The sequence below is a fragment of the Camellia sinensis genome, chromosome 13 (assembly GCF_055761805.1).
Source record: "Camellia sinensis isolate YWXY chromosome 13, ASM5576180v1, whole genome shotgun sequence".
NCBI classification, from domain to species: Eukaryota; Viridiplantae; Streptophyta; class Magnoliopsida; order Ericales; family Theaceae; genus Camellia; species Camellia sinensis.
Genome location: NC_138973.1, coordinates 133,929,876 through 134,001,964, shown reverse-complemented (window position 1 = coordinate 134,001,964; position 72,089 = coordinate 133,929,876). Strand labels below are relative to the sequence as shown.

General features: G+C 40.2%; 1 protein-coding gene across 1 annotated transcript; it reads left to right on the top strand.

Annotated features, from left to right (window-relative positions):
* Nucleotides 1-47,298: 47,298 nt before the first annotated feature.
* Nucleotides 47,299-48,217, top strand: LOC145805723 (protein MAINTENANCE OF MERISTEMS-like). Its single transcript, XM_082900907.1, has 3 exons — nt 47,299-47,652; nt 47,887-48,048; nt 48,137-48,217. Exons 1-3 carry the CDS (start codon nt 47,299-47,301, stop codon nt 48,215-48,217), a joined length of 597 nt encoding a protein of 198 aa, XP_082757033.1.
* The last annotated feature ends 23,872 nt before the right edge of the window (nt 48,218-72,089 follow it).

The window sequence follows — 72,089 nt, the reverse complement described above, 5'->3', positions numbered from 1 at the left end:
TGAAAATGCACCTAGCATCTGGCATAGGATTGGAAGTGTTCCACACCAGAAATTCAGAAGCACCAACTAGCAACCACCATACAAGCTTGAGCAGCAGCTGAAGCATGTAGATAGGCAGAGGGCTGGATCAACAATGCTAGGCCAGAGCATGTTCTGCTGCTCTCTAGCAGCTGTAGACACCCACTGACAGACTAGCAGATGCAAAACAGAAGCAGATTGCCAGAAGCAAACCGAAGAATCAATCACCAAACAGACCAACCAGATCATGCAGACAGCAGATGCATACAGCAGACGGACACTGCCAGCTGCAGACTTCCTCAAACACATGCCTTTACCTGATCAATGTTGTTGATAAAATCATTAACCGAGTACATATTCCCTAACCTGGAGGCCTTACTCCATAAGGCAAATCGAACCTTAATGAGCTCACTAAGATCTACTCCACAAGGCTGCGCCCCATTAAATACACAATCATTTCTAAACTTCCAAATGGACCATAGAGCAATCAGAGGTAGAACCCTCCATAATCTCCTAGCCTTGTTCTTAAAATGGCCACCTAACCACCAATAAAACAAGCAGTCAACAGAAAGTTTAGGATGCATGGAAGAAGAGAGGATTGGGCTCCTGAAACTTAAAGATGCATTCAAGAATAGGTTATTTTTTAGTTCATGGGGTGGTGAAGAGAGTGATTGCTGTAGGTGGAAGAAGGTAAGGTGTGATAATACCACAAAAAGAGTGATCAAACTTTCTCTTAGTAGCAAACTACAACCCCAGCAGATTAATTCGTCCTTGGATGCTTCATTATTTGTTCCCTTCACAGAATTGCAGGTCTTAACATTATCTTGGAACGGCTTGAAAGTCTCTCTTTCTCTCTCTCTCTCTCTCAACCCAAAAGTAATATCAAGAACACATTTTGATATTACCCATACTTTTCAGTGAAAAACATTTTTTAGTATTTTCCGGAGTTTTATATGATGAAAAATGAAATTGAACAAAAAACAAGTTTATTGGGATGCAAAATATTTTTCACTTTTGTACAGTGGAATTTTTTTTGGGGTCTAAAGTCATATCAACACCACCACATTATCACCACCACCAAAACCACCACAACCATGGTCCATGAATGGAACCACTAGTATATTAACTTTGAGGTCGCCATCAAATATAGAAAAAAAAAATGATGCAAAACATTTTTGAAAGGGCAAATTACACTGGTATTCCTTATATTTTGACCATTGTGTCATCTTGGTTATTCAATTTCAATTGGTTCAATTTTAACAATCGATTTTAGATTTTAAATCAACTTGATCCAATTGATAATGTTGTTGGTATTTTTGATAGAAAATAATTACTGAATTGATTGAGGTTAACTCACTGAGTTGAGCAAACTTATAATTCTGCTCCTAAAATAATGACAAATGCTACTTATGTGCGTATTTTTCATTAAAAAATGTTAACAATTGTATTCAATTGGACTAAATTGAGATAGAGTCATAATTTTAGCGTTAAAATCTAGCCAATTGGAATTACAGGGACGAAAATAACACAATGATCAAAATACAGAAAGTACAGGTGCAATTTGCCCTTTCTGAAATTATTTTCTGTAAAAAAAGGTTATGATAAGAAAATATTTTATGCCGAAACAAAAGGAAGGAACATTACTTGATTATGCTTTGATGCAGGTTTCCAAGGAGTGCTTAGATTGAATAAATTACAAGATTTGAATTTATATCAAAATGAATTCACAGAATTCCCATCCTTGGGTGGGCTACCATCTCTTACATCCCTAGATCTTGCATCCAATTTTTTGAAGAACTCAAACAATTCTGAAGGTATAGATTTTCATTTCATTAAAGAATATCTTGACTTGTAGTTGAGGAGATTTAATGCCCCAACACTTAATATGTTCTATGTTTGATAGAGTTAACTACTTTAATGCCCCAACACTTAATATGTTCTATGTTCTACTGGGAAATAATTTGATTACCAGTGAGATTGCATCCTCTATTGCAAGCCTCACCTCTCTTAAGACCTTATCTATAGCAGACAATAAACTAAATCAGTTGAACGTAATTCAAAACAATTATTGTAAGTGTTCAATGATGTGAATAAATTCTCATGTTTTATGGGCTTATAAGATCATGAACATGTTTGCATTTGGATTTAAAAGTCATTATTATTATAATTAGTATTTTGTATCTTGAGCACGGAATCTACTAAATATTAGATCAATTAAGAATTCCAATCTTTGTCCAATAAAAGGAAAAAAAAAAAATTATGTGTTCTCGTTTTGGCTATTAGCTCTTAGCATTTGGTAATTTTTCCCATATTTATGTCACGCTTTTAGTGAAAATTAAATACATCTAGAGGGAAATGGATCTAAGAACTTTGCAACAATAATCACAGAACTTGCACTGTTCATTTTTGCAGGCATGTGCAAATTGAAGAACCTTGAAGAGTTGGATCTTTCTGCATGTGGCCTAGAGGGAAAGCTTCCTCCATGTCTCTGCAATTTGACATCCATCCGTTCACTTGAACTTTCGAAAAACAATTTCAATGGAACTATTCTTTCAACCCTCTTCTTTAGTCTCAAGTCACTTGAGTATGTTTCTCTTTCTGAAAATCTTTTTGAAGGCTTGTTCTCATTCAGCTCACTTGCTAACAACTCCAAACTTGTGGTCTTTAAACTTGCAAGTCATAACAATCTTTTAAGGGTGGAGACACAGATCCCACGTATGTTCCTTCCATTTCAATTGAAAGTCCTCCAGTTATCAAATTGTACTCTCAACGAGCCACATGGAACTATACCAAGCTTTCTCTTAAATCAATATGACTAGAAAATTGTTGACCTTGGCCACAACAACATGAGAGGAAAGTTCCCAAGTTGGTTGTTAGCAAATAATACAGGATTGGAATTCCTATACCTTAAAGCAAATTTCTTCAGTGGGCGTCTTGATTTTCATCCTAATTCATACAATGTCAACATGACTTTGCTTGATGCCTCCTACAATGTTCTCCATGGACAACTTCCATCTTATATTGGCTCTGTGCTTCCAAATTTGTACTTAAAAATATCCAAAAATGTATTGCACGGTAATATCCCTTCTTCATTGGGTGATATGAGAGGGTTATTTTCTTTAGACTTGTCCAACAATAAGTTATATGGACAAGTCCCAGAGCATCTAGCTAGTGGTTGCAAATCATTGACAATTTTAAAGCTTTCATACAATAATTTGCATGGCCAAATACTTCCTATCAATGCAAACCTTGCAAAGCCACAGTTTTTGTATCTGGACAACAATAACTTCACAGGGGAGCTCTCACCCGGACTTTTAAATACCTCGAAATTGGAATTGCTAGATATTAGCAATAACGGAGTGTTTGGAAAAATTCCTAGTTGGATAAAAAACTTTCCCTCTTTAACTTTTCTCATAATGTCCAAAAATTCTTTGGAAGGTCTGCTACCAATAGAATTTTGCAAGTTGAATGAACTTCGCTATGTTGACCTTTCTCATAACAATATTGGCCCAACCACACCTCCTTGTGCAAATATGCTGTCCTTGAATTACCTACATTTGCAAAGAAATGATCTTAGGGGAACTATACCAATTTTTATATCTAAAGCTTCTTCCTTAGTAACATTAGATATGAGGGACAACAAAGTATCTGGTGGAATTCCTAAGCGGATCACTTCACTGTCAAATTTGAGGATCCTGCTCCTGAAAGGTAACAATCTTGATGGTCTCATTCCTATCCATTTGTGTCAACTAAAAAACATAAGCATATTGGATCTCTCTCATAATCATTTTTCTGGATCCATTCCAACTTGCTTGAAAGATGTCACTTTTGGATGGAGAAGAACATTAGATGGTACATTTTCTATCAAAGACCAAAATAGGTCTCTGTTTGTAAGCTCATACAAAACTCAACTTCCTATAAAGGCGTTGGATTATTATTTAGAATATTATACATTTGATGAGGCTGAAGGAGTGGGGTTTCTAACAAAGAGCAGGTATGAAACCTACATGGGAAATGTCTTGTACTTCATGTCTGGAATAGATCTTTCTTGTAACAATCTAACTGGTCAAGTTCCTTCTGAAATTGGAAACCTAAGTTGGATTATTACATTGAACCTCTCATACAACCAATTGACTGGCGTAATCCCAGAGACATTTTCCAACCTAAAGCAAATACAGAGCTTGGACCTATCTCACAATAGGTTGAGTGGTCAAATTCCTTCACAATTGATGGAGTTAACCTTCTTGTCATTCTTCAAAGTCAGTTACAACAACTTATCTGGTAGAACACCACAGAGGCAGGCTCAATTTGCAACATTTGACAAAAGTAGTTATGAAGGAAACATTTTTCTTTGTGGAGAGCCTCGAAGAAACGTTGTACCAACACTGACCATCATGCTCCACCGTCTTTAGAACTGGTAGAAGATGACTCATTCAAACTCATGTTTTACTGGAGCTTTGGAGCATCATATACTGTGGCATTCTTATGCTCCATAGTCTTTCTTCATCTCAACTCACACTACAGAAGCCAACTTGTTAAATACATAGAGGCACATGTTTTGTCATACTCTTGAGTGTTCATAAAGTTATCTATAGTCTGGTATAAGCTTGTGCTTGCAAGTTTATTTTTACTTATTATGTTGAATAAAGTTGCTAATTTGGTGTTGGGTGTTGATTCGGGGGTTTATTATCTTGTTTGGTGCTGAGGGAAACTTTTTCATCATAGGTGAAAAACGAAATTGATAGCAACAACGGTAGTGGTTGTCTTTTTCTTATTTTGAGGTTACTTTGAGTCATCAAAGGAAACTCTGTAAGCTATTAATACTCGTTGGGAGCTTTTTGTTGTCTTCGAGATTATTGATTTGGGATATTTGTTAGTTTAGCAATATAATTAGTAGAACATTTAGCATGAATATTGTGGGTACTTGTATCAAGCTCAATACGTGGCAAGCCCACATCACCAAAACCCCACCCACGTGGCAGACCAATAAGGCACCACGTCGGGCATGTCGTATGTTTACTACATGGCGAGCCCTACAGGCGTCATGTGCCAAGGCAACCAAAACTATATGCTTAGCCTAAGCGGGAGCATATATACAAGCCCAAATATATCTAGATATGAAGAGCCCTGCAACAGGCAGCACCATGGCCCCGCAGGGCCCATGGTCCTTCATACCTAGCTCCAAGGCCAAACAACAATACAATTAGCCCCCGGCTCACTTGTACTTGGATTGATAAACAATGGCTCTCCTAAACATTGAGATAGGCCTGCGGCCCATTCTCTTACTTGATCGCTCAGAAGCAAGCCCCTCTCTTAAACATTGAGTTAAGCCCGCGGCCCATTCTCCTACTTGGTCACTTGGAAGCGAGCCCTTGGCTCTCTTAAACACTAAGGTGGGCCCTGGCCCATTTATCTACTTGGATGCCTGGGTTGGGAGCAGGACCCAGGCACTACTGCTCGGGATCATCAGAGGATACTGGACTGGCGGCTGAGGTCATGGGATCGTCGAGATAGTTGTCTTCTTGCTAAGACAACTCTATCTTGACCAGGCTTGGAGAAGAGGCAACAATGACCTTACGTTCATGTCATCCGATGCATATACGAAACGTTACTTTCTGCCTTACTTTCTGCCTGCCACGAAACGTTGCTCTCCGCCTGCCGGCAAGCCACAGACGGCAGAAGGGCTTATATCACTTCTGGCAGAGTTGAGGAGAACAAGCCACCTGTCCAACAGTTTGCTTGGGCTCCAATACTCCTGCGGCCTATATAACGTATCGTATATGCAGCGGGACACAACAACAACAATACAACCAAGTTCCATGCTAAAACACTCCCTCATACTTTATATTAGTGTTCAAAGGTCTATCACTGCCAACCTCTCCCTCTCCAAGCTTGCCTTGACCTCCTCCTCTCCACCTCCGGTGATCCCAAGCCATCGAAGTGCCCGCCATCTTCCCGGACTACCTCTAACCACACCTCTCACCCACAAATATTATAATAACAATGATAATAAATAATATATATAGACTAAAAAATAAGAGTAGAGAAACATAGCTATGAGATTTAGGAATCGCGTTGTTATTGTCCTAAAACTGTTTTTCCTCCCCCTCACGAAGATGCAATTGAAGTGAAGCAGTTTCAAAATAAAACCCAAGTTGCTTACAACATCCCTCATCTAGTGTTTAGGACAACTAGGAGGTTTGAACCAAGTCACAAAACATAATTGTCCAAAACAATAGGTAAACTACATATATAAATATATATAACGACATAGAGAACTCTTTTCTCTCAACATATTTCATGTTTCATATTTAACGTTTCACCTCATCTTTTTTTTTTTTTTTTTTTTTTTTACATCTCAAACCCTTAGGAAGATATAAGTTTATATAAGACCTAGTGTGGGATCTCCAAAGGGTATCTGGTCGACTCGACAGTTCACCATCAGCGTCTCATTCACAATATGTGCAATGTTAAGAAAGTAAGGATCCAAATCTGGCAAATCTAAAGAAAATATTCACTAATCACAAGAAATACCAAATAAGGACCACATCACCAAATTCAGAGTTATCACCTAATCTTTTTGGAAAAACTGGGAAACCTTGACTCGTGCTAAATAAAGGCCAATGTCCATCATAACCAGAATGTCTTGGTTCAAGAATTAGGATGAAGGTCATGAATTGAGCACCCCTGCTCACCCAATTAAAGATCAGCCTCTTCTAATTCTTGATATGAGATTTATTACCAAAATCATATTTCGATTATTAATGCTAACTTTACTAGATGAAGCAAACAAGTATAAACTGAATCACCTACTTTGGAACGCTTTGATCTCTTGTATTTTGAAAAGGTTTTGAGATGAGCAACTCAAAAGAAGAAGAACATGTACAAAGAGATCAAGGCAACTCCAACTTAGGTAAGACAACATCCAATTAGTGAGCAAATATAGAGATATCTCAAGTAAGCCCATAGCCTTATGGTAACATGCTAGACATAGTAAAGAACGAATACATAAACGGGATGCAAAGATAAAAGAAGCTCACCTAGTACTCATTAGCACCAACCAAACTCAAAATGGTTAGAAAACATGCATGATCCTAGATGTAAAAGAACTAATGCAACAACACTCATAAAAACGAACCTATGAGCTCGGTTACTACCATATGTCATGTGAATCATTCCAAACATGGAGTGTGCACAAACCACATAGAAATGATGGAAGCATAAAACATAATGAACAGAGCCCAATATGCATGAAAAATGAAAGCAAAACATGAGTAATGATGAGAAAGAAAACATGCTAAGAATTATATGGAAAGTATAAAATATATAAAATGGATATAGAGATAAGAATGATATAAGAGTGAGAAAAGAACAAACGTCAAAGCTATTAAGGAAAGAAACAACCCTCACAAAGTAATGGAAGCAACAACTAATATAATAATGGAAGCTAAAATAAAAGAAGCGAACAAAGAAACAATAATAATGGAAGCTAAGAATTAAAAGAAGCTAAATCAATAATAATGGAAGCTAAGAATTACAAGAAACCAAGAACCCATATAGAAGCAAGACACGATGAATCTATCCCCTTTGTCATAAGAAATGATTGAGAGAATGAAACTCACCAAAATCATATAAGCCATCCAAGAATATCAATGAATAAACTCCCTCTCATCATCATAAGAGTAAAGATGAGAGAGGGTGTAGAACCAAACATAAATAAATAAGAGATAGAAGATGAACTCACCCTCTTCATCATGGAAACTAACATTAGAGAATGAGTTCATCAATGATCTAATGATAAAAGAAAATAAAATGGAACTGTCTTTCTCATCATAGAAGCAAACATAAGAGGATAAACTCTTTTAATCATCAAAATAACCAAAATAATGAAATGGATTCACTCTCCTCATCATAAACAAGAAACGTGAGGGAATGAACCCTTCCCATTAGTCACAGGATAAACATAGAAGCTAAATAAAACAAGAAGGTAAAGTAATGAAAGAAAATTTAAGAAATGCGAATGAATCTACACCTTTACTCATGGAAATGAACATGTAAATGCTCAAATCCATGTCAAAGTATATGGAGAGGGTAGATTACACACCGTTTCTAAGAGGAAGTCATGTTTGGCTTCTGAGAAAATGAAAGAGAAAGTAATGAGAAAATGAAGGAAAATGCTAGAAAGTAAAAGAAAAGTAATCTAATCATCAAAATTAATTAAAACTCTATGAAAACAAGTAAAAGTTCCTTCTCTACATCATGGAAAGTAGACATGAATGTCTACACCCATGTTCAAGTGGATTAAGAGAAGAGCTTCTAACTCTTTTCAAAGAGGAATCATTTGTTTGGCTTCTAAGAAAATAAGAGAGAATAATTAAGAAAAAGTGAAAGAAAATGCTAAAAAATAAAGAGAAGATATACTAATCACTACAACTAATGGAACTCATCAAAATTAAGTGAAGGCTCATTCTCTACATCATGGAAAATAGACATAAATGTCTAATTCCATGTTCAAATGGATTGAGAGAAGAGCTTCCAACCCTTTTTGAAAAGGAAGCACTTGTTTGGCTTCTAAGAAAATCAGAGAAAACGAAGCAAACACAACATTAATCAACTAATTAGCCAACTAACAACTACTGGATCCTAATACTCCACTAGGGAAACATAAAATTGCATCAACAATTAATGTTTGGAAAGCGGGAAATAAGTGGGAAAGTGCTAGAAAGTAAAAAAGAAATAAAGCAGATAATACAAACAATGAAAGGATTGGGCTAGAATCAACTATATAAGCCCTTTAATCAACTAAGAAAGTAAAAATTTACTGCAATTAATAGTGTTTAGGAGAGAGAAAATGAGGAATTACATCACAATTCAAATCTTATTTCCTATAACTCTAAGATTGCTCTTGAATGGAGGTCTCATTGCCTAAGTTGGAATGCTTCTGATCTCTTTGCGCTCTAGTTTCCTCAATTTTTCATTAGATTTCTTCTTTCAAACCTTTTCAAATAATGAGAGATTAGCACATTCCAATATAGGTGAGTTGGTCTATACTTGTATGCTATACGTAGTAAAGTTAACATTAATAATTGGGTTATATGATCATATTGTGTTAATAAGTCTCATATCAAGAATTAGTAGAGGTCTATCTTTGATCAGGTGAGTGAGAGTGCTCAATTCATAACCTTCCCCCCTCATACCTAAACTCCCGAGCTGAGACACTTGGATTACGACAAACTATGTGGCCTTTGGCACGACTCAGGGTTTCCTAGTTTTCCCAAAAAGATTAGGTGGTGACTCTGAGTCTGGTGATGTAGTCTATTTTTGGTATTTCTTGTGATTAGTGGATTTCTATGGATTCGCTAGATTCAGACTCTCATTTTGTTTCACATTGTACTCGTGAAACCAGACAGGGGGTTTTGAACTATCGAGTGCACCACCTGGTATGCAAAGCTCTATCTATTTGGTAAAACCCTATCAAGGGCCGCAAACACCTGGTAAGCAATGCTAGAGGTCAAGGTATAGAGATATTGGAGAGAGTTGGCTAAGTCTTTTATGCCCCAGTATTCTTATAACACAGAAAGTAAGGTTACCATCCGGGAATTAGAGGCAACACAACAGCAACCCAAGGAGAAATTTAGAGACTTTGTCACTTGCTGAAGAAGCAATGCCAATGCCGCTAGGATGACTAACTTGCCCACGGAGAATGACCAAGTCCACACAGTGGTTAGAAATTTGCAAGGTCGACTTATGCAATGGATGATAGTTTTACCACTATACAAATTCAAGGACTTACATGAGATCGGAGTTCAGATTGAGGACCAGGGATTGATAGTAGAAGAAACATATTTTGTGAAGAAGCCTTGTGTTTGTGGTACCACCAAAGCTATCGAGGTCAATTCTACGACTACTGTAGACGCGCCCGCGTGGGGGGCCCTCGCTACAGTTCGGACTCGATTTGTGTCACGGTTCTTAATCTGAACCAAAGAGTCCATATCCGGAAAATAGTTTTGAGAAACAGATTTTTTTTTGAAAGAAGTGCGAAACATGGACTGCTTTGCCAGATACAGAGTCGCCACCTAAATATTTTTAAAATGGGGGAATTTAGGAAACCCTGACTCGGTGCCAAAGGCCATGTGTCCGTCATCACCAAAGTTGCCTCGGCTCGGGAACTTGGGTACAATCGGGGAAGGTCAGCTATGAGCACCCCCTCTCGCCCGATCCTAAGATTGGCCTCTACTAACCATGATATCCGTTTTTGAAAATGTTATGTGCTCTTGTTCCATTTATTAGCCTAGCATTACTATGTTATGCGCACAGCACACAAGTATAGACTGGATTGCCTAATTTGGAAATAAGCATTGCATATCCGTTGGTTTTGAGAAACACTTTGGAATTTGCTACTCGCAAGTAGGCTAAAATACGGATTTCAATGAGTTTTTCCAACTCAGACAATCCAACCTTCACCCACAGGCACTCAAACAGTTTATCACATAAGCATCTAGCCACATAGTAAGCATGCTGTCATGATAGCATTCACACGCATGCGATATGCTAAAGCATGAAAATACTTACATCGTACTCCGTGCCAAAACAATAAACTAGTTAGCCAACATGCATGGTCCTAGTTCATGTCAAATTGGCTAATGCAACACATACAGGATGCAATTAGAATAGGCTCGGCTAACCTAATCATGGCATGTGAAATGCAATCAATTGATGCACGTATTCAATTTGGAATTGAAATACAAATGCAGTTAGCATGATGTACCGAGCCTGGTGCATGCGAGACAAATGTATGGATGCATGCATGTGTAGCATAAGGTATGCTAATTTAAACATGACCTATTACTAACCATCAAAGTAGGTAAGTAAAAGGGAGAAAGAAGTGGGGGTTGGAAGACATGCACACACTCACCCACACTTATTACAAATTCGCCCTCGCTCGGAGGGACCGAAAGAATAATACAAATCAACTAACTCACAAGTTAATTAATTATTACAAATTGCCTAATTAATTAGCAAATTAACTAAGCATAAGAAAAGCAATAAAAGAGGCCTCGGGAAGAGGGTTCGATGCGCGCGTGCTCGGGTCTTGCTCGGAAGTGCACTGCCATGCATAGGCTGCCTCTGTTTTCCCTGCTCTGCCTCTTTGAAGACTGTCAAAGTCTCAGAATTGCTTCTCTGGACATTGGGAGACACCACCGGCTGAGTAGAATGGTCACCGGCAGTGGTTTGGTGTCCATCGGCACATAATGAATCCATCGGCTGCCGATCTATTGCCGGTCGGCACTCTATGCAGTCGATCGGCAAGAAGTTCCTGCAGAACCTGTTTGACAGCAGCAGAGGACAGAACTTTGCATGGCAATACAATTCAAGCCATATATGCACCAATCATGTCCCTTATCATGTTAGTGACTCAAAGGGACATGCTCCTTGGTTCTCAGACCATCAATCGCGCATTTCAATGCGTGATGGGCCAAGAGACCAAGTTATGCATTTTGATGTCAAATGTAATGCAAACCAACAAACCGAAGCCCAATTCCTATCACTAGATCAAGGGACAAGGCATGCATGCTAGATGGAATGCAATCCTAAGCATGCAAACTAGCATGCAAGCATGAACATGGGCAATGCACAAACATGCAACAACATGTTAAGTGGCTAAAGGAGAGAATACATGCCAAATGTATTACAACCTAAGCATACAACAACATATCATGCAACTCAAGCACTGCAACAAAATGCAATTACGCATGGCATGCAACACAAGGTGAAATGGAGCGAATATGTGATGATATGCAAGGCATGCATGCAATAACATAAGAGGATGGTCTTACACTAATTTGCACAGCCCTATGCTAGGCCCAAAACAGTGGCCAACATGCTCAAGAATGAAGGCAAAATGACATGCAAACATGCATGCACACAAGGACCAACACTTAAGCATTAAAGAGCAATTCTTGAGCACACTCAAGAGGGTGCAAGCATGGACAAATGACATGCATTAAACTCTGAAAATCATGCGAGAACATGGTGCCAAACCAAGCAAACAAGATAGGCTAAACATGCAATAAATGGCCCAAGCATTCAAGGCAAGCTAATGAAGTATTGAACTACACTTAGCAAGACCAAACATGGCATGAATTAAATGACCAAAAACAGAGTTTTAGCACATAAAACAAAGCCCAAAAGACCACTTAGATGGCATCTAAATGGCTCGAATTCAAAAGCATACACAAATGCACTTCCAAGGAGCATACCACACAAGCTCATAAGGCATCAAAGAGGCATCCAAGGCAAGCATACAAGCATGCTAAGGGGACTGAAATGATGCTATAAATGGTGTCAAACCATCAAAATAAGGCAAGTAATGCATGCTACACACTCGCGCACTTAAGGCCAACAAGCCGAAATGCAAAGGGGCTATGCCAAACACGTCATGGCCGACCAATATGACTAAGGAAAGACCTTTAACATGGCAAAATAAGCACAAAATCTTCACAAAGCTCGACCTAAAACATGCTTGAATGATGGTTTACAACCTAAGGCATGTTAAGGCCTAAACATGGCATTACAAGGTAGGTATGCTAAGCATGCATGGTGTACCAAAACCAACTAAAAACAGAGGCATATTATGACATAATAAGCACAAAAATCAGCTAAGGCATGGTCAACATGAAGCTTAGCTAGGTGCTCCCTCAAGAGGCCAAAAATGGTCCTTTTCAAGGACAACAAGGAGAGGGGGTGGCCCTCTCCTCCCTGGGACCTAAAGGCACCATCTTCACCTCTGAAATCCCTCAAGATTTCAGTGGTGAGGAGTCCCAAACACCAAGGTCTCGGAGCTCACTCAAAATAGCACAAAATGGGGCCTCTCAAGGCCTAAGAGGGGTCAAACACCTCCAAACCATAAAACACTCTAAACAAACTATTTAGAGGGCCTAAAAACAGAACTTTTTTATATTATACACTAAGCTCAAAAACAGTTCTAAGATAGGCAAAAATAGTATGCAAAAATGGGGAATAAAAGGGCAAGATTGTTACCCTTGAAGACCTCTTTCACAAATGAAGCTCCAGCAGCTCCTTAAGCTCCAAACCAGCTCCAAAACTTTGAAAACAATCCCTTAGAACCTCAATAGCCAAGAGAAGGTGTAATGGTAGGTGTTTGTGTGCAATACTAAGAACAAATGCACCTAGAACACTCAAGAGAGAAAAAGAGAGATAGAATAGCTACAACTATACTAACCCTAGAACCAGAGCTCTCCTCTGTATTTTTTGTCTTTAAAATGTCTAACCCTAAGCAAGGGAGAGAGGAGCTCCTCTTATAGAGGAGCCAATCTTGTAAAGCTTACAAGGTAAGCTAACAAGAAGGCTATCCCTCCATACACGTGTATGGAGGGGAACAAAATGCCATACAGCTGTATTAAAATATCTGCAAAAGCAGATGAACAGTAGTCGGCTGCTCAAAATTGCCATCTTGACAAAATGGACTGCCGACCGGCAACAAAGAATGCCGACCGGCAATATACATTGCCGATGGCAACAAAACACCAGCCGGTGGCCTCTGGCCATGGCCGGTGGTGTGTGGGGATGCCTTACAAGGCATTCCCTGCCCCTCCAAGGCAAAACACAAGTGTTTGGTGCAAAACTAGACACTAAACAGTCGAGTTCGGAGATCCTGAGGCAAGACGCGTAGCCGAGACCTCCGGGAACTCCAAACGAACACAAACATGGATAATCACCGGGTGTTCAAACGGTGACGTCCAAGTCTTGAGGATGGTCAAAAATGGGGTGTCTACAACTACCCAACATGAAACTGCCAACCCAAACTGCCAACCCATTCGCCAACATCACTTAACCAAACACTAGTCAACCCGAGCCCAAAATTGAGTCTTCCATCCCTTGTAAATGAGTCTAACCCGAGCCATGAAAAGCCTTTTGTACAAGGGACATCTCAAACTCCTTGATCCATGACCACTTCCTGACCCACTCCTAGCAAAACATGACCTAACTCATTTATGTGCCTTTCACCAGCAATATGGTTATGATACCGGCTGATGCTTTTGCCTTCTCCATTAGATCCAAGACCTTATAGACAACAAAACTATTGTTTCTCCCCAAAAGATAAATGTCATAAACAATCCACTTTCAAACTATGCCTGAATTCCCCTACCTCCAAATGTTAACCTTACCTATACACTTTCTACTGCCTTTGACCCTAGCCCATATAGCATTCCATCCCACTTATCCAAGCTGAAAGTATATATTCTTAAGAGCACTGACCTGTGTGTTTTGGATGTACCTCAATTAAGCCTTGTAATGGCATTTGTACCAAGAGTTGTAGCCCTGGCACTATTGCATTGTAGGGCAGAACAGCAGAGAGCGTTGCATGAAAAGATTAGTGGGACTTTGTGTGAGACTAAGGAGAATACTGAAAAAAACATATGGAACTCAATGATATGCCAGTGACTATCAAAGTAGAGAAAGGCGACCAAACTAAGAAAGATGTGGAAGAGGATTTATCTAAAGAAGCACCTTGAATTGAACACAATGGAAGTAGCAAGCATACTGCCAAGATCAAAATCATGTGGATGAGAAAGTTTTAGAAACTATATGTATGGAATGATGTAGTAATGAATTAATGGGAAGAAGAAATAGATGCTGAAATTTATTACACCTTGTTGCTCATAGGATTGAGATGTCAAGAGAAGAACAAAGTGTTTTTGTGGGAAATAGACGATGATTGGTTCATAGGGAGCTTGTTTAGTGACGGGAAGAAGTTGCACACACAAGAGTATGACCCAAGCAAGTTTATTGTGCTAATAAGCGAGCGTAAGCTAGAAGGGATGGTACCCAAGTTTTTCAATGTCAATGCTACTAGTGAGGATGTTGAGGAGCAGGATATTAGTATGTTGATAGATTTAGTGGAACAAATGGATATTGCCCATTTCTTTGAACAGCATTATTTGGGAGATGTACAATTCTGGTGGTGGGATCCGTATGGTTTAGAAACAAATGACGGTTGCAATCCCAAGTTAGAAGAACAACATTAGTAAGATGAAGATGAGAAAGAAGTTGTAACCAATGAAGTGATTTAGACTAGGAAAGAAATATAAAATGAGACAGAGACAGAACAATCTGAAGAGGGGAACATTGGAAAAGAAAAGGAGCATCTAAATAGTGATGAGAACCGGGAAAGAGGTAACAGTGAGGAACCCAAGGAGAAACCCGAGTCTAGTAAGAACAAGGTGTCAAGACCCAAACCCACACCTATAGAATTAGCGTTGTAACCAGCTAGTAATCCTAAGACCATCGAAGGCCTCTGAGACAAATTAGTAAAATAAGGGGCTAGTAGAAGCAAATAACAAATATACAATGTCCATAAAGCCGTGCTGACTTATAAGAGACAGAAATTTTAAACTTTATATATAATAAATGTCACATACACATCATGCTTACGCCAACTATATACAAATGAAACAAAAAGGACTTAGCCCTATTTACAAAGTAAAACGGAGACTCGTCTAATGAACAAAAAGAAATAAAAGCTTAAAGCTTGTTCACAACACAATGGTTATGGAACTCATCCACAAAAGACTTTCACGAACCTCCATGTGAGGAACTTTGGTTGGCTGACAAAATAGAAGTCCAGACAGGTGCCATTAGGCTTAGTCTTGCACTTGCTCACCTACATATATATACAAACAGTGAGCTAAAGCCTAGTGAATAACATTAGGGTAAAGAGGTTAGTGAATGAATTCTGAACATTTCATAATCATAAAATAGATCATAACCTAATCATTCTCATATCTGAACATAATAATGGTACATCTAACAAAACATAACATATCGTCTTCCGACTAGAGTAATCGGTCCCGGACACCGATTATCAAACATAACACCACTTTGTCAAGTGACTAGCGAGATCTCGTATTCACATATATGTCATGGACCCGCATTCACATGTCGTCCCCCATGACTTGGGACTTCCTTTGGATGCCATAATAGATTCAAATACGACATTCGTTCATGTTAACAAAATAACTTTTTAGAAATCAAAACTTATCAAATAACATTTTGAACATAATTCACAAGAACATGTCTTTACAATAACATTACTCACAATGGACTTCCATAAACGGTTGATAAATCTTTAGATCTTGACCTACAATCACAAACGTACATAGTACAAAACATGTCTTATCATTACACATTCATATGGCCATCATGGCTTAGCTTACCTTACATTAGCTTCTTATTTTTTCATATCACAATGCTTGTACACATTGAAACAGACTCTCTGAATACACTTGACTTATAACATTTCATTTTTAGGTGTGTTTCTAATTCTTACCCTCATTATTATAGCTTAATCATGGCTTAAGAATGCCTAGGATGCAATGAGGATGCAATTATGCGCTTTGAAACATTTGACAACATTTCAAAAAAGAGGGCAGTTCGCTCGAACGAAGCTTTGGTCACTCGAGCGGGATCCCTTGGTCGGAAAAACTTCTGAGAGCTCACATTTTAGGCTCGTGCCAACTTCTCAGTCGCTCGAGCCAAGACTGAAAATAAAAGGGTGGTCACTCGAGTGGTCTTTTGGTCACTTGAGTCAACCATCAACTTTGCAAAAGTACTGAGAGCTTGCAAAGTATGCTTGAGCGGTGAGACAAAATTCTGAAATTTCCAAGTTTGCATTCAAAGCTCAAAACTCAATTTTAATGCACCAAAACACATTCTTTTGGCCAAAACTTGAGACAACACTTAGAAACTTGTATAAAATCATGAATTTAAGGTCACTTTGCAAAATCAAAGCCCAAAAGCATGTCAATTCCTCAAAACCAAACTTTAAAACACATGCATGAAATGATCATGAAATCCAAACTTCCAAAACATGGACAAATGAGATGTTTAAGTATGAAATCATGGTGAGCACTCAAGTCTTAGTAGATATATACACTTGCATGTGTGAATTCTTAGAAAATAAACTCAAAACTTGCATGCAAGTGGAAACTTTTTCCAAAATTCTTGTTAAACATCGAAAATATAGAAATCACTTCCAAAACTTCAGGACTCATGCATACATGTAACTTCTAGCTTCTAATTTCATCTCTAATGACACGAATGATGTTAAAAAATGAGAGTTCATGACAAATTCATGCATGCATGTATGGAATTGACCTTAATTCTCACAATCCTAGCTTAATTATCAAAATACATGCAAATGGTCAAGTATCATCCATGAATACAAATCTAAAACACATCATCTTCAAGAATTGAAAGGTAAATGCTCACCTAGAGGCTTCAAACACACTAGTTCTTGTACAATCTATCTTGATGAATTCAAGCTATACCTTCAAGTTCACTTTCAAATACACACTTTCTCACTCTACAATTGAGCTCACACACTCTCTAACTTGATTTTTAGATTTTTGCACTTAGATAGTGAAGTTGAGCTCACATATGAGTGGCATAATACAATAATTAGAACATTAGGTCGATTAAATACAACTTAATTTATCAAACTGAATCAATTTTTAATTAAACTTACCAAAGTGTTCCAAAAATTCCCAATAACATATTGATGTAACAATTTCAGTTGCGGGTGCCAATAAGGCTTTCAATTTTCAGATCAAAGTAGAATTCTAGATAGATATTTCTGCGAGTAACAGATAGAAAATCAAATAGCATGCAAAACACATAATGAACACATAATTTTACTTTAACCTCTTAATTAACATCCTTAATTACTAATTAAGAGCAGATTATGGATTGGGGTTATTATACAAGGCCAAGAAAAAGAATAAGAAATCCCATGAGAGAGGAAGTGATGAGTTTGATAAGGAAGACACTAAAAATGAGGAAGAAAGGTTCAATAAAGAAACCAACTCTCTGAGAATCACAATACTGGTCTTTGAGAGGCATACAGCCGCCACAGAACCTAATTGATTTGACAAACCTGATGAAACTGAAGAGATGATAGCTATTAGAGAAGTTGAAGAAGAGCTGCAGACATCCCATTTTGACTGACCCTAAGACTTCGAGCGCTTGCAAGCCTCACGATGATGAAACATTTATTACTTCATCTTTAGAATGTTTGATTGTTTGGAGGAGTTGTTTAAACCTATTTTGGCCAAAAATTAACTTTTTGTTAAACTGACCATTTTACCCCTAGACTCATTTTATCCAAAAACCAACTTTCTAACTCCAAGGAAGAGAGGGAAGCCCGATTTCACTTTGATCAAAGACATTTTCCAAAATTCGAGGCAGGTTTTATTAAAAACATTGATTGGAAAGCAATTTACCCATAAGCAAATGAAGGGTATTCGACCCCGTACTTGTGGATGCATGGATGACACATGTACCAAGGCAAGAGGTACGCATGTGTAGACACCCCATTTTTGACCACCTTTAAGACTTCTGCGCATCAGGTTGAACACTCGATGATGAAATAATACGCTGTATAACTGCTCAATTTCTTCAACAAAAATCTTCAGTTTTGAGCTTCAAAACCAAACCTTGCACCCCATTTGGACCAAACCCTATTTTTCTAGCCTGACCACTCAAAAAGTAGTAGAACCAAAATTGGACTGGCAGGCTACTTTTTGTGGCCGGTCGAACAGGTCCATAGCTGGCCAGGTGTTCCGGCAGATAGATATTTTCAATTAGCTATCCCCCCCATGTGCATGCACTGCACCAGCTGGCTCAATACAGATATTCCCAATAAGGGAACCTATTTTTCTATAAATACTTGACCATCCCTCAAGGTTTTAGGTTAGAAAATTTTGCGAAGAGTCAAAACTTACCAAACACTATCCCCCTCTATCTTGCAATATACATACACTATACATGCACTTCCTAACCCAATATTTTGAGGGTTCTTGCTGAGGTTATTGAGTCAAAATCTCAGCTCTTGAGGGTGATCACTTGTTGGTTTATGAACCAAAGAACATCCTCTCTTCAAGAGGTATAATTTTTGCCATCTCTCCCTTTGTTTACATTACTCTTTTCTTCTCTTTTTCACGTTATTTTAGGCTATTTTCAAGTGTTGAAACTTGTGATTAAAAGGCTACCAAAGGTGGAGGGGTTAACCACCCATTCTTGAACCTTATTCCATAGCTTGAATCCTTGTTTTCTTTCACTTGTTTCTCAAATTTTAGCCACTAATTTTCAGAGTTTTCAAAGGCTAATCATGCGATTTAAAGGTCCAAAAAGTGGAGGGGTTAGCCACCTTTCCTTAGGTTTCCTTACTAGCTTCATTCTCATCCTTTTTGTTTATTATTTCCCACTCTTTTCTAGCTAGTTTCAACACTATTTTGGTTCTTTTTAGGGGCTATTTAGTGTGTTCATTTAGTTTATGCTTTGAATACTATGATTGTATTGTTGTAAGTCCTCATAGATTTGGTGGTTTAGGTCATTGACACCAATCTATTCGAGTTGATAGCTTTCTTTACATAATTTCCATGTAAATACTCACACTTCAATAATCATCTTTACATAATCAACTCTGCATCCTCCCTCATTTCTTTGCTTTCTTTGGTTAAGAGTCGTCTTAAAGACTAGTTTGTTGCTCAAGGCATGAGAAAGTGACCTTCCATGCTTAATGGTTTAATCTCTTCGGAGGTTCATTACCAAGGCATTACATCTCTCTCTTATTAAGCACAACTCATTTGACGCTTCTCGTTATCGCCTTTTTGCACTTAGTGGACGTAACTCACCTCTTGGACAAAAATGATTAAGTAATGGAAAGGTAATGTAAATAAGGTTAATAAATTGACTTAAAGTGATAAAAAAAGATAATAAAATCAAGTCGGGTTCAATCGGACGTTAATTGAACCTATTGCGTCTTGACTCGTTACATACTCTCTAGTGACGTTGAATGGTTCAAGAAGCAATGTCCACCCCTTTCTTTGAGGTAACTCCATAATAAGGAAGATGTGTTGTTGGTCTTTTATTTTCTGTTACTGACCTTTTGTCCTATCGATTCATAGATCATCACGCAACAACTTTGTGACAATTGATGGTTTACGAATCGATTCTACTTCTCCCTTGATCAGTTCCATGATAGGGAGAGGTAAAAAGGATAAACATCCATTGGAAGCACTTTGTTTTTGCTCTGTTTTATTTCTGTGGTAGTAGGGCAGTACCCAAAAACAGCGGCCGGCCGGCCACCTTTCCATCTGACCGACCACTTTCCAAGGCTGGCCAGCCACCTTTTATTGTACAGGTTGTGGTTTTTTTTCTTGCAGAGCAGAGCAGAAACTGAGACTAAAATACAACAATTTTTTGACTGCAAAACAGAACAGAATCTGGCAGCAAATACAAAAGATTCCGGGAGGATGTTCTCGGTTGCGTGTGCTCGGAGCCACACTTCCCATGCGAGTCCTTTAAATTAGATTTAATAATTAGTATGTTGCAAGTAATTGCTTAGATTCAGTTGAATTTGTAATTAGTTAATTAGTTTACTCCATTGATTTAATGTTGTAATAATTAGTCTAAGTAGGACATTCATTCAGACCCTCTTGTGTTAAGGCCAATTTGTACACACTTGTAATATTGTGTATGTCTTCCAACCCCCATTCTTTCTCCCTTTTATTTACGTGCTTACCGTGGTAGTATCATGTTTTAGTTCCATTACTATGCTTCATATCCATGTTTGCATACATTGGGTTCGGTTCATCATTCTAACATTGTTTTTATTTCATACTTCCTTGAATATGTGTTGCCACATGCTTTGAGTTGATTCGTATGACATGCTAAGAATTTGAACCTGATAGTTGCATTTTTGTATGTGTTGCATTAGTCACTTGCACCGTTAGGATCATGCATTTTTTCTAACTATTTTTCTTTTATATTGGCTTGCCTCAGTTGAGTACTAGGTGAGCATTTCTTGCTTTAGCATATTGCATGTATGTTTGTGTTGCCATGTTAAGCATACTACCATGAGATATACCTCTTTGAATGCTGGTGGATGAAGGTTATTTCACTTACATTGGGATGGTTTCGATTAATGTACATATGAGCTAGCTTTTTTAAGTGGCGCATAGTCAAAACACTTTTCAAACAAACATGAAATCAAAGAATTCCGAAGTGAGTGAAATAGTCTATACTTATGTGCCACACATAATAATGCTAGAATTAAGAAATCAGAATGTGAGCATATATTGTACATAAGAGTCGCATCATGATTAGTAGAGGCCAATCTTTGATCGGGTGAGTGGGGTGCTCAATTCATGACCTTCCCCTCTCATACCTAAGTTTCCAAGCCGAGACACTTTGGTTATGACAGACAAACGGCCTTTGGAACGAGTCACGGGTTTCCTAAATTTTTCAAAAATATTTAGGTGGTGACTCTAAAATTTGGCAATGCAGTCCACTTTTGGCATTGCTGGTTGTAAATCAATTTTTCAAAGATTTGCCGGATTTGGACTCTTTTATGTTTATCTATTTCACATTGCACTTGTGAAAATAGATTCAGAATCACAGGAGTCCGAATTGTAGGGCTATCATATCCGAAGAGACTAAACCCCTCCGAGAAGCATGAAAAGCAAGCTACAGTTTCTGGCGACTTTGCTGGGGACTTAGAGAACTTGACTTGGACTTCATGATGTGACATTTTATTTACAGATACATGTTCATTTCATCGCATTTGCATTGGCGCTTCTAAGTCACTATGTTTTTCATCTGCTATTCCTGGACGGCTTGCCTAAAAAGTTTTCCAAAAGGTTGACCGGTCGTGGGCTCTGCCATGTTGGAAACTGAACCCTCGGATCTGGATTACCGCAGTATCACTTGATTCTTCTTTCCTTTCTTGGTGTTTGGTGTGAGAGGTATATTAGGTAATCTTACTGAGGTACCCTTTTGACCAATCAGCCTACTACATATAGTAAAGCCATAGTGACTGTTCCAAACATAGGACATGATTCTCACCCGTATGCAGGATTTTGTGAAACTACTTGCTTGAAGTAGTGAAACCCTAGATCATGCCAAAGCTAGGACAGGATAACCCTACCCCCTCATAGGGGTGTTTTAGCTCTTTCTACCTGGTATATGCTCTACAATGAAACTGTACAAGGGTGCTTCATATTAGTGGTATAGTTGACAACAGTTTATGGGGCATAATTCAATGGGGAGTACAGTCCTCCAGCTATGATCATATCTGTTCTGATAAAATAATGCTGAGGTGCTGTTTGTTTTCTCTTTTGCTAGGAAATCTTGGAACCATAGCTTCAGAAGGCTCTGATATCCCCCAGGTACTCTGGACTCGTGTCGATAGACTTTGTAAGGTCAGGGACTTAGTTTAGGGACAACCGGTGTTTGCTTCCCTATTACCAATTGCAAGGCGAAGAAAGGTCAAACGGGGTTCACCAGTTCTGTTGTTTCGACAATCACCCCTCAGATCACCTGTGCCCAGTTCACTTCAAGTACAATCACCTATTCTTAGGATGGCACAATATCCATCAGATCTAGAGGAATTACTGAGTCGTCTTCAACAATCAGTAGACTTACTTCAGCATGACATAGTCCATCAAATTGAGGTCACGAATAGGTTTCAACAACAACAACATCAGTTGGCTGCGACCTCTGCTTCGCACACACCTAACATGGCTAGTCCTATGCCCGGTACCACTGCCAATGCTGTTACAGCCTAGGATCCACCAACTGAGGGTGTTTCAATTCTTCTTGTCCAGGTAGATCCAATCCCGGTCGAGATGTCTAGAGCTCTAGCTCACCAGCCTAAGGCACCTTTTGAGTTCGAGTTTGACCCAACCCTGCTTAAAGTCAACAAACTTGAGAAGCTATTTAAGAAGGCGCAGGAGGTTAACTCTATTCTGGATATTGAGTACGGATATACAGAGTCTACTGTTACTCTGCCAGAGCAGTTCAAAATGTTGCATATTGACTGCTTCGATAGCTCTGGAGATCCAATGGTGCATCTATGCCTTTTCTCTGATATTCTGTGACCAATGGTGCATCTCTGCCTTTTCTCTGATATTCTGTGACCAATGGGTTTGACTAAACTTTAGAAGCTATTGTTATATGGCCGAACCATGTCTAGTATAGCTGCCATCTGGTATGCAAAATCAGAGGACTCTATAAAACAGAGCTGGAAGGAGTTGGCCAAATCTTTCATTGCCCAATATTCCCACAACATGTAAATTGATATCACAACTCGTGATCTCGAGGCAATGCATCAGGAACCAAAGGAGGGCTTTGCAGAGTTTGTGACTAGATGGAGGGAAAAGACGGCTATAATGGTAAACATGCCTCCAGAGAAAGAGCAAGTCCGTATTATTGTTAGAAACGAAAGGCTATTGCAGAAAATGATAGTCCTCCCACTATTCAACTTTGGGGATCTCCATGAAATTGGGGTTCAAATTGAGGATGTCATTAGACAAGGGATCATTGTGGAAGGCAATGAGCCTATAAGGAAGAATGTTGTTCGCAGTTCCAATGCTACAAATAGCGGTAGCACAGCTGCGAAATGCTAAGAAGTAAATATTGTCACCAGTTCCATCAAAAACCCTTTTGCTGATAATAACCGAAGGCCAACCACTTCAACTCGGCCCCAAGCCCGAAGTTTCCATCCTCTTTACATGGATCTCTCTCAAGCCTTGAAAATTCTACTAGAAAATGGGCACCTAGAGCTCCTAGAACCCCAACCCCTCCCAAATCCTCTTCCACCAAAATCTGACCCTGCTAAACACTGTACTTATCATCAATAATTGGGTCATGATACAAACTGCGGCATCCGCCTCTGTCATAAGATTCAGGACCTTATTGACGAAAAAATCATAGCTCCACCAAAAGGACCCGATGTCACCACTAACCCATTACCTCCACACCTCAACCTAATCCATACACTGCCATCCACCTATAACCCCAGTATATACATCACCCCAGCCCATTTACCCAAGCCTGAGGTGTTCATTCCAGAAAGCACGGACTTGTGTATGATGGATATACTTGAACCCCTATCATCTCAAACCCCATCGAATACACTATGGGCACTAATGGCCAAACTCACTACTTCTGAGTTGATTAACATGATTGAAGATCTTCAGAGAATTGTGGCAGATTTAACCTTTGGGATCTTGACTCCATCATCGACCACATCACATGCCAGAAATTTCATGCCAAAAAGCACCACAATCTTAGGGTGAGCTACAATTAGAAAGGGCCAACCCGAAGCTATCTCAAGTCTGGGTGATGACATGTCAACAAAAAATGGGCTTCACTCTGATATATGACCCAATCCCTTAGCAAAGCCAAAGCAAGTGGCAAGAGCAAGGCCGGGGCAAGTATTAATCCTTATGTACATCTTCCATGGGCTGTAGAGGCTTTGAAGGTCAAAGTGCTGAACAAGCAGCAAGTGCTTGCAGTTGTTGCAAAGGCTGTGGATGACACTTTTGTCGCTCCGGTCTGGGGCATTTTGAATCTGGAGATAGGCCATGAAGAGGTATTCCTTACTTGAAACACCTTTTCAGTTCCAATCCTATACTTGTAGGAGATCTCCAAAACCAGTCCACACCTGTCGACCCCTCTGTCAATACTTCAAAGACTAGTAGTCGCACCTTTAATCCCCTTTACATGACCTTGTCCAAGGCTCTCCAAATCCTCCTAAGACAAGGCCATCTCGCTCTTGGCTTCTCCCTGATCAATTTCCAGCCAGGCATGATGTTGCCAAGTATTGGGCCTTCTACCAATAACTTGGTCATGACATTGACCGTTGTTTTCGTCTTTTCCATGAAGTTCAAGATCTAATTGACAATAAGGTCATCACCTCACCAGGTCCTACAAAGTCTATCAGCATTGGATCGGTGAACTTGAGGGATAATGTGACTATGTGATCGAGGATGAACCATCTGCTGATGGAGCGAATTTTCCTCTAGATGTGGTGGATGGCATGCACTGTTTTAGCACTTTGAAACTGCTATTTATTTTACTTCCTGATTTGGGTATTGAGTTAGTCTTGTTGTATTGAGTCAATCTTGTTGTGTCAGGGTTAGGTGATTTTGGCCGTGTTAACTCGAACATCATTTCCTTGCTTTTTTGTTTTTGTTTGTCTTTTCACTTTTTCTTTTGAGTCGGTTTCTATCATTGAGCCAGTTGAGCCAAAAGGTCTTAATGGAATTACAGTAAGTTTTACCTACTTCTCTAGGCCTTTAAATCATTGCATTGACCAAATTTTTTCAAAACTTTTTCCAAAACTGTGGTGAAAACAAAGAGGAAGGAATTCCTTAGGATTTGCAAAATTTGATCGACTAAGAGGAAGAGAGACATGCTAAGCCCTTTATGAATGAGATCATGACTGTAAATGTGGGTACTGAGAAGGACCCTAGCTTGGTCCAGATTAGTTCTAGATTATCTTCAAAGAAGCACGAGCGACGAGTCATCTTATTAAAAGCTTTTAAAAATATTTTTGCGTGGTCCCATGAAGATATGCCTCGAATTGATCTTAAGATTGTACAACATAGGATCACTCTCGAGACCCTACCGCTTTGCTTTCGAACCTTGATTCAAAATGTTCAGACGATCACAAAATATGAGGCTTGTATGGCCGGATTGGAAGCAACCCTTGAACTAGGGACAAGAAGGTCAGATGTGATTGAAAGGAAGCTTGCATAGCTAGATTAGAAACAACTCTTGAACTAGGGGCAAAAAATGTCACATGTGCTCGAAGATTCAAAACTGGATCATTTCTCAAGCTAATGGAGATTGGTAAGAAAGCCAAATCCCAGAATTGGAGAGAAGAAAATTTATTGCTGAAGGACAATTGAGTTCCTATCCATAACACTAGGGGCAAACTCGGACCCAATTGGATGGGCCCTTACATCATCAAGACTATTTGGTCAGGAATAGCAAGTCAGGAACATCATCCATTGTCATGGATTTAGATGGCTTAGAGATCTCATAACCAATCAACATGGACAAGTTAAACTTTTATATCCTTGAGAGGCTCACTAGGCCAAGAACACGGAATGGCGACCCGGGCAAAAGTTAGAGCAAGAAAAAAAGAAGAAAAAGAACAAAAATGAAAAAATCAAAAGAAAAGAAAAGAAGAAAAAGGAAAAAAAAAAAGAAAAAAGAAAGAAAAATGAAAAGAGAAAAAATAGAGCTCACAAAGTCGAAAACATGAAAGGGTGGCCTTAGCAAAAGTTAGAGCGTGAATGGAGATAGTTAATACTCGAGTGCACCTTAACCCCGGAACTACGTAAGGCCTGATTCCCCTCTTTGGGATATGTAGGCAGCTTTATCCTGAATATCGGCCCTAACCATTTTCAACCTTCTTGTCTCATTCACGTTGATTGACTTATCCTTATTCAAACTCGGCTATCCTATCCACGTACAATTAGCTCATCTTTGTTCAAATTCGGCTGTTCTATTCCATTAAGAGATTCAGCTACAAGACAAATCAAGTTTGGATTCAAGGTTGTGCATCTCAAGAGTTAATTCTACTTTGGTCGAGTAATGGCCATTTGCAAAAATAGTTTTTGAGGATTTTTAGTGAAGTTGACTTTCTTCGAAAATTATTCCATTTTTCCAACATCGGACCATTTATTTGACCCAAAAAAAGAAAATTTTCAGTGCTCACGACCTGACTTACATGATTTCAAATTAGAAATTAAAACAAACATGTTAATCTAACTCTCATATTGGTTAAAATTGTTTTAGTAGAAAGCCGAAAACAAAAATATGGTCAAAATGATGAACTAGGGGCATTGTCGAGTCAAATTTTCTATCTTTTCCCTATTGTCAGTGCACTCACCAAAAAGGGCACAACTGAAGCTAGCAATAGGGGTCAAAAGCTCTCTCATCCTCCAAACAATAAGGTATCGGGCCAAGTGTAAAGCAAGAGCTAGAAATGAAGCAGGGTATTCCACCCCCTCATCTGGACGGGCCTGAACTGGCATCTGAATCAGGATGGAAACTACCAATCAACTGTATGCCTGATTGGTGAGACATGCTGTAACTCATCTCGGCCAAGTTAAGCCAGGGGCATTACCAAGCGATGTTAGTTATAGATCTGCTACACATCTAGCCACACCACAACCGGGAGAAATTCACTAGTTGTGAGCGAAAGGAACCCACAACTTTCAGCTTATCTATCAACTACACCTAAGAAAGGATTAAAAAACAAGAGAGATGTAAGAATAGAAAGATGTGCGCTAAGAGAAAAAGTAAGGAAAGGGCTTTTCAGAAAAAAAAGATATTGAGGGCCAAAGTGATGTGAGAGCCATAAAGAAGAAAGGGTGGAGAACAATACCTGGAGAAGCAATGGGCTCCCTATAAATCGAGAGGTCTCTCACCAGTGGAAAACATCCAAGTGTTGTGTTTGTTGTTTTTGTTTGTCTGGATTCTTGTTGTTGAGTCGTTTTGAGTGCAAATAGTTGTGTTTAGGTTGTTTTTACTTTGTTTTTCCTTTGTTAAGTCGTATTTCATACTTTGGTCAGTCGTAGGCTCAATATCTAGTTCAAAACTCATTCTCGGTTTCAATTTCAAAAATAAATTGTTTTGTGCTCAGAATGTCATGCCATTCTCAACATGGTATGAAAAATAGAATTATTTATTTCATGAACTGCAGGGTCCGACCCCAATCAAGAGAGATAGCAATAGAACAAGGACCTATTTGAAGCTACATAGGTTTCAGACTACAAAGCAAAAGAGAAGAGGGGAAATTAGAGCATCTGAGTTTGTTTCAACTTCAGAAAATTTCAAGATTGCATTTCGGATGCACGTTCGTACGCCTCGTCATTGCTCCAGAGTATGAGTGTACATCAACCTCGAGCTCAAGCCTACTAGTTAGAAAGGCGATCAAAACACGCTCCCTAAACACCATTCCCTACCAGAGGCATCTTTGCTGTGTTTGCAATGAGTTCCCAGGAGACCAACTGCGACGGTAGAAAGTAAAATTCGAATGGCGATGCCTAGAACACAATTCTGGATACTGAATCAAGGAGAAAAGCGGCATTCATGGTTTCTGCATGCAAATGGTACCCCTTGTCATCATTTGAAGACTTTTGAACTTTGAATTGAAGATAGAAGTTTGAAAAACACAAGAGGGGAGATCTCCATTAAAGTAGTGCAGTTCATCGCTACTCGCCCCGTGAGGTGCTTTCTAAAATGCCACTTTGTTTGTTTATTATATTTCCTAAACATCATCCACTACATTGATTGTCACACATACAACATCGTGCATCTATTGCACGATCATACCACATCGTGCATCTATCGCACGATCATCTTACTCTTTGCTCAATCGCACAATCTCATCATACTCTGTGCATTTATCGCATCATCTCAAGATCTCTTCTTACAATTTCAGCGTGGTTAGAGTGTTCTTTCTTGCTCACACGATTTCAGCGTGTTTCAAATTTATCTCAGGGCTTGCAGGACCGCGTCCTGGAGCGGTATTTTCTCTTCTTCTTCTCACGATTTCAGCGTGGTTAGAGTGTTCTTTCTTCTTTACATGATTTCAGCATGTATGGAATTTATCTTAGGGAGTGTAGGAACGCGACCCGGAGAGGTATTTTCTCTTCCTCTTCTCACGATTTCAGCGTAGAGTGTTCTTTCTACCTCACACGATTTTAGCATGTTTGGAATTTATCTCAAGGTGTGCAGGAATGAGACCCGGAGCGGTACTTTCTCTTCCTCTTCTCACGATTTCAACATGGTTAGAGTATCTCAGGGTGTGTAGGAATGCAACCTTGAGCAGTTTTCTCTACCTCTTCTCACGGCTTCAGCATGGTTAGACTATCTCAGGGTATGTAGGAATGCGACCCTGAGTGGTGTTCTTAGGACCTCTTCTCACAATTTCAGGGTGGTTAGAGTGTTCACGAGTAGTTTTTTTTTATCCCGGGGCATGCAGGAACACAACCCTGAGCAGTAGGACCTCTTCTCACGATTTCAGTGTGATTAGAGTGTTCTCTTCCTCCCACGATTTCAGCATGTTTGGAATTTGTCATTCATCCTCTCATGATTTTAGTGTGGTTAGAGTATGTTACCCTATCCATCTTGTCCATTTTATCCATTACATCCATTACATCATTCCATTTTATTGCATACATCATTTCCATGTTAAGCTTAGTTTGGCATGTGCTCATACCTTTCCTTCGTTGAAACATGGTTCTGTTATGTGTAAGCACCCATGCAAAAAAAAAAAAAAGTACCCATGCAACATTGAGGCCAGTATTGAATGTGTCGGCCTTTTTCTGTGTTAGACGTGATTTGTTTTGCGTCCATGCCTTTTCTAGGTAAGACGTAGCTCAGCCCGCATCCCTTATTCACTTCATTTATTGCATCCATTGTATCATACTTTGTCTTGTTGCATTTAACATTTAAGATCATCATCTTTTCCCAGCAGAACATTCCTCACTTATATCATACCACCCAATCACTTGTACTCTTTCTGCAAAAAAATGAGCTTTGCATGTGTACGCACCTATTTTGCAAGAATTGTGGTCTGAGGGTTTCGGCACCTTTTCTATGTTAAACATAGTTTGATTTGCATCTCCATTCCTTTATGATATTTGTCTAGTAGGCACTGCTCGTGGTTTGATTATTTCATTACATTGTACATCACTTGCATTATTTTGTTGCATTGTGTATCATTTGCATTATGCCCTTGAGCTACGTTGGTTTGATTCCTTGCAAAGGGATGCGTAGGCAACTGTCGAGCTCAACTAACTACATCTGTATTTTATTTGTTTACCCAAGTTTTACGGCCTTGTCAAATGGGTCGTCTTCAGGTATTGACATTCACTCACGTCATTTCATGACTTTGAGCTTTGTTAAAGAGGGGCAACTATAGACACCCTATTTTTGACCGCCCTTAAGACTTGGGACACCTCAGGTTGAATGCTCGATGGTGAAATAATATGCTATATAACTACTCAATTTCTTCAGCAAAAAGCTTCAGTTTTCAACTTCAAAACCAAACCTTGCACCCTATTTGGGCCAAACCCTATTTTTCTAACCTGACCACTCAAAAAGCAACAGAACCAAAATTGGACTGGCAGACCACTTTTTGTGGCCAGCCGTACAGGTCCTTGGCCAGCCGGCCAGGTGTTCCAGCAAACAGATATTTTTAACCAGCCGATCCCCCATGTGCATGCACTGTACCAGTGGGCTTAATAGAGATATTTTCGACAGGGGAACCTATTTTCCCATAAATACTTGACCATCCCTCATGGTTTTAGGTTAGAAAATTTTGTCAAGAGTCAAAAACTTGCCAAACACTCTCCCTCTCTATCTTGCAATATACATACACTATAAAACACTTCCTAAACTAATATTTTGAGGTTTCTTGCTGAGGTTATTGAGTCAAAATCTCAGTTCTTGAGGGTGATCACTTGTTGGTTTATGAACCAAAGAACATTCGCTCTTCAAGAGGTATAATTTTTGCCATCTCTCCCTTTGTTTACATTACTCTTTTCTTCTCCTTTTCACTCTGTTTTTGGTTGTTTTTAAGTTTTGAACTTGTGATTAAAAAGGTATCAAAGGTGGAGTGGTTAACCACCCATTCTTGAACCTTATTCCATAGCTTGAATCCTTGTTTTCTTTCACTTGTTTCTCAACTTTTAGCCACTAATTTTTAGAGTTATCAACAGCTAAACATGTGATTTGAAGGTCCAAAAAGTGGAGGGATTAGCCACCCTTCCTTAGGTTTGCTTACTAGCTTCATTCTCTTCCTTTTTGTTTATTATTTCCCACTCTTTTCTAGCTAGTTTTAGCACTGTTTTTGTGCTTTTTAGGGGCTGTTTAGTGTGTACATTCAGTTTATGCTTTGAATACTATGATTGTATTGTTGTAAGTCCTCATAGATTTGGTGGTTTAGGCCATAGACACCAATTTATTCGAGTTGATAGCTTTCTTTACATAATTTCCTTGTAAATACTCACACTTTAATAATCATCTTTGCATAATCATCTCTGCACCCTCCCTCATTTCTTCGCTTTCTTTCGTTAAGAGTCGTCTTAAACACTAGTTTGTTGCTCAAGGCATGAGAAAGAGACCTTCTATACTTAATGGTTTAATCTCTTCGGAGGTTCATTATCAGGGCATTACATCTCTCTCCTGTTAAGAACAACTTCTCGTTTGAAGCTTCTCTTTATTGCCTTTTTTGCACTTAGTGGACATAACTCACCTCTTGGACAAAAATGATTAAGTAATGGAAAGGTAATGTAAATAAGGGTAATAAATTGACTTAAAATGGTAAAAAAGATAGTAAAATCAAGCTAGGTTCAATCGGAAGTTAACTAAACATATTGCGTCTTGACTCGTTGTGTACTCTCTAGTGACGTTCAACAGTTCAAGAAGCAATGTCCACCCGTTTCTTTGTGGTAACTCCATATGTGGAAGAGGTGCTGTCAGTCTTTTATTTTCGATTATTGACCTTTTGTCTTATTGATTCATAGATCATCACGCAACAACTTTGCGACAATTGTTGATTTGCAAATTGATTTTACTTCTCCCTTGATCAGTTCCATGATAGGGAGAGGCAGAAAGAATAAACTTTCCTTGGAAACACTCTGTTTTTGCTTTGTTTCATTTCTGTGGCAGCAGGGCAGTACCCAAAAAAAGTGGCCGGCCGGCCACCTTTCCATCCGACCGACCACTTTCCAAGGCCAACAGACCACCTTTTGTTGTACAAACAGTGGTATTTTTCTTGCAGAGCAAAGCAGAAGCTGAGGCAAAAACAGAACAATTTTCGGACTGCAAAATAGAACAGAATCTGGGTACAAACAGAGGGGTTTCCGGGAGGATGTTCTCGGTTACATATGCTCAGGCCCTCACTTCCTATTTAAGTCCTTTAAATTAGATTTTATAAATAGTATGTTGTAAGTAATTGCTGAGATTCATTTGAATTTAAAATTAGTTAATTAGTTTACTCCATTGATTTAATGTTATAATAATTAGTCTAAGTAGGACATTCATTCGGACTCACTTGTGCGAGGGCCAATTTGTACACACTTAAAATATTGTGTATGTCTTCCAACCCCCATTCTTTCTCCCTTTTATTTACGTGCTTACCGTGGTAGTATCATGTTTTAGTTCCATTACTATGCTTCATATCCATGTTTGCATACATTGGGTTCGGTTCATCATTCTAACATTGTTTTTATTTCCTACTTGCTTGAATATATGCGTTGTCGCATGCTTTGAGTTGATTCGTATGACATGCTAAGAATTCGAACCTGATAGTTGCATTTTTGTATGTGTTGCATTAGTCACTTGCATCGTTAGGATCATGCATTTTTTCTAACTATTTTTCTTTTATATTGGCTTGCCTCAGTTGAGTACTAGGTGAGCATTTATTGCTTTAGCATATTGCATGTATGCTTGTGTTGCCATATCAAGCATACTACCATGAGGCTAAGTGCTTATTTGATATACCTCTTTGAATGCCGGTGGATGAAGGTTATTTCCCTTAAATTGGGATGATTTCGATTAATGTACCTATGATCTCGTTTTTTCAAGTGGCATATAGTCAAAACACTTTTCAGAAAAACATGAAATCAAAGAATTCCAAAGTGGGTGAAATAGTGTATATTTGTGTGCCTCACATAGTAATGTTAGAAATAATAAATCAGAACGTGAGCATATACTGTATATAGGAGTCACATCATGATTAGTAGATGCCAATCTTTGATCGGGTGAGTGGGGTGCTCAATTCATGACATTCCCCTCTCATACCTAAGTTCCCCAGCCGAGACACTTTGGTTATGATAGACAAGTGACCTTTGGAATGAGTCACAGGTTTCCTAAATTTCCCAAAAATATTTAGGCGGTGACTCTGAAATCTGGCAATGCAGTCCACTTTTGGCATTTCTGGTTGTAAATCGATTTTCCAAAGATTTTTGTCGGATTTGGACTCATTTGTGTTTATCTATTTCACATTGCACTTGTGAAAACAGATTCAGAATCGCAGGAGTCCAAGTTGTATTGCTATTGTATCCGAAGAGACTAAACCCCTCTAAGGAGCACGAAAAGCAAGCACGTGCTTTGTGCGTGTGCACTTCCAAGCGTGGCATAGCCTGTTTTGAAAACTCAATCTTGATGCATTTCTAGAAGGAGATGGCAAGAGGAAGCAATAGGAAGCCCTAGTGTGCTCCACAAGCTTCCCTTCTACTTATGTAATGAGCCCATCCCCCTCCCTTTCAAGGGGTTAGAAACTTGAGAGCTTTTTTGAGAGTTTAAAAGCAAAACACCATCTTCTCTTCCACTCCCTTTCCTTAGCTTTGAAATATACATCCTCACAGCAACTCTAATTAACTAAAGAACTATTTAAATCTTGGAACTTGGACCCTAACTCAAAACCTTTGCTTGAGAGAGGATTGCAAGCAAGAAACTTTAGTTTCTTTGCATATTTTCTTCGCATGTGTAGACACCCCATTTTGACTGACCCTAAGACTTCGAGCCCTTGTAGGCCTCTTGATGGTGAAATTGTGATATCTCCACCCTTAGAATGTTGGAAATTGCTTAAAGTTACTATGACACCTTATTTTGGCCAAAAATTGACTTTTTACAAAAACGACCAAAATACCCCCGAACCCCTTTTTCAACGAAAAACTAAATCTTCAACCCCAAGAAGTGAAGCCCGATTTCACTTAGATTGATGATATTTTTCAAAATTATTGACTGATTTTATCAAAAACACTGGTCTAAGGACAATTTGGGCTCGTTTGGGCCATAAGTAGGCAAAAGCCATGCAAACCACACCTACCCATTTAAACCCGCACCTAACCTACAAAGTTAACACATGGACCCCTGGCCACACGTTCATTCGCACATGCGTGGTACAACCGCACTTCTTTTGTGCGGCTACACCTTCCCCTAACAGATAGGAATGGAAAATAACCTTAAGGCAACCCTAAGGCAATCAAAAACAACCTAAGGCTTGGAGTTTTGAACTACAAGCAAAAACCCTTGTTTAAGACCATGTAATCATAGCATATGTGTGTTAAACAAGCACTAAAACAAAGTTTCCTTACTCTTTCTTGTGTTTTCTTCAAAACAGTAGGTAACCTCTTCTCTTTTTATTATTTTTGTACTTCTTTGACCTATATTTTCAATAGCAATCATGCTTAGGGTTTTAGTTCACCTATACATCATGAAGTTTGCATATTTATTTCTTTTTTTTCCTTTTCACTATGTTTCTTCTCTTCTCATTAGAACAACATGTTTAGGACCATGTAATCATATAGTATTCATACATTAAGCCTAGTTTGAATCATGTAAATATTCTACATATTTTCTCTTTTTATTTGTTAAGTGTTGTTTTGTGCATAAGCATCATTTAGTAGCCTCAAATTGGGCTTAGGATCACTATTGTATGATTAGTTGCATATTTAGGTGATTTATTTTATGTCTAGCATGTAACATGCGTAGTGTTGGCATCCGGGTAAGTCCTCTAAACCCTCATAGCATATGTGTATCCTTGTTACATTGTCCTTTTCAATAATCTAAGTCAAATGCTCTTTATATGCAAAATTGTTTGTTTTGAATGTTTTTGTGAGTGTTGTTCATTTTAAGTTGGATTTATGGCCACAAATTGATAAAATCTGCTTTTTATTGGAAAAACCATTACTTTTGAGAATATGGCTTTAAGATGAATTACATTCTTTTTTATTCAGACCGTATAACTTTAGGGTTGGTAAATGTTTTAGACTTAAAGTGGATTGTATAAAATAATTAACCATTGAAATCATAATATAGAAAGTGAGTAGAGATCAGTCTTCAGATTGGGCAAAATAAGGTGCTTTCATGTAAATGACCTTCTCCTTTTGTACCTAAGGTCCCAAACCTAGAAATTTTCTAGTTAGGACAGATTGGTCCTTAACTTAGTTTTCATCGTTAAAGGTCTCATAATTCCCTTTTAAAAATTAAGTGATGACTCTTTGTTGATAAAACAAGTTAGTCTAATGTTTGTGTGGGAAACGGGCCTTAGACTCAAATAAGGCACAACGCCCATAGTTGGCAACTCTGTTGGGAAAAATTTCTATTTTATGAGATTTGTGGTTAATTATTAGTTGCAATACATCATTGTAGGCTCGAAAAACCTAGCTTCATTGCATGATATCCTGGACACTATTTGTAACAACCCCAACCTGTGATTAGCTAATAAACTATGATTAAGAATGCCTAATAAGTAATTAAGAGAAATTATGAGTTAATTGTATATGCTATGTGTTAATTGTGTTTATATTTGTCGGTCATAGAAATATCTATTTGTGTTTCTATTTCATTATACAAATTAAAAGCCTTATCAGCGTCCGAACGCAAAATTGACTCCGTTTATGTTTTATTTAGAATTTTTAGAATTTTATGGTAGGTTTAATCAAAATTCGATTTGGAATCAAATAATTAGAATAAAATAATCCCAATTGACTACCCTTAACTCAAGTTAATTAAGCTCCACTAATTAAGCCTATATAAGGCCAATTGATTCTAGAAGCCTTAGATACACTTCATTGTCATCATCTTCTCAACAAAAACGTAGAGAGAGAGAGAGAGAAGAGAGAGAACTTTGAGATCAAAGCTAGAGGTCGAAGAATTGTTTGGAAAATTGAAAGGGTTGGAAGGATCATACCAACAATTGCTAAGATTCAAGAGAATTGAGAGCCTAGGTAAGAAATTCAACCATGAATTTGAGACTTTAAGTTAGCTAACATAAGAATTCAAGAGGTTTAAGTGTTGGGTTGAGCTTAGAGGAGAGAATTAAGGTTGATTATATACATGCATGCATAATTCATGACGTTTTGAAATAGATTTCAAAGAATTCACACATGCATGCATCTATCTTAGCCTTCTTTTGAGAATTCCCCATGTTTTCCATCAAGTTATTCTAAGTTTGCATGTTTTGGAAGCTTAGATTTCAAGTCATTGCTTGCATGTTTTGTTTTCCAAATGTCAAGTTTGCTTTTGAATAATTCACTTGCTTTGGGGCTTGATTTTGGTGAAATGGCTTTCAATTCATGAAGTCCTATGAGTTTACAAATGTTTTCTCAAGTTTTGGCCCAAAAGGATGTGTATTAGTGCTTTGAAATCAAGTTTTGAAGCTGGGAGTGCAATCTGAAAATTTCAAAATTCGTAGGCTTCGCTCTAGCGATAGAAGCTACACTCGAGCAAAGAATGCAAGCTCCTAGAAGTTTTGCAAACAATTGCACGATCACTTGAGCGACAAAGTGTGTGCTTGCTGGCTTGAGCGACCGTCGAGCGAAAAAATCAAGCAACTAGTACTTTTGCAAAGTTTTGCAGACTGCTCAAGCGACCAAAGTTGTGCATGAGCGAAGACCCTATTTTCAACAAATTTGATTACGTGTTTCAAATTACATTTTGGCATCCTCATTGCATCTTAGGCATTTCTAAGCCTTAAGTACAACATAATAATAAGGATAAGGATTAGAAACACACCAAGATAGAAAAGAAATGAGTTGAGTGCTTTCCGAGCTTGTGTTTCATTGTGTATCTATTATATGTTTGTGTAGGTCACGCGCCATAGTCCATCTGAACTGTCTGTTTTACGTTTGGAGCCATCTGTGAGTAATAACTCTATAAAGCTATTTTCAATTATGTGTATTTTCTTAATGATATGATACGATCTATTTCTCAAATGCTATCTTGTGATTAAATGAATGATTGTCCAAATTTCTGAAATGTATTCATGGCATCATTAGCATAGTATGATATCTTACGTCTCTTTATGGGTCATTAGCTCCCTTATAGGTCATCAAGTCCCTTTATGGGTCATCAGCTATGAACGTCTCTGTGCACATGAGTCATCGGAACCACGCCCAATATAATTATGGGTTATAGATTTGTTAGCGCTAATGGATGTACTGCGTATGATCTTATGTGAATTCTAAGTATGAATATAAATATGACTATGAATCTTTTTCTATTATGGACATCAGTCATTAAACCCTTTACTCTGCTATTATTCATTGGGCTCCAGCTCACTGTATTATTTATGTATATAGGTGATCAGGCATGTGACTAGGCTCAATGATGATTGCCTGGAGATCCGTTCAGTTAGCCAACCACTGTGCCTCCTGAGGAGGTTTCCATTTCGAAGTGGTCAAGTTTTTGTGAAAAACGTTTAAGACTTTTTTTTTTTTTTTGTATTTCTTTTGTTTATCTGTACATATGGTGACACGAGGACGATGTCATAATTATGTAAATAAAGTATTAAATTTTATGTTCCATATATGTCTACACAGCTCTATGAACGTTGTATACTTGTGTTTGCTTCCGCTAGGCCCTTAATTTGTTTAATTTGTTCAAAGGCCTTTGGTAATCCCAAGATTACTGGCCGATTATGGTGCTAAACCTATATGGGTGGGTTTGGGTCGTGACACTATTCACGCTATGTTATGTCAACAAGCAAGCATCAGATTTTGCTATTAGTACTATTTGATCATCCCCTTGCACTCCAAGGTGGCATGAGAGGTATATTGATAGTCATAGCTCATGTAACTTTTTAAGTAAATCTATCTTTGCATATAGAAAGCTTTAGCACCTTCCAAACTATGACATGGTACCTTCCTTTCTATGATTGTATTATTGCCTTTTTGTATGATTTAGTGAATCTTAGATCCTATTTCCAAGTTAGGATAGGGAAACCCTACCCCTAAATAGACGTGCATGCAAATTATGTTCTTATGTGATATCTTGTCTTGAATGGAAATGGTGTGATTGGATTCCGAAATTAGAAGTTAGAAAGGCAATGATTTGATTCCAAAATCTGAGGGTCTAATTAGGCAGTGATTTGATTCTGGGAAGTCTGAGGAATTCTAGACAATGATCTGATTTTGAAATCTAGGGTTCACGTTAGGTAGTGATTTGATTTGGTCTTGATTCTATTAATCAATGATGAATTAGGGGGTGGTTTCCTAACTTAAAAGGATTTAAGTTTGAATTTCAAAATCAAAAAAAAAAAAAAAAAAAAAAACTTTACATCCTAAGCAGAGCCTTGGGGATTGTGGAAGGTGTTTGATTGAATGAAAATCTTTAAGTTATTGATTTTGGGAGAATTATGATTTTATGGAAAAATGGTAGTCAAGAAAGTGATGATCAAGTCTTCCATTTTGAATAAAATTTTAAATTTCCCTAAAGGGCATTTGACTAGAAGATAATTATTTGATTGAGTGCTTGCAATAAAATACGAGGCTCCTTGGAGAGGGGGAAGAATTTTGAAAAAATAAAATCTAAGTTAAATCTTGGAAATCATGGAAGGTGCCTGACTGAATGAAAATCTCTAGGTTATTGATTTTGGAGGGAATTTTGATTTTATAGAAAAGTGTTAGACAATGAGGTAATGACCAAATCTTCCACTTTGAAATAGAATTTTGAATTTCATTGCAAGACATTTGACTAGAAGATGGTTGTTTGATTAGATGCTTGGAGTGAAATCTGGAGTTCTTTAGAAAATTTTTGAAAAAAAAGAAAAGAAAAAAAAAACTTGAGTAGAGTTTGGAAATTATGGAAGGTGTTTTAAGTAAAAATCTTTGAGCTGCTGACTTTGGAGGAATCTTAATTTTATTGGAAAAATGGTAGGTAAGGAAGTGGTGACCAAGTTTGTCATTTTGAATAAAATTTTGATTCCTCTATGTGGTATTTAGCTAAGAGATGATTATTTGATTAATTCCTTGGAGAAAAAAAAAATTTGCACTCCTAAAAAATTTTACCTTGAAAAATAATTTTGAAAAAAAATAAATTGAAGTAGTAATTTGATCACGTGCCTTTCAATAAAAATGGGATATTTTTATGTGATTAAGTAATAAATGATGGAAAGGCAATTGTTGGGTTGATCGCTTTCGTAAAAATTTTGAAAATATCTCAAACTCTTTGGTTGGGAAACTATCACCTAATTAGTGATGATGATGATGATTTTGAAATCCTATGGTAAGTTTGAACATAATTTGACTGGGTACATCTGCCTATTCACAGGATTATTTTGTAACCATCACTCCTAGAAAGGAAATTTCCCAAGCTAAGTGGGCCAGACTCAGTCATTTGTCACATACTCAAGATATAGTTGACGGATAGCCTATGTTAGTCTCACTGAAGCCACTAGAAAGGAAAATCTGCAAACACAAGCACAAGCCCAAGCCTAAGCCCAAGCCCAGGCCCAAGCCCAAGCCCAGGCCCAAGCCCATCCAAACAACTCAGCCTAACTCAAAGTTAGTGGATTCGGAACAAGACAACGCACATTTGTTAGTACCACCAAGCCCAAAACACTTCCGGTTTTGAGCCTAGAACTAGAGGTCTTGATGGCCCAAACCCAAGAGTTAACTGATCTGATCCGTGTACTGTAGAGATCCATGGATACTTTGTCTATAACTGTGGACACCCAAGCCCAAACTATAAACCTACTACAAGCCCAAGCAGTTGCACCGCCACCACCACCGCTGGAACCACAACAAATTATGAGGGAGGAAATGCCAGTTGTTCTTGTTCCATCACTAGATCAGCCAAAGAATGAGCCTAAGATTAAAGTCCCAAACCTTGACATCAATGCTAATAGAATAACCAAACTAGAGAAGGCTATGAAGAAAACTAAGGGTCTTGACTGTATTCCGAACCTAAATGCTGGTTTACGTAAGGGTGACTGTGTGTCTTCTTGAAAAGTTCAAAATGCCACACATCGATAAGTTTGATGGTTCAAGAAACCCTATGCCACATATCATGATGTCACAAAATATAAAAAGTTCAAAAAAAAAAATGTAGTGATATACAAACATAAAATCAATACAAAAAAAAAAAATTGTTAATAATGATTTGGTTGGATTTTGATCTATAACTTTACAATAAAGAGTCCATTGACAATTTTTTTTTTTTTATTCATACAAATGAAACTATCACATTGTTTTAGGATAAAATTTGCATAAAAATTCTAGTGAAAATAAAATTTTCAACAAAAAAAATAGTTATAAGAAAAAAAACAAAAACAAAAACAAATAATGGCTAGTAGAGAGTAGAGGGATAAATAATACGTAAAATATGAAATGCAAAAATAAAAAATGGTCAGAACTAAACCCAAAAAAAAAAAAATGTACATAAAGAATGAAAGAGTCTTTATTTATAGAATGTAAGAGACTAAATATTAATTAACCTCCAATTGTTTCATAAAGATAGAGAAAAAATAATGAGTTGCATCACTGCATAAATGTAATATTTATAAGATGAGGAGAACGTGAATGACTTGGAGAAGGTGTAATTGTAGACCGCCTCAGAACTCCGCTCTCCGCACCGCAAGGGCGCGAATCGCTTTGTTCTTAGCTACTACAGTTCGGACTCGTGCCACGGTTCTGAATCTAATCTCACAAAGTACAATGTGAGACCGATAAATCACCAAAGAGTCAAAATCCAGCAAATCGTTTTGGAAAACTGATTTTAATAAAGAAGTGCCAAACATGGACTGCTTTGCCAGATACAGAGTCGCCACCTAAATATTTTATTTTGGGGAAAATTTAGGAAACCCTGACTCATGTCTAAGGCCACGTTTCTATCATCACCAAAGTTGCCTCGGGTCGGGAACCTAGGTACGAGAGGGGAAGGTCATGCAATGAGCACCCCCGCTCGCCCGATCGAAGATCAGTCTTTACTAACATGATATTTTGTTTTTGAAAACACATGTGTTCTTATTCCAGTTTATTAACCTAGAATTTCTATGTGATGCACGCAGCATACAAGTATAGATTAGATCGCCTAAGTTGGAACAAAACATTTCATGTTTGTTTGTTTGAAAACGGTTTAGAGGTGCTACTCGCAAGTAGGCTAAGTCGTGGATTCTGCCACCCTCAAGTGGGCTTAGAAAACATGATTTTGCCACTCTTAAGTGGGCTTAAAACGCGCATTTTGATGAATTATTCCAATTCAAGCAATCCAACCTTCACCCACGGGCATTCAAGCAGTTAATCACTTAAACAGTTAGCCTCATGGCAAGCATGCTATCATGGCTGTCACTTACACACATGCAAGGATGCTAAAGCATAAACACTCACAGTGTACGCCGAGCCAAAAAAGAAGCTAGTTAGTAATCAATGCATGATCCTAGCTATGTTAACAATGCCTAATGCAACACATGCAAAAATGCAATTAAGATAGGCTCGGCTATTCTAAGATGGCATATGAGTACAACTTGATACATGTATTCAAATAGGAATTGAAATACAATACAGTTTGTATGATGCGTCGAGCCCCGTGCATGCAAAACAGATGAATGAATGAATGCAAACATGCTAGCATAAGGATGCAAATTGAAATATGCCCTAAAACTAACCATCGTAAGCGGTTAAGTAAAAGGGAGAAAGAAATGGGGGTTGGAAAACATGCATCACACACACGCACGCACGCTTATTACAAAATTTGGCCCTCTCGGCGGAGGGTCCGAATAAGAAGCTAACTAGCTAATTATTGAAACACAACTAATTAACTAACTTAGCTAATTAATTATTACATAACCAAATTGAAACAAATAGCTATACTAAGCTAAATGAATATTACAAAGTCAATCAAATGATTAAATTGCACGAACTAATCATGAATACTGAAATGGCCTCGCAAGCGATGAAGAGATGCATGCTCGGTCGATTTCGCTCGGAAATCCACTACCGTGCCTCATGTTGCCTCTGTTTACACTGTTTTAGAACCCCAAAAACTGTACCAACCTCCAAAGTACTTCTGATCCACCTCATGGACATGATGAGAGGTCATTGGCCAAGAGAAGTGGCCATTGGCCAGAGCTTATGGCTATCGGCCAAATTGATAGCCGATCGGCAGACTAAGATGGCCGGTCGGCAGTTCTAATGGTCGATCGGCCAACACTTCCTGCAAATTCTCCTTTTTGCTGCAACAGAGCACAAACAGAGGCATGGCAATGTATTTACAAGAAAATGTGTGTGCAACTACACCCCTTATCATGTCTAAGGCTCAAAGGTGTGTAGTGCTCAGCTCTCGAGCCATCAATCACGCATCTCGATGGATGGTGGCCAAAGAGGCTGAGTTGCACAAATCAATATCACATGAATGCACACAAAGACACAAAAATGCCTTAACCTCTATCATGCTTGATCAAGAGGGTCGACGACCGAGAAATGAGACACATTTCATCATTTCAAGTATAAAACGTCCCTCGTTCCTCATGTTTGGACGAACATCCTATCCAAACATAATGCAATGCAATGCAAGGCATGCACACACAATGCAATGCAACAAGCATGAAAACATGATGCAATGTAACAACATTTGAACAACATGCTCAATGGATTTAAACTGAAAATGGATAGACCTCAGTCATGCCTAAACAGTGGCCAATAACACCAAAACTAAGGCACCAAAAGACAAAACATGCATGTACACATATTGGTCCATAAGCTAGGCAACAATGCTCAACCCTTAGAGGCATTCAAAGAGTGAAAGAAATGGGAACATGGCAGTCCTATATGCTTTGAAATAACATGGTAAATTATGCCAAATCATGTACATGATACAAATAAGGCATGCTATGGTGCCCAAAGCTTGAAACTAGCAAGGTACTTGCACTATAACTTTGCAATACATGAAGCATATGGCCAAGGCAACCCAAAACAGCCCTAGAGCATGTCAAAATGAGTTTAAAACATGCATGGAGCATCACCAAAACAAGCTAACATGAAGGACATGAAGCATGAACTTGCAAGGCTACTAAAGAGTATTACACTACACCTATCAAAACCAAGCATGAGGTGACTTCAACAATAAAAATCAGAGTTATATCATGTCAAAATGAGACCAAATACACACTGGTATGGCAGCTTACAAGCTTAGGCAAAATGGCATACACAATGACTCATTCTTAAGACATAAAAAACCAACTCCTCAAAGCATGAAAAGAGTGACAAATGTGAGGGCATGGCAATGAAACATGCTTTGAAATCACATTACAAATGATGCCAAATCGTGTGAATAGCCCAAGCAATGCATGCTAGTGGCTTGGAAACTCAATGCTAATGAGCTAGAATGAACCATGGCTATACAAAGCAATGCATGTATGACCAAAAAAACACAAATCAGACCTTAAGCATGATAAAACATGGCCAAAAGCTTCTTAGAGTTAAGCCAAAACATGCTAGAATGATGGTTCAAACACATGATGCATGTTAGGCTATCATGCAAGATTGCACTACAAGTATGTGAAGCATGCAAGATGCTATCAAACCAACCTAAAACAGAGTTGAGACACGCTAAAATAACACCAAAAACTTGCTGAAATGGAACCAATACATGCTAGACAAACATGCTACTTTGATAAGCCATCTATACAAGCATGCAAGACACAAGGAGAGGGGATGACCCTCTCTTATTTAAGGCCTCAAGACACAATTTCTACCACTGAAATTCCTCTGGAATTTAGTGGTAGAAAGGTCAAACAAAGGCTAAAACAAAAGCCTAAAGGGGTGGCCCAAAAGGCAAAAGAAGGAACTCAAGGGGGTAGATCACCCCCAACACCAACAAGACCTTAAACAATTATTTCAAACACATGAAAATGAAGCCTTTTACAATTGAGAGTTAAGCCAAAATAAGCATGCAAATAAGGCTAAGTAAGTAATGAACACAAAGCTTAAAAGAAGGTTAGTGAGTCACCCTTGTAGAACAACTTCAAAGTGGTAACCTCAGTAACTTTCTGAGCTAAAAACCAAACTTTGAGTTCAAACAAAAACCTCAAGTACCTCAGCAACAAGAGTATGGTGTTTCACTAGGTGCTTTAGTGAAAAAGTGTGAATAATTACACTTTTGAGCACAAACAAGTGCAAACATAGAGAGAGAGAGAGAGAGAGAGAGAGAGAGAGAGAGAGAGAGGAAATATAGAGAGAGAGTGATATATATCTTCTATATCAAGATTTCAGAACCTCTGGAAAGGGAGAGGGGTCTCCCTTCTTATAGAAAATCAATTCCTAAGCTTGTTGGATAAGCTAAGGTCTTGAATTCAATATGGAGGATGAAATCTGTGCTCACCGGCTGTCACAGATGGCACAAAAATATCTGCAAAAGCAGGTGGAAAGGTCTCGGTCAAAAGATATGGCCGATCGACCAAAAAGGGTGCCGATCGGCCACTACCAATGGCCGATGGCAAGAAGACAAGGCCGATAAGCACAAGGCTTGGCCGATGGGTTGTAGGGATGGCCAACAAGCCACCGTCTTCCCTCAGAAGCAAAACCACAAGTCCTTGGTCCATAACCAAGCACAAAACAGGCAAGTTGAGAGATCCTAAGGCAAGGCGCGCAGCCGAGACCTTCGGGAACTCAAAATGAACACGAGCATGGATGATCATCGAGTGTTCAAACGATAACGTCCAAGTCTTGAGGATGGTCAAAAATGGGGTGTCTACAGTTTCCCCTCTTTGACAGAACTCGAAAGTCACAAGAGGACGTGAGTGAATGTCAAAGCCCAGAGACGACCCATTTTTGACGAGGCTGCAGACTTAAACAAACATACAAGATAACAAAGAGATGCGCCCGCAGGCAGGGGCAAGATGCAAATGACATGCACAATGCCGAGCATAACTTATGATCATGCAAAGAGAGCTGTGATGAAGCATTTAGGCAAAATAAATACAACAGTTAAGCAAGCGAGTAAGAAAGAATAGTCCCACACATTCCAACAGAAAGGATGTAAGAAAATTATGCAATTCTCACTGCATCTCATGCGGAAAAGGCTAAAAGCGACTACCGAGGATACTCGGAGTCTTAAACACAACATCTCTCAGTGTATCACGCGCAAGAGAGGAAAGGACTGTGCAAGAAAGCGCAGTTATCCAAACGCGTGGCAAACGCGAGAGGAGAGAGATACGTCCAAACGATGTCAAACGCGAGTGGAGAAGGGTAGTAGTCAAACTGAACCGGAACTTCTCTTGAATGAACCGTACATACAATATGGTCTGGTTTCACCAACTTCAAATGAACCGTACATACAATATCGTGCCTGCAAAAGAAAGAAATTCAACAAGTACAATATAGTAGAAACACATGTTCAATGTTAGATCAAGATATCATTTCAATATGAGATAAATGCATGCACATATGATGCTGATAGAAACATGCATAGCAATGCAAGTGAAAAGTGCGTGACAACGCAACTGGAACAAGCATAACAATGGAATGCAAGTAAGGGGATGCATGACAATGCAACCTAAGTGTGCGTGACAACACGGATGGAAGGGGTGCAACCCAAGAGTGCGTGACAACGCGGATGAAGGGGTGCAAGACAATGCAACCTAAGAGTGCCTGACAATGCAGATGGAGGGGTGCAAGACAATGCAACCTAAGAGTGCGCGACAACGCAGATGGAGGGGTGCAAGACAATGCAACCTATGGGTACGTGACAACGCTGATAGAGGGGTGCAAGACAATGCAACCTAAGAGTGCGTGACAACGCGGATAGAGGGGTGCAAGACAATGCAACCTAAGGGTGCACATAATAATGCAAGCAAAATGTGCGTGACAATGCAAGTAGTGTGTTCATAACAATGCGAGAGAGATGTGCATAACAATGCGAACAAAACGTGCGTGACAACGCATATAAGGTGTGCATGACAATGCAACAGGCATGCTCTATGCAATGTAACGGTGGATACACATTCAATACAACATGCATACGCTATGCAAGTGTGACGATGCACATATTCAATGTAAGCATGGTAAAGGCATGTTATCCACAATGTCGAGATGCAACTTCAAAACAAGATGAGGCATGCTCAATGTAATAGTGAAAAGGCGTATAACAAATGCACGTCTTACAAACGTGACAAAACACTCGTAAGGCAAGATATTCAAAAGCAATTCTTGAACAATTCTTGAATCTTGCAATATACAAAAGGATACGAAAAAAGGATACACCTCGTGCGTATCGAGCGCCGCACACGGAAGACACGGTTCGAGGTCATCACGAAGGCCGCTTAAGCTTCAAAAGTGTACTTTCTTGCACTTTCTTGAAAGATGAGGGTACCAATCAATAAAAATACCCCAAACATGGGCATTGGAGGCCCATCGACCACAAGGGGGAGCCATCGGCCATCAAAAGAGCTTATCGGCCAACAATTTAGCCGATCAGCCAACAATTTGGCCGATCAGCTGAAAGTGGCAGATTCGGGGCAGTTTTGTCCATTCACCTCAGGTCTTTAAGCATAGGGTTTCAAACCCTATTTCCTCACTTCCTCCAAGCCGAAAACCATTCTCCTCCCTTTCTAGGTTGTTTTCCATCCTTCGATCTGAGCTTTTCCCTCTTTTTCCAAGCCTCCACAACTTTCAATTCGCGAAACCCTCTTCGTTTCAAACACTTTGAACTGATCGAAACATGATTTCGGTGCCACATTCTTGATTTCCTTCATTTGGGGTTTGTTTCCCCCGAGTTAGCCTTGGTTTCCATGCCTTCTTCCGTACTTCGACCTTTTCTCCGATTTTTCACCCCTCGGGATTGACTTTTGGCATTCTTGCCCATTTTCCATATCCTCAGCCATTTTCTCACTCTTCTCGAGATGGCAGACGATATTCCACAAGGTGGGGCTCCTCCAGAGATAGATATGGATCCCGAGGTCGAGCTCTTGCCTCTCAGTGTTCGGCCTTTTGACCCGGCGACATACTAGCCTGCAATAGATGTGCTGCCTCTCGACAGTATTCGCCAATTCAGGAGCTTCGCGCGAGGTATGCCATCGGAGCTCCTGCTATGTGAGCCGGAGTCGCACCTTTCTTACGGCACCGCTGAGGTATACCCTTCCTCTTTACTTTCTGCAATGTAGGTCGTATATCTTGGATAATTGATACTGCTCTTTATCTGATCATCACAAACACATTTGTAGATCATATGCTTAGTTCACCCTGAGCACGTTCATACATGATATCTGTGCCAACTTGAACACATGCACACACACTGCATTTTTATCAATTTTGAACGCATTTAAACACTGTATTTCTGACATTACTTCGCATCTGTTTGTCTTGAACACAGGGAGATTCCCATGCCTTCTGGGGGTATGGGAATACCATCGCCCGAGGTTGGTACATGGAGTTGCCTGATGAGGTCTGCCAGATTGTTGACGAGGCCAGATTCGGCATTTTTTGCATGGGACTCTCGCGCCTCACTGCGAGTAAACCCCTTCTAGGCGCACTGGTGGAGAGGTGGTGGGACACCACCGATTCCTTCCACCTTACCGCAACGGGGGAGATGACGATGACTCCTTTCAACTTCTCCATGCTCACTGGCATCGGAGTAGGGGGTGGTTCGATCCCTTTTGACACCGACATGGGCGAGTGGGATGCTGCCCAGATGTTCTTGCTTGGCGCTCGCCCACCACTCTCTCAGCCAGGGTTTGTGAGATACTCGTGGTTCGAGGACCAGTTCAGGCTACAGGCGCCGACGACCTGCAAGGAGGTCGAGCAGTATGCCCGAGGGCTTTTTATGTTTCTGCTGGGTACCACTCTTTTCGCCGACCGGGTGAACACAGTTGGACTCTATCTACTGAGCGCACTGGTGGATGTGACCCAGATCCGACGCTATGATTGGGGTGGCGTAGGCCTAGCCACATTGTACGGGTACATGAGTTCCTCATCCCGACGCAACGGACATCTGCTAGGAGGCTACTGGCGAGCCTGGGAGGTACACCTTTCCTTTCTGTTTTACAGTTTTGCCTTACATTATCTGGACACCACACACACTGTATATATGCACGCACTGCACAAGACACTTCACACACTGGTTGTACACTGCACGCACTGCACAAGACACTTCACACACTGCACGGTACACCGCACATCATTCTCTGATTTCTGCTTTATCTATATTCTGCTTTACTGATAAACATACTCATTGTTGCCCTGTTACATTCTGTAGTTGTGGGTGCATGCCTACTTTCCGAGGCTTGCTTTAGATCCGGAGGTGGAGATGCCCCTTGTTGTCCCATATTCTCATCGATATGATGTAAGGTGCAAGCGCAAACCGCAGGAGTCTTTCATGTTCTTCCGCAGATACTTTGACACCATAGCCGCAACAGAGGTATTTCGAACCTTACAGTTCATTTAAGCTTTGCTTTACATTGTACTTTCAATAGCAGATAACAAACTGTATATCCTGTCATTTGCAGATCACCTGGCAGCCCTGGGCCGTGTTGCCTGATGCAGTGAGAGACCAGTACATGGGTGCTCGGGAGACTACCCGGTTCTGAGTCTTGCTGGAGGGTCCGGTCTGCCAGGCTTGGTACTTGGGAGAGCGCTTCTTGCGGCAGACCCTTGGTTTACCTGATCAGATAGTCCCGAGGCCACCTCCTACCCATATGAGGCATACAGAGAGGTACACCCTGCAGGAGATGACCGATTTCACGATCGGTTGGGACGCTGACTTTTTCCGAGATGAGGGCAACTACACCGTCTTCATCGAGACTCATCTTATGCGACCTCTGGCCAGTGCTCACCGAGTTGAGAGAGAGAGGCCGGCAGCACCAGTTGGAGGAATAGGAGCGTCGAGGGCGACTCAGGCCCACGACAGGAGTGGTTCTCGGAGGAAACAGAGAGTAAAGTGGCCAGAGCTGCCCACCACCATGACATGCTGAGGACAGGGCGGAGAGACTTATCAGATACCCATCGCTCCTCCTCCGGCTGATCATGAGCTCGTCGGAGTTCGCGGCTCGACCTCGGTATGTGCTATGCTTTCCATTCTGTACAGTCATTTCATTTCGGTTGATATCCCATAAAATACTATTTACTTCAACACTTTTGCAGGCTTCCATCGAGTACACTGGGCAGGCTCTGGAGTTGTCAGCCTCAGTGATGGGGATGCTACAGAGGAGCATAGACCTACTGAGCATTTACGGTATCCCGATGAGTTCTTTCAACCTCAGCCCCAAAACTTTGCATAATTTGTTCCATACTGATCTGATGCATTACATTATCAATACGACACTTGTTACACTATACTCACATACCACTCACGACACTGATACACTGTAACTCATATACTGCTATCAGCATTCATACCCTGTAATCATACAGTGCTCACGGCATTCATACACTGCTCACAGCATTCATACACTGTAATCATACACTGTATTCGATACCATACTCGACTTTGCATAGCGTAACTAATGCATCTGCTAATCTGTTCTTTTTAGGCCCCATTCTAGATACCGGCTGCAGCGGGTGCTTCAGCAAGACCATCAGTACCTGCCCAAGGAGCGGGGAGAGCAGGACGAGGGATTTCAGCACGCAGCTGTAGCAGAGCCGGGCGTACTCACTCTGGGAGTAGCTCATGGGCTCCTGTCCCAGATGACGACGAGTCTGAAGCAGAGGCAGAGTCGTCTCAGGATAAGGCTGGAGATGGCTCAGGTTCAGACTGAGACAGCGGAGGTGACGGCAGCGATCCTGGACCTTCGTCCAGGAAGAGGACGAGGAGGGATTCTCGCATTTGAGGCGACCGACGCCGATCCATATGTTGTTCTTCTTTTTTGCTTTATTTTTCTTTTACTAGTAGTTTTTTCACGTTGTATTGCGTCAGGTAGATATATGTTCTTTAAAACTTTGTAATTTTGCAAACAAAAATATGATGGAATGAAATAGCTCTTTTTGTTAAAAAAGTGTTACATTCGTACATTCTAAGCATCGCATTGCATCGCTTCACATTACATAACAATGTAAATGAGATTGAACTTTGTTTTGAAAACTAAACGCTCGAATTGCATTAATCAGGTAGTGAACCAACTGACAACAAAACAGCTCGATAAGCAAAACAAAGAACTTGACATCCTGACCAAATGTAAATACAACTCGATAAGCAAGACAAGGACTAAAGAACACAAAATACAACTCGATAAACAAAAGTACAACAACTCGATAAACAAATTGAAGTAACACAAGCGTGACTTTGCAAAATCATCACCGAAAGGCATTTGAATTGGAACAAGTCACAAATTCTCAACATCTCCAACGCATAGACAGGTCAGAGAACAAGAGAAGAAGCCATCGGCCAGTGTAGAAGGTCATCGACCAAGAGAAATGACCATCGGCCAACATTACTAGCCGATCGGCTAAAAAGATGGTCGGTCGGCACTCTTTTTGGCCGATCGGCCAAAAATGGCAAGAACCTCCAGAATGCTGCCACCTATCTTCCACTCAACACCTTATCTTCTACAAAAGCCTCAGCTTCGTAGTTTCTCCCTTTCAGCTCAGTTTTTACACCAAATGGAAGCATTTCTTGTCCAAAATCTCACAAATTGGATTGCTAACTTGGATGGCTCAGAAAAGCTGAATTTTTGAGGCTTCAAAATAAATGTACTATTCACGCTAAGCTGCACCCCGCTGCGTTTTCTGTTCCTTCATGCCGCGGCAAGGTATTGGAATCCGATTACGCACGTTTTTAGCTTTGGCGGACAAGAGATGTGCCCCACTTTCGAAGGCTTCCAAGCTTTGATGGAGTCCGAACGCGAGGAGGAGATTTTGCCACAATTCCCTTTCGGCCACATCCAACCTGAGGACGGATGTGTGGGCTCACTATGCACGACGCTCGGTCTTTGATCCACGACGGGGAATTGGACATCCCCAGCTTGGTTCATCGGTTTTCTGATGCCGGTGACCGCGGCGACCATCATTGGCAGGGTTTTCGATGACATGCGCTTTGCCTGTGCATGCTGTCTCATTTCTTGCTTGCCTCAGGCTTCGGAGGGTCTACCGTCCATTTGATCGAAGTTGCCCAAGGCTTAAAAGAGGGCAAGCGCTACATTGCCATGACACTGGCTAAGACATTGATGGGCTTAGATGCTTTTCATCGCCGAGAGACGACTAGATTCGCGAGGAGTCCACTACTGCTGCAGGTAATGTTTCCCACCCTACCTCACATATATTTCTCACATCACTCGGCCCTCAGGCTCAGTTTTTCTCTCAAAACCCTATTCTCACTTTTTTTCTCCACGTACACCTCTTTATTCTTTAATCTCTCATTTTTCATCCCTCCCCAGATATGTTTGATGGATAAATTGAAGGTTATGGACTCATGCCCAGCATATTCAGCTTGCGGCTATTTCTTCCGACGACGTCTAGTCGATGACCCTGACGAGGGATGGTGGTGCGAATGGATGTGCAGTCTATGCGCTACCAGTATTGCTTGGCACTGCCCTTGGCTCAAGCTGCCGGCAATGAGTTATAGCATGTCCCGCCAACCCGGGATTCAGTTGATCGGCCTGACTCACTGTGTCTTTTACTTCCCATTCTGATTCCGACGTCAGTTTGGACATGATCAGACTTACCTAGCAGAGGGGATAGAGTACCCTGCTGCATTTCCAGTTCGAGGCACACAACTAGCTCGGTATGCCACCGCATGGAGGACGAGAGAACTTCTGGCCCCCACTCCCACTTTCAGTTGCACCCTTTCTGGCGAGTGTATAGCTTGGCTTGATGAAGAGGCGCAAGTTGGGCCTACTTTGACATCAGAGGCTTCAACCAGCTCTGGGAGGGGACGCAGGAACACCTGACTATGCCCCGAATTTTTTGCTTTATCAGTACTTTCAAGTTTTCTTTATGAATGTAATAAAAAGCAACTTCAATTTGTATTCAAGAGAAGGAGAACACTGTACTGAAATCAACATAATTGAAAGTTATGGGTACTGAAAATTTTCAGTTTGGTCCAAAACTGGTCTAAGTTGTAAAAAGAACAATTTGAGCAAAATCAACTTTTATTAAAACTTTTCAAAACCATTTTCGATATGGATCACAACTGGACACGCCTGAGATCTATCACTGAGATGTACAACTCCGTATCCCAGCAACTGGAAAGTTGCCCCTAGTCTGAATAGCACTGCACCGGAGATCACAACTGAGCTCTTGAATGCAGAATAGACGAAGATGACCATCATGATCACATGGAAAAAGTTGATCGAGGAAGTGTTTATGGTTGGACTTCGGAATGAAGTTGCTTACGTATCTCAGAGATGGGAATCAAGCCTTACATAGTTCGACTAAGGTTCACTTTTGTATTAACCCTCTCCTTTTATGCTCTAACTTTTGTCAAGGCCGCCCTTTCTAGGTTTTCAACCTTGCGAGCTCAGTTTTTATTATTTCAAATTTTTTCATGCTCTAACTTTTTCCTAGGTCGCCCTTTCGGGTTTTCGGCCTAGCGAACCACTCAGGGAAAGTATTTCTTCAACTTGTCCATGTTGATCGGCTAGGAAAACTCTAGGCCATCTAGGTCCATCAGAACGACAGCTCCACCCGACTAGATTGATTTGATGATGTAAGGACCAGTCCAATTGGGTCTGAACTTGCCCCTAGGGTCATAGATGGGAGCTCGGTTGTCTTTGAGCACTAGATCCCCTTCCTTCAAATTCCTAGACTTAATCTTCTTGTTGAAAGCCCTGGCAATTCTTCGTTGATAACCTTGGACATGATATAGTGCTTTCAGCCTTCTTTCATCAAAGAGCATGACTTCTTCGAACCTGCTTTGCTGCCAATCTGCCTTGGCTATTTAACACTCAACCAATACCCATAATGACGGAACCTCAACTTTGATCCCATAGACCAAGGAATACGGAGTCGCCCCTGTAGAAGTTCGAATTGAAGTCCGGTAGCCCCATAGAGCAAATGGCAACTTATCTGGCCAGTCCCGGTAGGTTTCCACAATTTTCTACAGAATGTGCTTGATGTTCTTGTTGGCGGCCTCAACTGCTCCGTTGGTTTGCGGCCGATATGTAGATGACTTATGAAAGGCCACGTTGTACTTCTCCAACAAGTCGATCACCTTCTTCTTGAAGTAAGAGCCATTATCCGAAATAACCTCATTCGGGACCCCGTAGCAACAGATGATGTTGTTCCTGATGAACTTAGCAACATGCGATGCCTTCAACGCCACATAAGATTGGGCCTCAACCCACTTCATGAAGTAGTCTATAGCTACCAGAATGTACTCATGCCCATTGGACCCCTTCGGAGTGACAGCCCCAATTACATCAATCCCCCAAACTGAAAAAGGCCATGGCGAAGTCATATTATACAGCTTCGACGGCGGAATGTTCATGCGATTTGCATGGATCTGGCATTTGTGGCATCGCTGAACAAAGCCAATACAATCCTCCTCCATGGTTGACCAGTAATAACCCTGCCTAAGGATCTTCCGGGCTAGCATTACCCCGTTCATGTGCGATTCGCACTCTCCTCCATGGATGGCCTCCATTAGGCGCTTGGATTCTTCAGCATTAACACACAGCTTATGCATCCCAAGATGACCACTCTTGTACAGTTTACCCCCGCAGACGATGAACTGAGCAGCCATTCTTCGAATTTCCCTCTTATCTTTTGCATTTGCCCCTGGTGGATACGCTTCCTTTTCCAAGAGGTTCCAGACATCGTAATACCAGGGATTCTCATCTTGTACTTCATCTACGGCAACAATTAGCTCGTAGGCCGGCACAAATTTATGTTCAATGATGATCAGACGCATCCGGACTCCGAAAGGAATGTCTATCATAGAAGATAAAATTGCTAATGAATCAGCGAACCTGTTGTTCTCTCTTAACAGATGAGCGAAATTTAGTTTCTCAAACCGAGGAATCAGAATGTCCAAGGTCTGGTGATAGATTCTGATCTTTTCTTCTTTAACTTTCCAATCTCCTTTAGCTTGAGATACAACAAGGTTTGAGTCCCTAATGACGTCCAACCGTTTTGCCCCTAGTTCTAGGGCGGTTTCTAGTCCGACAATACATGCCTCATACTCTGCTTCATTGTTCGACACTTTGAACCGGAGTTTGAATGCTAGAGGTATGCGGGAATTGTCGGGTGCTATTAGCAACACCCCTATCCCATACCCGTATTGGTTTGACGCTCTGTCAAAGTACATCGTCCAGGTCTTTTATTCGACGTGCAGAATGGCCTCGTCTGGGAACAGATACTCAACTATTTTATCCCCGTCCACTGGGTGTTCGGCTAGAAACTTCGCTACCGCTCTCCCTTTCACTGACTTGCGCGTCATGTACTTTAGATCAAATTTGGAAAGCAGAACCAACCAACGGGCTAGCCTACCCATAAATGCCAGTTTCTCGAAGAGATATTTGATAGGATCTAATCTCGAAACAGCATTACCGAGTGAGCTAACAGGTAGTGCCTCAGCTCCCTGGTAGCCCATACCAAGGTCAGACAAGCCTTCTCTAGCGAAGTGTAGCGGGTCTTGTAATCCAGCATTTTCTTGCTCAGGTAGCAGATAGCTTTCTCCACTTTGTCCTCAGACTCCTATGCAAGCATGCAGCCCATTGTCGTTTCAGTCACTGAAAGGTACAGAATCAACAGTTTCCCCAGCTCAGGTGGTGACAACACAGGTGAGTTCTATAGATATTGTTTGATCTGTTCGAAAGCAACTTGGCATCGGCCATCCCACTGGAGCTTCTTTCCTTTCTTCAGGAGGCCAAAGAGTGGTTCACAAGTCAAGGTTAATTTTGCGATAAACCGTCTTATGAATTGCACTTTACCCAGAAAGCCTCGCACCTCCTTTTCAGTCCTTAGTGGTGGCATTTCTAAGATGGCCTTGATTTTGGAAAGGTCGACCTCGATGCCCCTTTGTGTGATTAAGAACCCCAGCATTTTCCATGCTGTAACACCAAACGTACACTTCTGAGGACTCAGGCACAACCGATACTCTCTGATCCGTTGAAAGAATTTTTGTAAGGCGGTGTAGTGGCCCTCTCTTTCCTTGGACTTGACAATCATGTCGTCCACGTACACCTCTACCTCCTTATGGATCATGTCGTGCAAAATTGTGGTCGCAGCCCGTTGATACGTAGCTCCAGCGTTCTTCAGCCCAAATGGCATCACCCTATAACAATAGGTTCCCCACGAGGTGGTGAAAGTAATCTTCTCCCGGTCTTCGGGTGCCATCAAAATCTGATTGTAGCCTGAAAATCCATCCATGAATGAGAGCAACGCATGCCCAACAGTGAAGTCCACTAATTCGTCGATATGCGGCAGAGGAAGGTCGTCCTTCGGATTGGCTTTGTTCAAATCCCTGAAGTCCACACATACTTGAATTCTGCCGTCCTTCTTCGGCACTGGAACTATATTGGCCAACCAAGTTGGGTATTCAGATACCAGCAGGAACCCTACGCCAATTTGCTTGGTGACCTCTTCTTTGATCTTGAGAGCCTAGTCTGGGCGGATCCTTCTGAGCTTTTGCTTAACAGGTCGGGCCTCTGGATCAAGAGGAATCCGGTGCTGAACAATCTTAGGATCGATTTCAGGCATGTCTTCGTAGGACCACGCGAAAACATCTTTGAAATCTTTTAACAAAGCGACTAAGCGCTTGCGTTTCTCCGAAGACAACGTGGACCCAATCTGGACCAGCCACGGGTCCTTCTCAGTACCAACATTAATTTGGGTGATTTTATCAACCAAGGGTTTTACAAACCTCTCATGCTCTCGATCAAGCATATATTTCAAAACTGGAGGAATTTCTTCCTCGTCGTTTTCATTGAAATTTTGAAAGTCCTGGTTAATACAATAAATCAAAGGCATAGAAAAGAACTCGAAGGCCACAGCTGCATAATTCTCATTAATCACTTCCAAACCGCCTGATTCCTCTGTTACAACAGACTCAAAGGAAAAAGAAAAAGACGACCTAGACAGGACTGTGGCATCTGGGTTGTCACCCCCAAGAATACCAGACTCAGACTCAGACGAGCTGGAACCTGATTCTGACTCTACAGACTCAGTGGAATCAGATTTTGGCTCACTACCTGACCCGGTGCTACTCGATAAGAAGGCCTCCTCGTATTGCCAGATGAGGGAGGGTGCGATGGACACATCCAGAATGTTTGAAGATGGGCGCACAGCTGCTTCATTCCCAATCATGGACATCGAGAAGTTATCCCCCAAGCACTCTTTTACGATCTGAGGATCTGAGAGTAGACGAGCGAATGCTACCCCCATTTCAATCTCTGTGCTTTCGGAAACCTCCTCCTTGCACTGCTCAGCCTCAGCTGGTGGGTCTGTCTGCTCTTCGGCAACATCATCCCTGTATAACTGCAAGTCAAAGAAGATCTCGAACCCTAGCAACCGCCGCCTCTCTGCACTTAGCCATGGCTCTGTGAAGCCACAGAATGGAAAGTCTTCCCCCTCTCGGACAAAGCGTCCGTTTAGGGTGCCCTGGATAGGCCGATGTACCAACTCATAAGGCTTCCCAGCTTGCTTTGCTCTAGCTCTTCCGCCCATCTCTTTGCCTTTCCTCACCCAATCCTCTTTGGTAGGCAGATAACCTAAGCCAAAGGTATGTGGGTTGTGCGGCACTTCGGCCGATGCTGCAATGCCCTTCCGGCCACTTTTTCCTAATCCCATCCCGGGGATGTGCTGGAGCTTGTTCATGAGGTACATAGACTGGGCACTGACATATAGCCCCTCATCAACGGCTAGTATGTTCTGTACAACCCGGGCCTCAGCTAGGGTAAATCCTGACAGGAACACATCCTCCGCGCCATGCTCGATATCTAGAACTGATGTAAAAATATCAGGCGGCAGATGTATTGACGAATTCCCAAAAACTATGGCCACCCCCTTCCCGTGGGGATACTTCAACATTTGATACAGCGGGGTAAAGGTTCTCTAGCCTCAGGGTGGATACCTGGCGGTTTGCGAGCTACTTCCGGACACAGCGGTGAATGGCGTAGCTGCAAGGGTTTTTGGGGTAGTGGTGGTGGTGACCATACCCACATCTGAAGATCTGGCAGCTGAAGCACTGCTTGTGCCTGTATTCGTACTGCGGTTGAATGCCCTCTTGGGCTGCTCTATTTCATGGTCAATTAGACCCTGTTTCATGGCGTCCTCGATTTGTACCCCAATCTCATGTAGATCTGCAAAGGTGGGAAGGCAGAGGACGATCATCTTCTGCATGAGCTTGGGCTGGAGGTTGCGCACAACCATCTGTATTTGGTCCTGGTCGATCGGCCTAATGGTAATCATCGAGGCTTTAGCCCTCCAGCGGGTCACAAAATCAGAGAAGCTCTCCTTCAACTCTTGCCTAGTTGTCTCGAGATCACGAGTTGTGACCTCGATCTGCGTATTGTAGGAGTATTGAGCTACAAAGGCCTCAACCATCTCCTCCTAGCTTCTCTTGACATAGTCCTCCAGTTTTGTGTACCAAATAGCCGCAACACCCGGCGGGGCCTGGCCAAATAGGGAAAGCTTCTACAATATGGAGAGGCCCATCGGGCTTAAGATATCCGAGAACAACCGCAAATATACCATGGGATCCCCAGACCCGTCGAAACGGTCTATGTGCAGCATTTTAAACCGGTCTGGCAGAGTCACGGCCGAGTCGGTGTATCCACCCTCTATATCTGGAATGGATTTCACACTTTGAAACTTCTTGAATAGCTTTTCTAGCTTACTCACTTTTAGCACTGTGGGATCCACCTCGAACTCAAAGGGTGTATCCACTAAGTTGGTAGGCGCTTTAGACAGCTGGGGTAGGATTGGGGGCAGAGCTGGCCCCGTTGGAATGCCCGTATTTTCCTGGACGTTTGCGGTCTCCCCGAGTATTGGAACTCTTGGTGGGGGAGGAGCTGGGTGTGAAGCAGATGCTCCAGTTTGCTACTGTAGCTTGGCAATTAACTCTGCCTGTTGGGCCACTACTTCTGCTTGACGTGCAGCCACTTCTACCTGGCGGGTAGCATCCCGCTGCATGGCTTGCATAGTCTGCTGGAGCTGAAGCATCATCTCTTCCACACCTGCCATATTGTTCTGATCTAGCTGAATAACCGGTATATCTGTTTCTGTGGTAGACTCGAAAACCTCAGTCTGACTACTCACTGGCGGGAAGGACCACTGATCTGGCAACCGTTGTACCGATACACTGTGCCTTATTGACCTCCGTCTAGTAACCGAGGGTAAAGAAAGGAACACTGCTTGTCCGTCTATCAGATCCTCAGATCAATTAAGTCTTCGACCTCTAACCCAGAGTGCTCGGGGAATATCTGCCTGGTCGGAAGCAATGGTGCTAAACTACCTTGCAAAAAGATAAATAAAGCATAATAAGGAAACAATAAGCAGAAAAATGGACAACATAGCAGCTTAAATAAAGACAACACACAGTTGGCAAACACAAGCTAAAAGAACTGTTCTCAACCACTAATTACTATTCCCAAATCACTGCCCCGAATCTGATACCCTCAGGTAAAACTGATTCCCCAAATACTGATGCCCGCAGGCCTGATACCCAAACTTGCAAACTGATACGTGCATTCCTACGAAGACACACTCTAAAAGCACATAGCAAGCAAGTGAGAGCCAAAACACCCCTATGGAGGGGTAGGGTTTCCCTGTCCTAGTTTTGTCAAGAACTAGGGTTTCACTACGCACACAACGGTTTCAAACAACCTACAATCGGGTAAACAACCTGTCCTAGCTTGGAATAGTCACGACAGTTTCCGATATGCACTAGGTCGAATGGTCAAAAAGGGTGCCTCAGTAACAACCGAGGTTTGTGTTCCCATCGTGGCAGAGCCCGTAACCGGTCAACCTTATAGCACGCAACCTCCAACAAACCGCTCAGGAATAGCAGACGGCGAACACGGTGTCTTAGGCGCACCAATGCAAATGTAATGCAAAGAAACACATAAGTGTAGACAACACAACATATCATGAGTTTGAGTCAAGCGCTCTAAATCCCCAGCAGAGTCGCCAGAAACTGTAGACCACCCCGGAACTCTACTCTCCGCGCTGCGAGGACGCAAATCGCTTTGTTCTTAGCTACTACAGTTCAGACTCGTGTCACGGTTCTGAATCTAATCTCACAAAGTGCAACGTGAGACCGAGAAATCACCAAAGAGTCCAAATCCGACAAATCGTTTTGGAAAGCCGATTTTTATAAAGAAGTGCCAAACATGGACTGCTTTGCCGGATACAGAGTCACCACCTAAATATTTTATTTTGGGGGAAATTTAGGAAACCCTGACTCGTTCCTAAGGCCACATGTCTGTCATCATCAAAGTTGCCTCGGCTCGGGAACTTGGGTACGAGAGGGGAAGGTCATGCAATGAGCACCCCCACTCGCCCGATCGAAGATCGGCCTTTACTAACATGATATTTTGTTTTTGAAAACACATGTGTTCTTATTCCAGTTTATTAACCTAGAATTACTATGTGATGCGCGCAGCATACAAGTATAGACTGGATCGCTAAGTTGGAACAAAACATTTCATGTTTGTTTGTTTGAAAACGGTTTAGAGGTAATACTAGCAAGTAGGCTAAGTCGTGGATTCTGCCACCCTCAAGTGGGCTTAGAAAACATAATTTTGCCACTCTCAAGTGGGCTTAAAACGCGCATTTTGATGAATTGTTCCAATTCAAGCAATCCAACCTTCACACACGGGCATTCAAGCAGTTAATCACTTAAGCAGTTAGCCTCATGGCAAGCATGCTATCATGGCTGTCACTTACACACATGCAAGGATGCTAAAGCATAAACACTCACAGTGTACTCCGAGCCAAAAAAGAAGCTAGTTAGTAATCAATGCATGATCCTAGCTATGTTAACAATGCCTAATGCAACACATGCAAAAATGCAACTAAGATAGGCTCGGCTATTCTAAGATGGCATATGAGTGCAACTTGATCCATGAATTCAAATAGGAATTAAAATACAATACAGTTTGTATGATGTGCCGAGCCCCGTGCATGCAAAACAGACAAATGAATGCAAATATGCTAGCATAAGGATGCTAATTGAAATATGCCCTAAAACTAACCATCGTAAGCGGTTAAGTAAAAGGGAGAAAGAAATGGGGGTTGGAAAACATGCATCACACACACGCACGTTTATTACAAAATTTGGCCCTCTCGGCGGAGGGTCTGAATAAGAAGCTAACTAGCTAATTAATTATTACACAACCGAATTGAAACAAATAGCTATATTAAGCTAAATGAATATTACAAAATCAATCAAATGATTAAATTGCACGAACTAATCATGAATACTGAAATGGCCTCGAGGGCGATGAAGAGATGCATGCTCGGTCGACTTCGCTCGGAAATCCACTACCGTGCCTCATGTTGCCTCTATTTGCACTGTTTTAGACCCCCGAAAACTGTGCCAACCTCCAAAGTACTTCTAATCCACCTCATGGACATGCTGAGAGGTTATCGGCCAAGAGAAATGGCCATGGGCCAGAGCTTATGGCTATCGGCCAAATTGATAGCCGATCGGCAGACTAAGATGGTTGGTCGGCAGTTCTGATGGTTGATCGGCCAACACTTCCTGCAAATTCTCCTTTTTGCTGCAACAGAGCACAAACAGAGGCATCGCAATGTATTTGCAAGAAAATGTGTGTGCAACTACACCCCTTATAATGTCTAAGGCTCAAAGGTGTGTAGTGCTCGGCTCTTGAGCCATCAATCACGCATCTCGATGCATGGTGGCCAAAGAGGCCGAGTTGCACAAATCAATATCACATGAATGCACACAAAAACACAAAAATGCCTTAACCTCTATCATGCTTGATCAAGAGGGTCGACGACCGAGAAATGAGACACATTTCATCACTTCAAGTATAAAACGTCCCTCGTTCCTCATGTTTGGACGAACATCCTACCCAAACACAATGCAATGCAATGCAAGGCATGCACACACAATGCAATGCAACAAGCATGCAAACATGATGCAATGTAACAACATTTGAACAACATGCTCAATGGATTTAAACTGAAAATGGATAGACCTCAGTCATGCCTAAACAGTGGCCAATAACACCAAAACTAAGGCACCAAAAGACAAAACATGCATGCACACATATTGGTCCATAAGCTAGGCAACAATGCTCAACCCTTAGAGGCATTCAAAGAGTGAAAGAAATGGGAACATGGCAGTCCTATATGCTCTGAAATAACATGGTAAATGATGCCAAATCATGTACATGATACAAATAAAGCTTGCTATGGTGCCCACAGCTTGAAACTAGCAAGGTACTTGCACTATAACTATGCAATACATGAAGCATATGGCCAAGGCAACCCAAAACAGTCCTAGAGCATGTCAAAATGAGTTTAAAACATGCATGGAGCATCACCAAAACAAGCTAACCTGAAGGGCATGAAGCATGAACTTGCAAGGCTAATAAAGAGTATTACACTACACCTATCAAAACCAAGCATGAGGTGACTTCAACAACAAAAATCAGAGTTATATCATGTCAAAATGAGACCAAATACACACTGGTATGGCAGCTTACAAGTTTAGGCAAAATGGCATATGCATTGACTCATTCTTAAGGCATAAAGAACCAACTCCTCAAAGCATGAAAATAGTGACAAATGTGAGGGCATGGCAATGAAACATGCTCTAAAATCACATAACAAATGATGCCAAATTGTGTGAATAGCCCAAGCAATGCATGCTAGTGGCTTGGAAACTCAATGCTAATGAGCTAGAATGAACCATGGCTATACAAAGCAATGCATGTATGACAAAAAAAAAAAAAAAAAAAACAAATCAGACCTTAAGCATGGTAAAACATAGCCAAAAGCTTCTTGGAGTTAAGCCAAAACATGCTAGAATGATGGTTCAAACACATGATGCATGTTAGGCTATCATGCAAGATTGCACTACAAGTATGTGAAGCATGTAAGATGCTATCAAACCAACCTAAAACAGAGTTGAGACATGCTAAAATAATGCCAAAAACTTGCTGAAATGGAATCAATACATGCTAGACAAACATGCTACTTTGATGAGCCATCTATACAAGCATGCAAGACACAAGGAGAGGGGATGACGCTCTCCTATTTAAGGCCTCAAGACACACTTTCCACCACTGAAATTCCTCTGGAATTCAGTGGTAGAAAGGTCAAACAAAGGCTAAAACAAAAGCCTAAAGGGGCGGCCCAAAACAAGGCAAAAGAAGGCACTCAAGGGGGTAGATCACCCCCAACACCAACAAGACCTTAAACAATCATTTCAAACACATGAAAATGAAGCTTTTTACAGTTGAGAGTTAAGCCAAAATAAGCATGCTAATAAGGCTAAGTAAGCAATGAACACAAAGCTTAAAAGGTTAGTGACTCACCTTTGTAGAACAACTTCAAAGAGGTAACTTCAACAACTTTCTGAGCTAAAAACCAAACTTTGAGTTCAAAAAAAAACCTCAAGTACCTCAGCACCAAGAGTATGGTGTTTCACTAGGTGCTTTAGTGCAAAAGTGTGAAGAAATTACACTTTTGAGCACAAACAAGTGCAAATATATATATATATATATAGAGAGAGAGAGAGAGAGAGGAAATATAGAGAGAGTATGATATATATCTTCTATATCAAGATTTGAAAACCTCTGGAAAGGGAGAGGGGTCTCCCTTCTTATAGAAAATCAATTCCTAAGCTTGTTGGACAAGCTAAGGTCTTGAATTCAATCCCTCCATACACGTGTATGGAGGATGAAATCTATGCTCACCAGCTGTCACAGCTGGCACAAAAATATCTACAAAAGTATGTGGAAAGGTCTCGGCCAAAAGATATGGCCGATCGACCAAAAAGGGTATCAATCGGCCAAAAAGAGTGCCGATCGGCCACCACCAATGGCCGATGGCAAGAAGACAAGGCCGATAAACACAAAGCTTGGTCGATGGGTTGTAGGGATGGCCAACAAGCCACCCTCTTCCCTCAGAAGCAAAGCCACAAGTCCTTGGTCCACAACCAAGCACAAAACAGACAAGTTGAGAGATCCTTAGCCAAGGCGCGTAGCCGAGACCTTCGGAAACTCAAAATGAACACGAGCATGGATGATCATCGAGTGTTCAAACGATGACGTCCAAGTCTTGAGGACGGTCAAAAAAGGGGTGTCTACAGTTAGAGGTGTGCGCGGTGTGGTTCGGGCGGCTTGAGAGTAAAATTACGAACCGAATGGCGGGTTAGCGGATTAGCGGATTGACAAATTGCGGTTTGGGCAGTTTTTGGCGGATTGGCAGATTGAAGAATATTCTAACTAATTATCATACATTTGCATAATATATAACACTAATTTGTATAATATTTTTTAGATATATAACACAGTAATTTTACATAATATGTTTCATAGATAAAACCACTAATTTGTAATAAATTTCATATCTTAAATATCTCTCACACTCATTTTTACATTGATATTTCATTGGAAGTTAAAAAATATACACGTATTAATTATAGCGAAGTGGAGCGGTTCGGTTGGCGGATTACAAATTTTAAAGTTTAAACCGTGGTTAGCAGTTAGAGCGGTGCGGATTGATGGGGATCAGTGCGGTTTTAGCGAATTGCGCGGTATTTTGCACAGCCCTATCTACAGTAATGTATGACGGCTAGGGTTTGGGGGTAAGAGAAAGAATTGGTTAGAGAAAAATGATCTTTTTCATTTTTTCTTTTTCTAAATCATAAATCATGAAATTTTGTTATTTTTAAATTAGTTTTTAAACTTAAAAATTCACAAATTTAGTATGGAAACAACCAAATTAGTTTATTTAATTTTTTTATAGGAAAATAATTAATTATAGGAAAACAACCAAATCAGTTTTTCAAATTAATTATAAGGAATAAAATCAATCAAACAAAACAATTTTAAAATATTTGAATTGATTTTTGTTTAATTTATTTTAAAAATTGAAGGATTTTGTGTAGAGATTTTAAAAGATGGACAAATAAATTGGAATATCAACAAACCATGTTTCTATATTTGATTTTAGGTAATGATCATCTTTTAGGCAATGATCTTAAGAGATGGACTTGAAGATTTTTTATTTATTTATTTATTTATTTTAATTCAAAAATTTTGTGACACATATGAATAGTTTATTCCTTTTTTAATTAAAAAAATAAGAAATTGAGATTGGGCATATGGAGGCCTTAGAGGCTTTTTGACTAAAAACTCTATTTTGCTTCTATAAGTAGGGGGTTTCGAAGTGAACAGTGATTAGGAGAGTGATTAGAAAGGCAAAACAATGTTAATGTTCTAACTGATCTGGGCTTGTAGGAGAAATGAACAACTAGGTGAGGATGGAACAAGTAGTTCAAGAGGAAAATAATGGCAGTGCAGAAATGGCCAGCGTCTTCCCAAGCCCCAAAAAATCCTCCTCTTGGATCTTGGAAAATGGGTCTTATTTATAGGCTTTTCCTTGGCGCCAAAGGACACCAAGTGGCCAAACAAAGTGAGGGCACGTGTCCCTACTAATCACATTGAATATTCTGCCTTGGACCATGAAGCTAAAGGTGCCACATGTCCCTCTACATGTACTATGTACTATCTATTTGGCATAGATGCCTCAGTAAGTGCAATTGTAACGGTCGTGTTTGTCATCACAACTTGCCTCCTTAACTAGAACCTCAGCAAGTGCACTTGCGAGGGTAGTGCTTGTCGTTGCACTTACCTTCTTAGTTTAGTTTAGCCAAGAAATGTGCTCTTAGGACTTCATAGCCTACTATCAGCTATGTTCGTATTCACCTCGGCGATGCCTCCACCCTTAGCCACTTAACCACTTAACCACAAACTCCCCAGCTTCCTAGGGTGAAGGCCACAGCTAAGCCTGTTACCAGCCATGCTCTGTCTTAGTACCAAGCCTAAGGGGGCTTCCTTGGTCCTGCTTATGCAACCAAGGTAGGTTCATGACCTGGGTTAATGGGAAGGGAGTCCCTTAATTACGGGCTGCCCTGCTCCCATCTTCGTGGGGTTGCCGCGGTATACTGATGTCTCTGGGTCCAGCCAGTAAGCTTTAAGGCCTGCTATCAGTTCCAAGGTAGTGAGCTTTGGGGCCTACTATCAACGTCAGGCTAATAATGACTTTGGGGGCATGCTATCAGCCCTAGGCTAGTAAAGCCTTGGGGCCTGCTATCAGCACCAAGCATTAGCCTCTTACTTGTAGATGGGAAGCTTCTCTCAAAGGTTGTTATCACCTTGGTAGAGTGTTCCCTTCACAAGGTAGTTGTAGCGATTATAGTTGTAACGCCCAAAAAAAAAAATAATGACAACCCGTCTCATGACAATCAAAAGAAAACATAGCATACAAAATAATAACCATTCATTTATATTCTTTTATTGTACAAAATATGATATATGCGATTATACATTCATAAATCCTAGATCCTGGATCTATAGCATAGGCCACATATGAGTGAACTAAAATAAAAAGTTATATAGATAAGTTAATGCCCTAATGGCTACATCCTTCCAAGACAATGCTTGTATACAACAAAAGTGAGTTCCACTCAACACAGTTAAAGCCCAAGGCTTGTACAAGATAATTACATCAAAAGAAACAAAAGAAGCTCTTAGGTCTAGGTCCTCCCAAACTACGTCCTTGGTGGAAGCATATCATCAGCACCTGAAGTTGTTTTCCACGTAGGGCGAGCCAAAACCTAGTAGAGATATCCAAACACAATGTATGAAGCTTAACAAAATCATATGGTGGATACAATGTGATGCCATGCTTTTGCCAAAACATTACACTTTTCCATCTCAAAACAAAGCAATGCCATTGTCAATATATTTCAATTCATGAAAATACACTTTTATATCTAGAAAACAGGGCAGTGGATACAAAGCACTAGGAATCTCTAGGTACGTGTTAGCCAGTATGCTATACAAGCACTACCAAAGCCATTTTACCAGTGTGAACCGAAAGGATCAGCACCTAACCGCGCGGGTTTTTGGACTTTCACTAAGGACACACATGCCAACATAAAAACCGCAACCACACCCCCATTTTTTGCTCAAAACAATACATTTTCAATGTTTAAGTATGGAACAATGCTCAATGCAAGATGTATGAGTAATTAGTTTCAATTAACCTAATCCTCGTGCAATTCTACAACAATCAAAGCTATCCTCCACTAATAGCCCAAAACAGATATTTCTAATCAATAGATAATTTTTGAACAACAATTATAATCTCATAATTCTTAAAAGTGGCAGTGATACGTATATCCAACTCCACCCTTATTATCAACGTTACATTAATTTCATCCTTATAAAAACCAAACAACATTCCTTTTTCTTTCATAAATCAAACATTTATGATTTTCAAATCACACACCTTTTTCTTCCAAAAACATTTTTAAAGAAGAGATTTACAACCTTTCAACATAACTCAACAATATAAACACATCTCGACAACCCTTTATAAGAACCCATAGAAAATCCTCCTTTTTCTTTTCAAAATCTTAACTTGAATCAAAATCCCATTTTTCCCAAATCTCAATGCATGACAATGAATATATAACTAAGTTAAGAATCATACTAGAAAGTTGAAGAAATCCCTACCTCAAGTCTAGAAGATGAAGAAAATAAGGGTTGAAACTTGATGGAGCCAAAAATAAGATCCTCTGCAATTAGAATAAAGCTTTCGACGAGCTCTAACTTTTTCTCCACGGAGCTATAGTGGAGAAATTAATGGGTGATGGCGTATTTGAAGTTTTAAGCGAGAGAGAGAGAGAGAGAGAGAGAGAGAGACTGAGAATGAAGGATTTATGGTTTGGAAGGTTTTAGAGAGAGAGAAGAAATGAAAAAGTGATTGAAAAACCCCTTTTCCTGAACTGATACACACGCAGACCGCTCGAGCGACCAAAACACTGCTCAAGCGTCAAGGACAATATGTGACACCGCTCAAGCACACAATGACCCCTTTCTAGAAATTTTGTAGACTGAAGAAGACCACTCGAGCGCAAGAAAATACCACTCAAGAGAAGATACCCTACATCTAGAACTTTTGCAGACCTACAAAATACTTGGAGAACTCACAGACCTCTCGAGTGACCAAAACACTGCTTGAGCAAACAAGTAGAAAACAGAACAGCAACTCTATAACAACCCTCGTTTTGCCTTAGTCATATTCTTAAGAATTTACATGATTTTGGTTTGTTAAGCTTGCATCTTGTGAACTTTAATATTTTGTCTAAGTGTGGGAGCATGTCTTGTTTTGTGCTGTTGTGTTTTGTCTAAGTATAAGATCCATGTTTGTTCCTTACTTTGTGTGTTGAACCCAAGCCATCTATCTTTGCTACTTCATGCCTAGGTCACACCTTTGAATCTCTTACACCTAGACCGTTGAGCGTCAACACCTATCATCTTGTAACCATCTTGGTCATTGCATCTTGGTCGAGATGTGCATCAGCTAGGTCGAGATGTGTATCATCTAGGCATCAGAGATCTTTGATCCTTGAACCTAGCAATCTTGTTTCTTAACTTGTATAACCTAGGCCGAGGTGTGTCTCACCTAGGACAAGTGTTACCCCTTCTAACTGAGGTCAGAGAGACCTTACCTGTCCGAAGGCTATGTTTTGATCTAGGATCCTTGCCTTGTTAGAGTATGCATGCCACCTTACTTGTTATATACACTTTGACATACTCTTGTCTTTTCATTGTGGCACCTTTTTGAGGAGACTGATCAGATGATGCCACGTGTCCCAATAGCAGGTTTAAGTCAGTTAGGAGTACAGAAACCCATATCATTCGCCATATCTTTGTCTTGAAGAGAGAGAAGCTCTAGGAAGAAGAAAAAGTTCTTGAAGGGAGCTATAATTACCAAGATTGATTATTAGAGTTTGAACTTTTTGATTTGTGTTTTGAGGTTAGATTCTTGATCTACTCTTGTTGCTCTTTACGTTAATTTGACCACATTGCATGATCTAGCATGATTCATGAGCCATGCATTGATTTAAAGTTTTGTTTTTAAAAGAAAGATGATGCTCTTGTGTTCTTGAAAGAAAACCATGTTTTGATCCAAAAGTTTGTATCAAATTCCATGTTTTTATGTTTGTTTTCTTGAAACCTTCAAGTATGGGTACCCAAGTCCATGTTTTTGAACTCATATCAAGAAATCTCAGATCTTGAATAAGAAGTTATGATTTTAGCATTCATGTGCCTTCATGGTCTTCATATTCTTCAAGGGGAAACACAGATTTCTAGACTTTACTATTTCCCTAAGTGTGGTTATCGAGATCCACTCTTGTCTAGTCCTCACACTTAGGCGCAGCATTGCATCTCACCTTGGCCTACCTTATATGATCACTTGCACCATAGTCTATGTTGCATGCACACCTAGGCCGACCACTGCACACATAGGATGACCACTGTACACCTTTGCCGACACCTTGTAACACCCCGGACAGGCAGCCTACCTCTCGGTGAAGGAGACCACACCTCGGCCAAGGGGTGTGGAACCTCAGCCAAGACCTCCTGAGTTTATCCAGCTAGGCCATTTCGGCCTAGCTCATCTCTATGCATCCATTTCAAGACTTGGTTTGTACCAAGCATTCTTTTCCAAGAAGAAATACCTTGATTTAACTCCCATCACATGTTTCTTTGTTTTGACTTGGTTGTGGGAAGAAATGCTAGGATCTATTTTACTCATTTGAAGCTTGTTTTGAGAGTGCATTTCATAATCATCTTTGAGCATATCTTCTTACCTTCTTGAAGTGCATTCAATGAAATTACTATGTACTTGTAGGTCTTGGATCTTTGCCTTAGTTCCCACGACCGAAGAGCTATTGTGAGTGATATTTTTAATAAAGTTACGTTATAACGTTTTATTAAAAGCTGTGCTTTATTCTGGAAAAATACTTAATCAAGAATGAATGATTATCCCTTAGTTTTTGTATCAAGTATTATGTTTGATTTGATGACATTCTTGAAAGATCCTTAGTGCTAGGGGACTTTAATGCAACTAGTACCTTTGTTTGAGATATCTCCTTTGACACCGACGGATGGACTTGCCTAATCAATTATGGGTTGGTTATTCCTTTGTTTTTTCAATGAATGTCATACTTCGTATTATGTAGATGTTAGTAAACATTCCTTGAAGCTTTGAAAGCCTTTGATTGATGAACTTAGTTCATCCTTTGTTTTGTTACAAGCTATGATATGTATTGTTTTGGTAAAATTTCGAATATAATTCATTCAAACATTTATTACTTATATCATTCACTGAGTTTTCAGCTCACCCCTCTTCTTTATATATATGTAGGTGATAAACAAGAAGGCGATGTCGCCTAAGCTTTATGTGGAAGATGTTTTAGTTCTTGTTATTGTAGCATCTTGAAGATTATACTTCTTGGTTTTGAAGATCATTGTCCTTGCATGTTTTTCCTTGAGAAACCTTTTGATCAAGATGTAATATTAAGTTTATTTCACTTTTGTATCCAAGTTATAAAACCATGTTAATATGTATGTCATTTCATTTAATCTATGCACAGCTCTTATAGACTAATTAGATTTAAATTTATTGCTTCCACACATGTATGCCCTATATGTATACTCTGTTTGTGTGAATCTTTGTAAGTTGGCCTTCGGTAATCTCGGATTGCTAGTCATCACGGCTTCATTATATTAGGGATGAAATGGGGTCGTGATAGATTGGTATTAGAGCACAAGTTCCCTATAGTACATTTATTTGCACACTTTTGGTCCTAAAGACCATAGGATTTCCCTTAGAATGATGTTAGGATTGCATCATATTGCTTGCTATTTGAGAAGGTGTACATTATTCTGGCATTTGCTACTTGCCTACTTGCCTATTTGTTCATTTTGTTTTAAAGTCACATTTCGCATACTTTTAGCATCATGAGAAGGGAAGACCTCCAATGAGATGAGATCATTCCAAGGATAGGTTGGACAGATTAGAAATGATGGTAGAAGGTTTGACCCATGAGTTGAGGCAAGCAAGGCAACAGAACACTGGTTCCCTACCTTACTTGATTTTATCCATGAAAGCTTATAAGTTGACCCAAAAAGTATGTCAAGGTTATTTGTGTAGTGTACTAAGTAATCTAAATGGAAATGTCAAATTGCATGATATCCCAGTTGTTAATGAATTTCCTGATGTTTTTCCGAATGATTTGCCTGGCGATTTGGTTGATAGGGAGATAGAATTTACTGTTGATGTTATACCGGGAACACAGTCTATTTCCAAACACCTTATAGGATGGACCCAACCAAGCTTAAGGAGTTAAAAGTTCAGTTACAAGAGTTGTTGGATAAAGGCTTCGTTAGCCAAGCACTTCACCTTAGGGAGCGCCAGTTTTATTTGTTAAGAAAAATGATGGCACACTTCTTTTTTGTATTGATTACTGAGAACTGAATAAGGTAACCATTAAGCATAAATACCCATTGCCGAGGATTGATGATTTGTTTGATTAGCTATAGGGAGCACGGGTCTTTTCTAAAATTAATCTCAAGTCCGGCTACCATCAGCTCACGGTTAAGGCCGATGATGTAGAGAAGACTGCTTATCGGACAAGGTATGACCACTACGAAGTTTTGGTAATGCCTTTTAGAGTAACCAACACTCCTGTTGCATTTATAGATTTGATGAACAACATCTTTAAGCCATACTTAGATGAGTTTGTAGCTGTTTTTATTGATGATATATTGATATATTTCAAAAGTAGAGATGAGCATGAGAATCATTTGAGACTTTCCCTACAGATTTTAAGAGATAGAAAATTGTATACTATGCTTAGCAAGTGTGAGTTTGGCTTTCAAGCATTTCATTTCTAGGTCATGTGATTAATGAAGAGGGTAATTTTGTTGATCCTAGCACAATTGAAGCCATTGTGAGTTGGCCGAGACCAACTAATGTGCCTGAGGTTTGTAGTTTTCTGGGTTTGGCAAGTTATTACAGAATGTTTGGGAAGGACTTCTCAAAGAGTGCAGTGCCATTGACACAGTTGACTCAAAAGGGAGTGGCATATGAATGTATCATAATGTTTGTATTGTCAACAAGTGAAAGCAAAACATCAGAGGCCAGCCGAACTTCTTCAACCTTTGTCAATTCCCAAGTGGAAATGGAAACACATCTCCATGGATTTTGTTGCCGGTTTGCCAAGGACACAAAAAGGTGTGGATTCGATTTGGGTTATTATTGATAGATTAACTAAGTCAGCACATTTTTTACCTATCAAGACTACATTTAATGTCGACCGACTTGCTTCATTGTATATGGATGAGATTGTTAGACTTCATGAGGTGCCGATGTCTATTGTTTCAAACCGAGATTCGAAATTTGTTTCTAGATTTTGGCAGAGTTTACAAAGAGCTTTGGGAACCAAGTTGAGATTTAGCACAGCTTTTCATCATCAAACCGATGGCAAACAGAGAGAACGATTCAGACACTTGAAGATATGCTCAGGTTATGTGTATTGAACTTCAAGGGAAGTTGGGAATTACATTTGCCATTAGTAGAATTTGCTTACGACAATAGTTTCCAAGCTACCATTGGCATGGCGCCATATGAAGCTTTGTATGAGATAAAGTGTAGATCACCAATTTGTTAGACCGAAGTAGGAGATAAAGCAATGATTGGTCCCGAGATAACCGAGAAGATTAAGCTCTTTCAACGAAGGATCAAAACCACTCAGAGTCGACAAAAGAGTTGTGCCAACCAAAGAAGAAAAGAGATAGAGTTTAAAGTTGGAGATCACGTATTCTTGAAAGTTTCACCAATGAAAGAAGTTTCAAGGTTTGGGAAGAAAGGTAAGTTAGCCCCTCATTACATCAGGACATTTTGAGAGAGCTAACCCCATTGCCTACCGACTTGCTTTGCCACTAGAATTAAGTCAAGTCCACAATGTGTTTCTTGTTTCGATGTTGAGGAAATATATTCGGGATCCAGTGCATGTGATTGACCATTTTGGGGTTGTGGTTGATGAAGATTTCGATTACGAGGAGAAGCTGATACAGATTATTGATAGGCAAGTGAAATAGTTGAGGTACATGTCGATACCAATGGTGAAAATTGAATGGAAAGAGCATTACTGCGAAGATGCTACATGGGAAATGCAAGAGAAGATGAAAATTCGATATCCGAAGTTGTTTTCGGGGCAAGGTAACTTAAATTTTGGGAACCAAACTTCTTTAAGGGGGGTAAACTATAACAACCCTCATTTTGCGTCATATTCATAAGAATTCACATGATTTTGGTTTGTTAAGCTTGCATCTTGTGAACTTTAATATCTTGTCTAAGCATGGGTGCATGTCTTGTTTTGTGTTGTTGTGTTTTGTCTAAGTATAAGATCCATGCTTTGTTCCTTGCTTTGTGTAATGAACGTAGGCCATCTATCTTTGATGGCTC

What these genes read in the sequence shown, in the direction of transcription:
- LOC145805723 (XM_082900907.1), top strand. Translation starts at nt 47,299, where the DNA reads ATGGGCGAGTGGGATGCTGCCCAGATGTTCTTGCTTGGCGCTCGCCCA. An exon ending in GCTACTGGCGAGCCTGGGAG is followed by an intron (nt 47,653 to 47,886) that starts GTACACCTTTCC and finishes TACATTCTGTAG; the next exon opens with TTGTGGGTGCATGCCTACTT. An exon ending in ACACCATAGCCGCAACAGAG is followed by an intron (nt 48,049 to 48,136) that starts GTATTTCGAACC and finishes TGTCATTTGCAG; the next exon opens with ATCACCTGGCAGCCCTGGGC.